Here is a 72089-nt window from a genome sequence, read left to right on the forward strand (position 1 = left end):
GAGATACCCGTTGTTGAAATTCTGGACACACTAAAACAGAAACTTTCTGTCATATGCAGTCGGTTACGACGGTATGGCGAAAGTTATTCCAGACGTGTCCAGAATGCAACATACGCAAGGAACCAGCGGAGCTTTTTCAGATCTCTCAACGAATCCCAACAGAGCGCCCAGACAATACAGTTCTCGGTGACGGAAGCGAAAGAGTATTGGGGTGGACTTTGGGGGTTACCTGCCCAGCATGCTGAGCATGCTGAGTGGATCACCGCCGAAGGCGCCCGCCATGCCATACATCTGGCATGAATTTCGCGGATGTTACCGAAGAGGAAGTTCGACGAGCCATAAACATCTCGAAGAACTGGAGGGGCCCAGGTCTGGATCGGGTGCAGAATTTCTGGTACAAGAAATTTACCAGCCTACAATTCCCACCTTTCCTCACTGCGGGGATTACCTACCTTATCCCTAAGAAGGACACGGTGCAGGACCCCGCAGACACAAGACCGATCACTTGCTTACCAACCCTCTACAAATTCATCACGTCCATTATTAGTGGAAGGATCAATGCGCACCTCGAGACCAACAACATTCTGTCCGAGGAGCAGAAGGGCTGCCGAGTTGAGTCAAGGGGTTGCAAAGAGCAACTCATTATCGACTCGGTAGTTGTAGGACAAGCAACTAGAGGCCAAAGAAACCTCTTCAGTTGCTATATCGATTATGCCAAGGCTTTCGACAGCGTTCCGCATACCTGGCTAATCGATATCCTACATCTGTATCGCATTGATCCGAAACTAATAAAGTTTTTGGCGACAGTCATGGAAGGGTGGCATACCACCTTATCAGTCCGTATATCTGAGGATGCTAATACCTCACTCGCCCATCCGTATACCGAGGGGCATCTTCCAGGGGGATTCGTTGAGTCCCCTTTGGTTTTGTATGGCACTGAACCCCCTTTCATGACTACTAAATGATGCTAGAGGGCATGGTTTTGCAATAAAGTATGGTCTACGTGCTAAGTGCGAACTGACACACTTGATGACATCAAGCTGTATGCTGGTACTGACGACCATGTTAGAAGTCTGTTGCGAATAATAGACATGTTCAGCCGTGATATTCGGATGGAGTTTGGATTAGACAAATGTCGAATCCAAGCCATCCGCAAAGGTCATCACGAGCCACATGCCGGACATAGCATTGGTGACCTCCACATCGAAGCTATGACCGAGACAGACTTCTAGAAGTTCCTAGGAATTCTGCAAGGAACTCATGCTCGAGTTGGTGATCTGAAAGAAGCTTTGCTGTCCGAATTCCTGCGACGTGTAAAGCTGGTGCTGAAATCGCATCTCTCGGGGAAGAATAAAATAAGCGCGTTGAATGTATTCGCCATCCCTTCATTGGCTTATGCATTCGGAATATTGCCGTGGACGAAGACCGATCTGGAAAACGTTCAGCGGCCGATACGGACAGCTATGTCCAAATTTCGAATGCATCACCCAAAGTCTGCCGTGGAGCGGATGAACCTGCCTCGTGACATCGGAGGTAGGGGCGTGGTTGACGTGGTGGCACAACATCATCGCCAAGTCGACTCGCTGTGCGCTTATTTTTACAGTAAAGAGCAGGCGAACCCCTTGCATGCGACTGTCTGTAAGGCAGACTGTGGACTGACTCCACTTAACTTGAAGGATCGATCTTTCAATCCTCTGAGTGGGGTGAAGTCGGACCAAGAGCGGATCGATGAATGGAAGTCGAAGGTAATGCACGGTAAACACGTAAATTGTCTTTGGCAGCCATTTGTCGATTTGCATTTGTCGAACAGATGGCTGTGTGCTGGGGAGCTCTTTGCTGAGACGGAGGGGTTCATGTGTGCCATTCAGGATGGCGTGGCCGCCACCCGAGCTTATAAAAAGCTCATCATGAAAGAACGGGTGGAGAACGACCAGTGCAGATTGTGTGGTTCGGCGTTAGAGACGTTGGACCATCTCATTTCTGGCTGTACTGTTATGGCACCGGTGCAATACATCACCAGGCACAATGCTGTATGTAAGGTTATCCATCAAAACCTTGCATATAAGCATGGGCTCATCACGGGAACATGTCCGGTTTACCGATATGAGCCGCAAGCAGTACTTGATAGTTCTGCTTACAACATGTATTGGAACCGGCAAGTTCTAACTGATCGCCATACCGCACACAAGAAGCCTGACATACTGTTAGTTGACAAGACGGGTCGCTCCGCGTATATTATTGATGTTGCTATCCCCCATAATAGCAACATTGAACGGAAATACGTGGAGAAGAAGGTGAACTATGAGCCATTGGCTCGGGAAATCAAAGAAATTTGGCGTCTCCAGCGGGTGGTTGTAGTTCCCATAATATTGTCAGCTACAGGTATTGTACCTAAATCCCTGACGGCTTCCCTTGATGTCCTGGGACTTTCGCACAGTCTGGTTCAAACCATGCAGAAGTACACTATTCTGCATACGTGCTCGATGTTGCGGGGAGTACTCGACGGATTCTCCCACTGACCTATCACCGGCCACCACCACCAGTGCCCCTTTAGTTTTTACGTAGGTAGGATCGTCCGAGCCTAAATAATAATAATAATAATCGTTGGCGCAACAATCCATATTGGATCAGGGCCTTGAAGTGTGTTAGAGCACTTCATTCAAGACCGAAACGGTACACCACAGTACACTGTGGGAGGCAATGTGGTCAGCATTGCGCTCGCCCGAGATTATTACCCTGATTTGACTCAGGTACTCATTCACAGCTGAGTCGACTGGTGTCCGACATCCAGTCACGATAACAAATTCCTCTGCCCCCAGCGAGATTTGAACCGCGACCTTCCGCTACGACAGCCCAGCGCTCTAACCACTTGAGCCTAAATGCTTGGCACTTAGTGCTAATATTAGGTAAAATCCGGCATCTGCCGAGATTGTGATAACTCGGAAATTGGATTGTGATAACTCGCAACAATCCTTTGGATCAGGACTTTGAAATGTGTTAGAGCACATCGTTCAAGACCGTAACGGTACACTACAGGATATCAGTACCTTGTCGGAGGCAATGTGGTCTGTACTGTGCTCGCCCGAGATTATTACCGTGACTTGACTCAGGTACTCATTCACAGCTGAGTGGACTGGTATCCGACGTCAAATCACGATACAAATTCCACTGCCACCAGTGAGATTTGAACCGCGACCTTCCGCATGATAGCCTTGTGCACTAACCACTCAGCTATCCGGTCTATAGGTAAGCCAATAATAACAGTAATAATCGTTGACGCAACAATCCATATTGGATCAGGGCCTTGAAGTGTGTTAGAGTACTTTATTCAAGATCGTTACTGCACACTACAGTACACTGTAGGAGATTATTACCCTGATTTCACTCAGGCACTCATTCAAAGCTCAGTCGACTGGTATTCGATATCCCGTTATGATAACAAATCTCTCTGCCATCAGTGAGATAGGTAAGCCAATACGGAGTTTAAAACTCTCGACAGTCAGTTAACGTGGCGCTTTAATGCTAAGGAGGGCGATGAAATATTGTTTCGTGCCTTGCTGCATAAATACCTCGCAGAAAGTATTTTTGGCTATTCCGAAAGGAGATTTTCGGGAAAAGTGGATCGTCATCGTCACACGGAATCCAATTTCTTTGGGGTCAGGTTTGAATTGCGAAGATCATATCAATGTTAGTTAACATTTTCTAAACTTTAACTCCAATCTTAATTGATAATATATGATTTATGTTTTGTCACAAGTGAAGAGATACCGCAGAATATTCAACGTGTCCAAGGTTCGAGTCCCAGTACAAATCCATTTTTTCCGGTCTGTGAATCTTTCAAAAACGTACGTTTTATCGCCGTTCAGGTAAAGTTTCAGAATTTGTTATATAGCGTGTTACCATTACTATAGAAACGTAAAATAACTTGAAGGATTGGTCATTATCGCATCAATTTCCCACTTTCCTGCTAAAAACTTATTGATTACTTAAATGTAAAAAACATTAAATCAGATGCCTTTGTGGCGCGGCAGGATTCGCGGCATTCGAAATTTTTCGAATGTTGCGAATACCAGCGGACAGATGACGTCACCGGCGCTCTCCACTCAGTTTAGACCTCGCCACAGGAATGAAGAGCAGAGTGCCATGAAGAGGACGGCAAATGGCATTTTTGAAAAGGAGAATAATTAATAATTGACGACTTCAAGCTATGATCGAGATAGACTTTTACAAGTACCTAGGAATTCTGCAAAGAGCCCATGCTCGAGTTGGTGGTTTGAAGGACGCTCTGCTGTTGGAATTCCTGCAATCCTTTCACCCGCATATGCATTCGGAACATTGCCCTGGACGAAGACCGATCCGAAAAACGTCCAACGGCCGATACGGGCTACTATGCCCAAATTCCGAATGCATTATCCAAATTCTGCCGTGGAGCAGATGCACCTGTCTCGTCACATCGGAGGTAGGGGCGTGGTTACAAGAGCAAAGAGCAGATGAGTCCCTTGTAGGGCAAATTGCGGACTGATTCCACTCGTCTTGAAGGATCGATCTTTCAATCCTCTGAGTGGGGTGAAGTCAGACCAAGAGCAGATCGATGAATGAAGGTAGGGAGGGAGGGATTTATGTGTGTCATTCAGGACGGCGTGGTCGCCACCCGAGAAGCAATATAGACGCAGCCACAATGCTGCATCTAAGATGATTCACTAAAACTTCGCATTCAAGCATGAGCTGATCACGGGAGCATGTTCAGTTTACCGATATAAGCCGCAAGCTCAATAGTTCTGCTTATAGCCTGACGTGCTGTTAGTTTACAAAGCAACATTGAATAGAAATACGTGGAGAAGGAAGTGAACTATGAGCCCCTGGCTCGGAAAATCAAGGAAATTTGGCGTTTCTAGAAGGTGTTTGTAGTTCCTATAATATTGTTAGTTATAGGTATTGTACTTAAATCGCTCACGACTTCCCTTGATGTCCTAGGACTTTCGCACAGTCTTGTTTAAGCCATGCAGAAATATAAAAATTCAGAATACGTGTGCGACGTTGCGGGGAATTCCCGACGGATTCTCCCATTAACCTTGCATTTATATTTATTTTTAAATAGGTAAGGTCATCCGAATCTAAATGTTTGGACTTAGTACTAATATTTTGTCAAATCCGGCATCTGCAGAGATTGTGACAACTCGGATAACAATAATCGTTGGTTTCCCTGAAGCATATTAGACCATTTCATTCAAGACCGTGACGGTACACTACAAGACAATATGTCAGCATTGCGCTCGTCCGTGATTGTTGCCCTTGTTTGAGTTTGATACTCCTTCGGAGCTGAGTCGAGAAATCCCTGTAACACCAGTGAGAGTTGAATCCTGTCCTTGTGCTTAATTAAAATTAAGCGTCATCTACTGTAAGCGTCATCCACTATTGGCTAGAGAGAGGCAGAGGCTTATCATTTTATTTGCTATTATTTGTTCAAATTCAAATTTATGGAAAACTAACTCAAGAAAACCAGTGAGGTTTGCGACAGCGCAACTCATTTCGATTTCTGGACTTTATGTTAAAAGAAATCTTAATTCAGAATAAGATTTCAAATTGAATAATCGAATCAGATTAATACATTGCAGACGTTGAATGCCCTCCAATTTGACGACTTTCAGAACGCACCCAAAGAAAGCGTTTTGACATAATAAACAGAAATGGCTGCTTGACGTACAAATTGTGCGAAAAGGGAAAATTCGTTTGGTTTGTTATGCTTTATGGTTTACATTTTTCCGATAAAAGTGTAGTGAATATCTTTCATGATGTGGCCACCAGTATTGGATATGACACGAGATGAGTGTCGTGGCGTTCTAAGACGTTTGGGTATGTTTTGCAGAAAGTTCTCTTAAGACGATGCTATTCTCACCTATTTTTCTATTTCTCTATTTGCTTTGAAGAATTAGAAACTTATTCCAACGTTGTGAGCACATTTCGAGCACAGGGAGGACTGAGTGATGTAAAGATCAAACTCCTGGAGGAGCTAAGGAATGTATTTCACATATCGACGGATCGACATCGTGCTGAGGCGCGAAGAGTAGCAAATGACGAACAGCTATGCACAATAGCTGAAACGTAATCTAAAATACATTTGTTCGGGAAGAATTCGAACTGAAGTTTGTAGTTTCAGAATATCAGGCCCAAATACGACACAGGAATGGAGTCGAGAAGGTAGGCGGCCTTTCCCGCTATTGCCCCGCGTACCGCCATTCACGGCTTTTTCGGCTGTTGCTAACGGAGTAGCTGAGATGGCCAAGCACGAGAATGCCATACTACCATATCCTTCGGAAACGTCAACAACACGGAAGGCACGAGGCGCGGACACTGAACAAGATACTAAGCAGATTGTGAAACAAGATCCTGTAAGTTAATTTTGGTTTCTATTGCCGAGGAATTTATTCCTAGCTTCCTCCATGAGGCATGAAGAAGGTGATCGGTGAGAAAACAGCCAACTATTTTTCGTTTGCTCCGAACGTAATGTTCTTGCGTATTCCATTTCGGATTCGGCGATGTTTTATTGGAATGGTGGCAGCGTTCTCCTGCAAGGAGTGAAATCGAGATGGTGTGCATTCAAAAATTGGCGAAGGCTAATAATGTAGTGTAGATGCTTTGGAATTACTGGATTCCAATCTAATTAACCTTAGTACCTTTTGAACTTTAAATTCCTTCCAACTCATCCAGAACTCTCCCAACTTCATTTAATATTATTATGTTCAAGTAAAAGTGATAGGGATAACGCTAAACATTGAGTTCAACGAAAGTGCCACTAAGTCTCCAGAAGCATAATAGAAGTACCACCACTCGACGGAATTTGAGAACGATAACTCCACTAATGGATTGTACTAAATTTTTCTCTGCGGCAATCTATCTGCTCATCGCTTATTGCTTTCGGCTTTCATCCTTTAATAGTGACTTTCACTTTACCTCGTTGCAAGCATTGACTGATCGATACTTCAAGTTAACTGTAATCATCAGCCCATAATCTGTATTCGACAAAGGTGCGTGTTAGCTAGTGTGTAAGTTGTTTGCAGATTCCCAGTTGATTTCTAGAAGAATTCATAAGGCCGTAGCACCGCGGGATAGGCTTAGGATATCGATAAATCACGAGACACCGTCAAAAGCCTTGGCGTCATTACAATTCACCATATTTCTACTAGTTAATGTCGAGTTCATTTTAACGGTATTGTGAAAGACAAGATCCTATCAAAATCTGTTCATCGTCCGCCTGTTTGTCGCACTACTGATATGAAAGTAAATCAAACCTATGGTTCACTGACAATTGACGTAATGAACTCACACAGATTTTGGTCGCACTCTACTTCGTATGTGACTTGTGGATTGACATATCGTCCTTTAATCTGATGCTATTTATTTTAAACAAAAAAGGTAAGCAAGTTTTGGAATGGTTTATGGAAACCCATCGCAGTGCAAAGTGCTGCAAGCTGCCATCCCGGGCACATGTTTGCTATCAAATCTCACCAAGCAGATGCTTTAGAAATTTGAATGAGTCAATCTGTAAAAAGAATTGAAATGAATTCCCGCACTACTAGCATTATTGATTTTAGAAGGCGTTCGAATTGAGATAGTGGCCACGAATAAATACAGTAGAATATCGCATTAATACGCATCGTGGGAAAACTATGCTCAGCTAAGATACTTTTCGAAATGTGACTCCGATAGCTGGAGAAAGCGATGTGATGCCATCGTTGATAGCTCACGAGCATATAAGCAAAATCGCTTAGCATGTGGAAAGACGGTTAGGGAGTAAAATGTCGCTTCACTGGATAATAATGCTTAACTATGCACAAGTGCAATAATGTTTCGACTTATTTTTTTTAACAAAATTTTAGGTTGGTCGAAGTGACCACCTTTGTTTTTGATTACCTCCTCACACTTTGGATATTTTGATTAAGTTGTTCAAAATAATTTCGTCAAACTCTTCCCATTTGCTTTGTAATAATGTCCAGATCTGTCTTGCACAAGATAGAGATTGACTTTTGACTTTTCAGTCGAGTTCATCCCAAACTAGTTCGATGAGAGAGAAATCTGGTGGTTGTGGTGATTTGTATATGATATCTTGGCATAGTTCAGAGGAGTCCTTCGGGTCATTATCTTGTTGCAAAAGCAAAATTTTGGCATGGTCTCTGCAAAATTTTCGAACACCCCTCCCTTTTCGATGTTCTCTCGATTCTGGTAAAATGGCCAGACCTTCCCTTCCGCCTTAAATTATTAGACCTTCCGCCAACAAAGCCCCTTCCATACTTGACAGTCGGCACAGTACAAATATCTAACGCTTTTTTTTTAACAACGCACAAACACTCGCCTATTAGACCCAAACATTTGGGATTTCGATTGATCTGTCCAAAGCACTTTTTTTCCATTGCTCGTTAACCCAATTTTTGCCTGCTTTATCCCAGTTTTGTCGCCGTTGATCATGTTTGACCATTAATTTCGGTTTTTCGATGACTATACAACCTCTCGTGTCCGGATAGCTGCGTGGTTAGAGTACAAGACTGTCGTACGGAACGTCACGGTTTGAATCTTACAGGTGGCAGTGAGATTTGTATCGAGATTTGACGTAGGATACCAGTCCACTCAGCTGTGAATGAGTACCTGAGTCAAATCAGGGTAATAATCTCGGGCGAGCGCAATGCTGATCACATTGCCTCCAACAGTGTACTGTAGTGTACCGTTACGGTCTTGAATGAAGTGCTCTAACACACTTTAAGGCCCTGATCCAATATGGATTGTTGCGCCAACGATTATTATTATTTCCGAGTTATCACAATCTCTGCAGATGCCCGATTTTACCTAATACTAGCACTAAGTGCCAAGCATTTAGGCTCGGACGATCCTACCTACTTAAAAACTAAAGGGGCGCTGGTGGTGTTGGCCGATGGTAGGTTAATGGGAGAATCCGTCGAGAACTCCCCGCAACATCGAGCAGAATGCAGAATGGTGTACTTCTGCATGGTTTGAACCAGATTGTGTGAAAGTCCCAGGACATCAAGGGAAGCCGTGAGTGATTTAAGTACAATACTTGTAGCTGACAATATTATGGGAACTACAACCGCCCGCTTGAAACGCCAAATTTTTTTGATTTCCCGAGCCATAGCCTCATAGTTCACCTTCTTCTCCACGTATTTCCGTTTAATGTTGCTATTATGGGGGATAGCAACATGTCAACTAACAGTACGTCAGGCTTGTTATATAGAGTATGGCGATCAGTCAGAACTTGTCGGTCCCAATACATGCTATAAGCAGTACTATCAAGTACTGCTTGCGGCTCATATCGGCTCATTAACAAGATTCTGCCAGCCGCGAGCTTTGCTTTTATTTATAGTGCTGCGGAGTCTTCTTTTTGCTGATCTATATTGTGCCTTTATGGCACATGCCTCCTCGTTGGCGTGCAAACGTTGTGCCAAACGGCTTAGCTCATGACACTCCTTCCGTAGGTCAGCAATTTCTGCCGTGCACCAGTACATAGAAGGCTTGTCGCGCCTAGGGCCTCTCCGGGGCATGGAAGCCTCACATGCCGTCGTTATCAGATTAATTACTGAATTTACGACCGTGTCAGCTGCGACAATACCACCCCCCGGAGTGCCCCCCATCGCGGCCCTACCTGCTCCTAGAGGTTCGACGAACTGTCCGATGTTTACCCTCGCGACTTTCCACACGCAGGGGGAACGTTGTGTTGGTGCTCGCCGGCAAGTAGCGTCAAACACTTCGAACGCAATGTACTGATGATCACTTGCCGAGAAGTCTTCTAGGACTCGCCACCCGTCCACCGATGATGCAAAAGTGATGTCAGGAATGCTTCCTTCACAACCTGGGCGCCGAAACATTGGCGTGGATCCGGTGTTTAAAACTACGAGCCCGGTTCTCGCCGCCATTTCCAGAATCCGTTTCCCTCTGGAGTCTGACTGAGGCATGCCCCATTCTAGAGCCTTGGCATTAAAATCACCGCCAACCAGGATTCGTCCCTCCGTGCTCGAAACGGCGTCCTCCAGAGCATCAAGCCGGCACCGAACGTCCGGCATTGTCTCATTCGGCGTCAGATAAACGCTAAAAAACGTTATCCCTAAACACCGGATCCAGACAAACCCGTCCCCCCGGCCTTCGGCAAGAACACGAAGTCGAACGTTGTCCCGAACCCAGATGGCAGCGGTGCCCGATAAGTCGAGATACCATGAGGACGGGTCCTTGTTTCGGTATTGCTCGTTAATCAGCACTAGATCAGCATCTACTTCCGCAGCGAACTGTGCTAGCAACTGGTGAGCGGTTGCACTCCGGTGCATGTTAATTTGCAAAATGCGGATCATGGCGTTCGCACCCTAGCCCTCTTCAATTCTGCCCTGAAGATCGGACACCGTCCCGAGCCCGCAGTGTATGCGACGCTTTCATCAGACGCGCCACGATCCCTGCAGAGAACACAACTCTCGCTTTCCTTGCAAGTCTTCGCTTGATCCACTTGGCCGCATATCCGACATGCAGTCCTCCTGTGCGGACCCTTGCAAGTTACTGACGTGTTTCCATAGTCGAGATACCTGTAGCACTGGGTGGGGACTATCCGCACTCGTACCCTGCATAGTACCCATCCGATTTTGATTCTCCCGCTGTTAAGGAGTTTCCTCGCATATTGCTCGGGGAATTCCACCACGGCGAGTTTTTGGCCTTGAGCATTTGCAGAGGTAATACCTACCCGGGCATTGGTTACCTCTGGACATTCACGCTTTAGCGCCTCCTCTACTTCGACCTTTTCTGTGAGGCAGTCAAGATCCCGTATTTCTAGAGAGCGCATGGGTTCTAGGCTGGAAACAAGAGCCTTCTCCCCCAACAGCCCCTTGAACGCTTCGCAGAACGTGCTCTTGTAGGTCGTCTTTAGGCCCAGTTCGACGAGAACTCCACCACTCCTCGTTTTCCGTATCGAAGACACCTCTGCTCCGCTCTCTTCGGGTTTCATCCTATAGCGGATTTCACTAAGGACTTCCGCAAATGTCTTGCCTTCCGTCGGCTTAATGAGCAGAGCCGACGGTCTAGTGCTTCTTCGCTTCCTCGTTTTTTCCGCTCCTGGTTTTTGGTTGGCAGCCTTCTTGTTTTTGGACAGACGTGTCTCTGGCGACGGAGTCCGTTGTTTCTTTTTCACTTTTTTTCTTCACTTCTTCACTTTTTTTTTTTGGGCCATGGAGTCTACTTCGATAAAGTCTCCTTCAGGCACGTCGTTCTCTTTCCGCTTTTTCCCCAGTTCATTTTGCAGAGGGCTATCTGCGGTCCGTTTGACGCACGCACCATTGTCAGCGGGGAGTGCGACTGTTTCTCCTCTGCAATCGTCTTCCGCTACTCTCCACGTTCGTCTATAAAAGGAAATGCGGTCCAGTATTTCCTCCAGTTCCATCAGCCCGTTTTTGACGCCTTTGCTGACGTTCCTCTGTAGAACCGTTGCCGACCGCATACGTTTCAGCGCTGCTGCGCACTTTCTGATGAGCCTTTCCTCTTCGGCTTTAGCGAGGACGGTCGAATGCACTTCCACTCGATTTGTGTCCAAATCCATCTGCTCAGGACTAGCGATTCTGACTGAGCTTACTTCCAGAACATGGGCACTGCAAGGTATTGGAGTTGCCATCTCCGCACGGTCAGTCGCGTCACCTGATGAGGCTTCCTCTTTATTTGGGCGCCCCGGTGTCACATCGGGTATGTCAGCCCTCGTTGTCTCTTTCGCTGATCGCTGCGGTGAACGACACATTTTTGTGCTCCCCCCAAACGCACTCAGATCTTCCTCCTTGCCTGTTGTTTCGTCGTTTTTTAAGGTTTTGTGTAAACACAAAACCTTATTAAAATCGGTTTACTGTCTGTCTGTCTGTCTGTCTGTCTGTCTGTCCGTCACACGCATTTTTCTCGGAGACCGTTGCAGCGATTGACACCAAATTTGGTGGCAAGCTGGGAACTGTGAACGCTCACGCATACAGTGAATTACATCCTCTTACAACGAATTTAAGGGGGGGTCCCCATACATGCAAAAGGGGGGTGTAAATTTTTTTTCCATCAAATATAGTCATGTGGGGTATCAAATTAAAGGTCTCGATCAGTACTTTTCGAAGCTGGTCTTAGTTTTTACATTTGTTGGAAAGGTGGGGAGTGCGGGTGGTTGAAAGTGACCATTCCTTTACGGGGGCCATTCTCAGAAACTACCCAACCGAAAAATCTGACAAAAATCAGGAGGCTGCCACTATATGGTGCCTCGGCTCCGAAATACCTTCCACACTGATATCTGCATAAATAAAGTTAATAATAGTATATTACTATCATTTTTAGTAACTCGCTGCAGAACCCCCCTTAAATTCATGCTAGGACCACGAAATTTCGCGACAATATAGGGTATAACATAGAACATGATCTTACCAAGTTTTGTGGAAATCGCACTATTACTAACAAAGTTATAATACGTCAAAGTTGTCGCTTCTTCGCAAATTCAAGACTATAAATGTCAATATCATCCGAAAGTGGTTATTCCCACATAATATATGCATATATTACGTGCTACGTACTAAGAAATACACAAAACCTTTCGTACCTGAAGCGTCCAGCTTCCGGTTTCCCGACTTGTTTTTATAAGTTTATGAATATTCTCCATGAAAAAGTAACCAGCGCATCGTGTGCAAGGGAGCGGGCCGCAATAGTCAGGAACGGGTATAGCCTCGGGGACATAGCCGCTATCCCAGTTCCCTGAGACCTGACCTACGCTTAGTTGATCCCGGAATTCACGGACGGATCAGCGCTCGCTCGGGGCAACGCGGTCTACTAACACCGGTTCAATGCACACTTCCCGATCAGGGTCCCGAAGGGGCTGGCTTCTGATACACGTCGCAACTACCACCTTGGCAGAGCTACGCTCACATCACCCCGTCGACGCCGACAGAGAGTTGTCGACGGCTCCGGAGACTCCCAGTGTGTCCCGACCTGTACTGGTCATTCGCGGTTCGCTCTTCACCGTGAAGCTTTCTCGAGGCTACTAAATAGGACGCAGATATGCTGCCAGCTAGGGGGCAGAACTACTTACTCGGGCACCTCGGGGACGTCACACCCCGTATCGTAAGCGACCCGTTAAAAGTCTCTAACGACTCCTGAGGGGTCGGACAAATTCACACTCAAATGTGAAAAGTGAGCCATTACATTTGAAAGGTTTAGTGACTTTCTTATGAATTGTGTAAAAATTAAAATGAGCGTTTTGCGACTGGGAAATCTATGGGAAATTTGAATGACGTTTGCGTGGTGATGCTGGAACTATGTTGCCGTCGATGCTTTATAGATATTTTGTAAACAGGGTTGCCGCATTTGCTTTTTTTCGATTTTTGTGTGAAACAAAACTTTATTAGAACCGAATCGATGTCTGTCTGTCTGTCACCTCCAATTCATCCGGAAACGACTTGATCGATTGTCACGAAAATTGGTAAGCGCATGTGATCTGTTGTTCCCTTTACATGCAGCGAGTGGCGCCATTGTGTGTTAAGCTTAAGGGGGGCGCTCCCCATACATGTGAATGGAGGGTGCAGCATTTTTTTTCATAAAATTTGGGCATGTGAGGTATCAAATTAAAGGGCACAATTAGTACTTTTCGAAACTGGTTCTATATTTGTGGGTGAAATATAGGGGAGTGAGGGCGCAAAATAGAACCCATAAAAAGTGCAACAGGTCTTGTTCTCAGAACCTATTCAACCGAAAAATCTGAACAAAAACGCAGTGGTGCATCTCTACAAAATCTAGGCCTCAAAATACATCCGGTTCCGATATCTGTACAAATAAAGTTAATAATAGTAGTAGAAATTTACCCGGAAACCCTCCTTTTTTTTTTTTTTTTTTTTTTTTTTTTTTGGGAGTAGGGTAGGTGAATGCGTTTACGCACAGAGTGTTGGACTCCCGCAACAGCACGCTGGCGGACTACCAACTAAACACCTCCCCGTCATCAGAGAACTAGCCTGGAACCGTTTGACACATTACTTCGGGCTAGCCCTCCCGCTCTCCCGGCTTTGGGAGCCTTCAAGTCAGGGAATTCCTTTCACCAACGGGAGGGGAGGGGAGGAAGGGAGTTGTTAGTTCAGGGAACCCCTTACCGTCCGATCCCTCTGCCGGTCGAGTTCAATCTTCTTCGTAGTAAGAAGAGCCCGAACATAATGCGCAATACGATTCCAGCTGCCAGCGCTCTTCAGCATCTCTCTGACAATGTTGTCTGGAGAGAGCTCCCCTGTGTCTGCATAAAGCTGCTGGCGAAGGCCGTCCCACCTCTCGCAAGAGAAAAAGGTGTGTTCAGCGTCATCCGCCACTCTATTGCAGAACACACAGTCAGGAGATCGCGCCTTCCCAACCCTGTGCAGGTAAGACTGAAAACCTCCATGCCCACTTAGAAGTTGGGTAAGGAAGTAATCAATCTCACCGTGCTTTCTGTTCAACCACGGGTCTAATTTGTCGATGAGTCGCGCAGTCCACTTGCCCCTTGGCTCATTTTGCCAAGAAAGTTGCCACTCGTTAAGGGTGCGTTGACGTTCTTCACGGGCAACCACTTCTCTTAAGTTTTCGCCCTTACGGCGATAGATAGCTTTGCGCTCCTTGGCAAGGAGGGCAACGGGGATCACTCCCGCAATCACCATCACAGCCGGTTCGGAGACAGTGCGATAAGCAGACGCCACTCGCAAAGCTCCCCGCCTCTGCACTTGAGCGAGGCGTTTACGATGCACCTCCTTGTCAAGGGCATCAGCCCATACCTCCGCACCATAGAGAAGGACGGACTGCGTTGCTCCCATGAGGAGACGTCTCCTAGTTGATATAGGGCCGCCGACATTCGCCATTAGCCGACTCAAGGCCGCGACTCCTGCTGCAGCCCTGTCCGCGGCTGCTTTGATTTGCTCGAAGAAGCTCATCTTCGAGTCGAGCATTAAACCAAGGTATTTAACCGTTGGTTTTGACTCTATAGTCAACTCGCCGATCGATATGGGACGCAAGGTCGGGATTCTTCTTCTGGTCAGGATGACTACTTCGGTTTTTTCCAGCGCAAGGTTGAAACCGTGAGCAGTCATCCATCCGCTTACCCGTCGCATCAATATGCCAAGTCTGCTTTGCGCCTGTTCAACAGTGCGTCCGGCAACAAGTGCCGCAACGTCGTCTGCATAACCGACCAGGCGCGACTCTTCAGGCATATCGAGTCTCAGCAGACTGTCGTAGGAAGCGTTCCAGAGGTCCGGCCCTAGAATGGATCCCTGCGTTACTCCCGACGTGATTTCCATCCTCCTCTGGCCCTCTAGCGTCTCATAGAACAGGGAGCGGTCTTTCAGATAATCCCTCAATATCCGCAAGAGATAGCTTGGCACGTGAAAGGAGTTCTCTAGTGTGCCCAGCATATCTGTCCATCTCACGGAATTGAAGGCATTTCTGACATCAAGCGTTATGAGGAGCACTATCCGTCGAGATCGGCGGCTGTGTGCCCCGGCTCGATTAAACGCATCTACGACCTCCATAACAGCATCCACTGTAGATTTCCCTGTTCTAAACCCGAACTGCCTTGCGGATAAGTCCCCGGCAGCACGGATCGCTTCAGCGAGTCTACCCCTGATGAGCTTCTCGAGCACTTTTCCGGCCGTGTCAAGCATACACAGCGGTCGGTATGCAGACGGGAGCTCCGGATCTCCTTTACCCTTACGGATCAACGCGAGTCTGGCCACTTTCCAGCGAGAAGGAAAAATGCCCTCCTTCAAGCACGCGTTGAACGCTTCGAGCAGCAATTCTGGCCGTTGGCGGAACACCAGTTTGTAAACTTCCGCCGGGATGCCATCAGGACCTGGCGCCTTCCTGTTTTTCATAGTGAGAACCGCTTCTTCGAGTTCTCCCATTGTGAAAAGGGGGCAATCCACGACGCTTTCCGCGCTGTTTACATCAAGCCGTACAGGGTGTCTGGGGAACAATGCCCGCACAATGCGGTCCATCTGGTCGGTGCCCAGTATGCAGGGCTTCCGCAGAGCCCCGATTTTCCGAGTGACAAGCTTATAGCCAAGTCCCCACGGGTCATCATTCACCTCATTAATAAGATTTTGCCAGCCGCGAGCTTTGCTTTTATTTATAGCGCTGCGGAGTCTCCTTTTTGCTGATCTATATTGTGCCTTTATGGCACATGCCTCCTCGTTGGCGTACAGACGTTGTGCCAAACGGCGGAGCTTATGACACTCCTTCCGTAGGTCGGCAATTTCCGCCGTCCACCAGTACATAGAAGGCTTGTTGCGCCTGGGGCCTCTCCGGGGCATGGAAGCCTCACACGCCGTCGTTATCAGATTCATCACTGAATTTACGACGGTGTCAGCTGCGACACCACCACCCCCCGGAGTGCCCCCCAGTGCGGCCCTACCTGCTCCAAGAGCTTCGACGAACCTTCCGATGTTCACCTTCGCGACATTCCACACGCAGGGGGAACGTCGTGTTGGTGCTCGCCGGCAAGTAGCGTCAAACACTTCGAACGCAATGTACTGATGATCACTTGCCGAGAAGTCTTCTAGGACTCGCCACCCGTCCACCGATGATGCCAGAGATTCCAACGCAAAAGTTATGTCGGGAATGCTTCCTTCACAACCTGAGCGCCGAAACGTTGGCGTGGATCCGGTGTTTAAAATTACGAGCCCGGTTCTCGCCGCCATTTCCAGAATCCGTTTCCCTCTGGAGTCTGATTGAGGCATGCCCCATTCAAGAGCCCTGGCATTAAAATCACCGCCAACCAGGATTCGTCCCTCCGTGTTCGAAACGGCGTCCTCCAGAGCATCAAGCCGGCGTTGAAAGTCCGGAATCGACTCATTCGGCGTCAGGTAAACGCTAAAAAACGTTATCCCTAAACACCGGATCCAGGCAAATCCGTCCCCCCGGCCTTCGGCAAGAACACGAAGTCGAACGTCGTCCCGAACCCAGATGGCAGCGGTGCCCGATAAGTCGAGATACCATGAGGACGGGTCCTTGTTTCGGTATTGCTCGCTAATCAGCACTAGATCAGCATTTACTTCCGCAGCGAACTGCGCTAGCAACTGGTGAGCGGTTGCACTCCGGTGCATGTTAATTTGCAAAATGCGGATCATGGCGTTCGCACCCTAGCCCTCTCCAATTCCGCCCTGAAGATCGGACACCGTCCCGAGCCCGCAGTGTGTGCGACGCTTTCGCCAGATGCGCCACGATCCCTGCAGAGAACACAACTCTCGCTTTCCTTGCAAGTCTTCGCTTGATGACCCGCTTGGCCGCATCTCCGGCATGCTGTCCTCCTGTCCGGACCCTTGCAAGCTGCTGATGTGTGTCCATAGTCCAGACACCTGTAGCACTTGGTGGGGACTATCCGCATTCGTACCCTGCATACTACCCATCCGATTTTGATTCTCCCGCTGTTAAGGAGTTTCCTCGCATATTGCTCGGGGACATCCACCACGGCAAGTTTTTGGCCTCGAGCATTTACAGAGGTAATACCTACCCGGGCATTAGTTACCTCTGGACATTCACGCTTTAGCGCCTCCTCTACTTCGACCTTTTCTGTGAGGCAGTCAAGATCCCGTATTTCCAGAGAGCACATGGGTTCTAGGCTGGAAACAAGGGCCTTCTCCCCCAATAGCCCCTTGACCGCTTCGCAGAACGTGCTCTTGTCGGTCGTCTTTGGGCCCAGTTCGACGAGAACTCCACCACTCCTCGTTTTCCGTATCGAAGACACCTCTGCTCCGTTCTCCTCGGGTTTCATCCTGTAGCGGATTTCCCTAAGGACTTCCGCAAATGTCTTGCCTTCCGTCGGCTTAATGAGCAGAGCCGACGATCTAGTCCTTCTTCGTTTCCTCGTTTTTTCCGCTACTGGCTTTGGGTTGGCAGCCTCCTTGTTTTTGGACAGACGTGTCTCTGGCGCCGGAGTCCGTTGTTTCTTTTTATCCTTTTTCGCCTTCTTTTTTTGGGCCTTGGAGACTACTTCGATAAAGTCTCCTTCAGGCACGTCGTCCTCTTTCCGCTTTTTCCCCTGTTCACTTTGCAGAGGGCTATCTGCGGTCCGTTTGACGCAAGCAGCATTCTCAGCGGGGAGTGCGACTGTTTCTGCTCTACAATCGTCTTCCGCTGCTCTCCACGTGCGTCTATAAAAGGAAATGCGGTCCAGTAGTTCCTCCAGTTCCATCAGCCCGTTTTTGACGCCTTTGCTGACGTTTCTCTGAAGGAACGTTGCCGACCGCATACGTTTCACCACTGCTGCGCACTTTCGGATGAGCCTTTCCTCTTCGGCTCTAGCGAGGACGGTCGAGTGCATTTCCACTCGATTTGTGTCCAAATCCATCTGTTCAGGACTAGCGTTTCTCACTGAGCTTACTTCCAGGACAGGGGCGCTGCAAGGTAATGGAGTTGCTATCCCCGCACGGTCAGTCGCACCACTTGATGAGGCTTCCTCTTTATTTGGGCGCCCCGGTGTCTCATCGGGTATATCAGCCCTCGTTGCCTCTTTAACTGGTCGCTGCGGTGAACGACGCATCTTTGTGCTCCGCCCAAACGCACCCAGCTCTTCCTCCTTGTCTGTTGTTTCGTCGTTTTTTTTTTTTAATTTTCAGAATGTTCTCCATGAAAAAGGTACCAGCGCATCGTGTGCAAGGGAGCGGGCCGCAATAGTCAAGAACGGGTATACCCTCGGGGACACAGCCCCTACCCCAGTTCCCTGAGGCCTGACCTACGCTTGGCTGATCCCGGAATTCACGGACGGATCAGCGCTCGCTCGGAGCAACGCGGTCTACTAACACCGGTTCAATGCACACTTCCCGACCAGGGTCCCGAAGGGGCTGGCTCCTGATACACGTCGCAACTACCACCTTGGCAGAGCTACGCTCACATCACCCCGTCGACGCCGACAGAGAGTTGTCGACGGCTCCGGAGACTCCCAGTGTGTCCCGACGTGTACCGGTCATTCGCGGTTCGCTCTTCACCGAGAAGCTTTCTCGAGGCTACTACCTAGGACGCAGGTATGCTGCCAGCTAGGGGGCGGAACTACTTACTCGGGCACCTCGGGGACGTCACACCCCGTATCGTAAGCGACCCGTTTAAAAATCGCTAACGACCCCTGAGGGGAAACCCTCCTTATGTAAGGGATAACATAATGCACAATTTGGCCAAGTTGTAAGTCAAAGTTAACTTGGTGAAACTTTGTCATTTTTTGTGAATTTCGTGCATTCGTCTATTGACGAATGACCACAACGAAGTAAGTTCATATGAATTGGGTCGCAAAGAATTATTTTTTTTTTTGTATTTGTATATGAATATCAATTAATCCAAACAGATATGTGTGTATGTAGGTATATAGTATATGCGTGCTAATGAAGTTTGCGGGTAGTGCCTAATTCATATAGATATATCTGTACATTAAACCAGCCGTATTTACTATACGTACTATATATGTAAATATGTATGCTTTTGTGAACGAAGTAAATCGGAAACATGGGTACGATCAATTTATATACGTGCATATATATGTACATATATATGTACAGTATACAGGGTGAGGATAATATCTATGGCTGTAATATCTACGTATATTTTGTAGTTTGGAAAAGAATGAATGAATGACGTGCATTTAAGTTTCTTACATAAGATGAACATAAAACTTTTATATCCGAAGCGAGCTTCCGGTGTTCCGAATGTTTTATGTTAATTTGATTAGATCGCGGATCGTTTTCAATAGAAGAGGTTATTGTTGCCTCCCCTGATTTTGGACGTAGTAAATTTTGAAAAAAAGGGTTGCCATTTTAGGATTTCTAGCGGACTAAAATTTAGAAATTTTAATTTTTGGTGTTTGAAGACATTTTTTCGCAGTTGGTTTCTAGCATGTAATTTGAGTTCTCCGATGGAAATTTGGAAAGTTTTATTCACATGATACCACAGAAGGTGAAATATTTTTACACTCGACAACCCAATATTTTGCGATTTTACTTTCCCAATGCAATGCTTTTTTCCAAATTTTACGACCGAAAATAATTAAGAGCGGCTATCCTGACCTCTTCCATCGAAAACAACCCACGATCCACAATCATTCCGCAAAATCAAAAGCATTTTAAATCCCAAGGCGGTAATCCTATTCAGAAAATGTGCATAAAAATAACAGTGGCAATACTGTTTTAACATTCTTTTTGAACCACAAGTTGAGGGAAATAACAACCTTACAAAGAAGTCACAGAAAAGAAATCCTACCTACCTATTGTCCCTAATTCCATAATTCCATTTTTAAAAAATCTACATCCTCCAAACCCTTTTTAAAGCTTTGTGTGAAACGAAACCTTATTGTAACCGATTCAATGTCTGTCTGCCCGTCTGTCTCTCTGTCACACCCGATTTATTCGGAAACGGCTGAAGCTATTGTCACAAAATTTGGTGGGAGGCGCCATTATTTGTTGAGTTTAATGGAGGCTCCCCATACAAGCGAAAAAAGGGTGCAAAATGTTTGCACAGAATATGGTCATGTTAAGTATTAAATGAAAGGGCTTGATTTTAGTACCACTGATCTTATTTCTGATATTGGGTGAAACATGGGGGAGTGAAGGTTTAAAATATGTGCCTCGAAAAATGTGACAGGTCGTGTTCTTAGAACCTATCCAACCGGAAAATCTGATCACAATGATGCATCTTTTAAAATCTAGGTATTAAAATACATCCCGTTCCAATATATGCATAAATAGAGTTAATAATAGTATGTTACCATATTTTAGGAATTTTCCCGAAAACCTATCCTATCCTAGAAGTACAAATTTGGCACCAATATTAGTGACAATGTAGGACATAATTCTGGGAATCCAACTATTATTAACGAAGTTATAGAAAGAGAAAGTTTTCCATTTTATGTTAATTTGTTGCATTCTAAGACGTGATGTAACCTTCTCATCATATAAAGCGAATTTATATGAACGACGGTGTCCATGGGGATATTTTCGTTTTCCTTTTTTAAATATTTGATTATTTGTTATTTATACATCAATATCAATTACTGGAGACAGACATGTGTATTTAAGTATGTGCTAATGAAGTTTTCGGGTAGTGCCCAATATGATGGATATAATAATAATAATAATCGTTAACGCAATAATCCATATTGGATCAGGGCCTTAAAGTGTGTTAGAGCACGTCATTCAAGACCGTAACGGTACACTGCAGTACACTGTAGGAGGTAATGTGGTCAGCATTGCGTTCGCCCGGGATTATTATCCTGATTTGACTCCGGTACTAATTCAAAGCTGAGTCGACTGGTATACGACGTTAAATCACGATGCAAATCTCACTGCCACCAGTAAGATTCGAATCGCGATCTTCCGTAGGCGCCGTTTTTCCGGTATTCCGGCTTGTTGTTATTAAAATCGGTTTCCTGTCTGTTTGTCCGCCACACGCATTTTTCTCGAAGACGGTTGTAGCGATTGACACCAAATTTGGTAGAAAGGTGGGAACTGTGGACGCTCACGCATGTAGTGAGTTACATCCTTTTATGCCGTACATGCAAAAGGGGGAAAGGAAACCCCCCTTAAGTTCACCCTAGAATCACGAATTTTGCAACAATGTAGGCTTCAGCGTATAGCATGATTCTGCCAAATTTGGTGAAAATCGCACTATTAGTAACAAAGTACTAGGTCAAAGCTTCTGTGCAAATTCAAGACTATGAATGTCAATATCACTTGAAAGTGGATATTTTCACATAATATATGCATATATTACGTGCTACATACTAATGGGACAAATGCACATTAAAATCTCTTTATAAAAGAAATACACAAAACCTTTCATATCTGAAGCGTCTAGCTTCCGGTTTCCCAACTTGTTTTTTATCTGTTAAGGTTCTTCACATTTCCTAATAATTTTGAACTCTTAATGTGAAGCATATGAAGTTGACTATTATCAATATAGTGCCTTCCAGATCAAATTATTTGTGTAAATGGACTTTTAAAGAATAGAGAGCAATTGGTCGTCACTTAGGGAAACACGCAACTTTTAGCTTGCGGTTTCTCGAGTTGTTTTTTTATCATTTGAACAAAAATTCACTTGATCGATGAACAAGCTTGTCATACAGACGTTCCTGTGGTAAACATTGTAACTATATATTCTTAATTACAAAATTTTTCAATGGTAAGAAAAATCGAAGCAATTTACATTCTTCATTTTCTATCTCAATCTTGCTTTTGAGGGAGTAAAGCCTATTCTAGAGTCTCTGTAGTTTTCTCTCGATGACCTAAATTTTTACTTCTAATATTTGCAATTATTATACGTATTTACTCGCAAAGTTCACATTCCCGGTACATTATACTTCTCGTCGGTCATCAAAAACTTATGCGCGCCATGTTCACATTGACTTTTGTAAAATTTCTGAAATCTGCCTTTAAAATCTTCATCGAGCTTCAGTCACAGATTTTATGCTTAACCTTCAATTACTTTTTGCCAAGGAAACCCGCTTCAAAATCGTTTGTTAGGTTATTACTTACCGGCTGACAGCGCATGAATATTTATCTCATGTGACATCACGTTCCCGGGCAGATGAAAACGTTTTTGTGAATTTGCATCAATTTCATAAATCATTTCTTGTCATTCGAAATTCTAATTCCAAAAACTGAAGGAGCTCCAAATATCGAGTCATATTAGTAAATAAATATCATATTAAGTAAGAGATCTCTAACCTTAGTTTCTTGTTGGTAAATAAATTGACAAATTTATAAAAATGCCAACGGGGAAATCAAGAGAGTGGTTGCTCCTAGCCGAGCGGTCAATTACAAACATCTCTATGAAGTTAAAGAGACAATCAAACACAGATTCAACACAGCGGAGCTCTGGAAAGCGAAGAGCTGGGACACTATACTCTTGCTCAGTGAGTCCTTTAATCGTATCAATAGGAGAGTAGAAGAAAATGAAAAAAGAAAAACAGTCCAGTAAAATGTTATCGTTCGATTCTATTATTATCGCATGTCATGAAGATTATTGAATGGAAATTTTTGAATAAGCGATTGTTCATTCTCGATATCAGTGAGTGATGCCATTTTGTGTTGAGTGTGAAGGAGGGCTCCCTATACATGCGAAAGGAGTGTGTACATTTTTTTTTTCACAGAGTATGGTCATGTGCGATATCAATTGAAGGGGCTCGCTTAGTACTTTCTGAAACTGACCTTATTTTTGATATTAGATGAAACATGGGGGAGTGAAGGTTCAAAATGTGTTCTCCAAAAAGTGAAATAGGTCTCGTTCTCAGAACCTACCCAACCGAAAAATCTGATCTGATCTATTTATCAATTTGAGTCTAGACCTTGAATCGTGTTAGAGCATTTTGTTTCATGGCCGTAACTGTAATTAGTAGATTCGAGATTATTATTCTACTCATTCACAGCTGAGTGGACTGCTATCCGACATCCAGTCCCGATATAAATTCCTCTGCCACAAGTAAGGTTTAAATCATTATCGTCTTGCGATAGCCTAGTGTTCTAACGACTAAACCACTCGTGTACACGGATCTAACTTCCAATACTTTACCAATTACTGTCGTTCAATCCCGAGCTTCTTCTGGCTTCGGTTAGTATGTAAATGGGGGACGAGATTAAAATGATAATTGTAAAATATATTCATAATATAGGAAATGATGCTTTCAAAGTCTTGGAGAAACTCTGCAACTAAAAGATCACCGACTTTTCATCGGCTTGGGGGATCAAAAGTGGAAAATGGGTTGGCAACACAACCATACTAACTATATTGAATAGGGAAATTTTGAGGCATTCCCGTTGGATTATTGCAGCGTTTCACTCAAAAGAAAAGAATTACATGCCTAAATTTTCCTATTTACAGTCACTGGCCAAACAATTACAAACACTTGAAAAATTTGATAAAGTTTTGATTGAAATATATTTTTCAGTAGGAAAGTAGCAGTAGATATCTGTTTCTAAGGTTTAACAATTTATAATAATAATAGCCGTAGTCGGTCCCAAGTCCGGTTGTGAAAGGAGGAGGGATGGATAGCTTCAGTCTAAATGGCTATACGCCACCGCGTTTCAAGGGGTAGGTGAGGAAAGTGCAGGAACTTTGCAGTCTTGCAGATTACTCACTGAGGAAGATATCACCATACCTGGAAGTTAGGTATAAAATGCAAACCGAAAAATGAGAAGAAGGAGGAATTTGAGGTCGGAAATGGATGACCGACGGGAGTCGTCTGACTTGGTGAATTTTGCGGATGTTACCGAAGAGGAAGTTCGACGAGCCATAAACAGCTCGAAAAACTGGGGGCCCAGGTCTGGTTCGGGTGCCGAACTTCTGGTAAAAAAAGTTCACATAGCGTAAATCAAGTCATTGGTGGGCCAGGAGCAATTTCCACCCTTCCTCATTGCGGTGCAGGACCCCGCAGATACAAGGCCGATTACTTACTTACCAACCCTCTACAAATTCATAACGTCCATTATTAGCGCAATGCGCACCTCGAGACCAACAACATTCTGTCCGAGGAGCAGAAGGGTAATTGTAGGACAGGTACGTCTGAGGGTGCTAATACCTCAGAACCCATCCAGGGGGTTTCGTTGAGTCTGCGAATTTCTGTGACGTGAACTGAAATCGCATCTCTCGGGGAAGAATAAAATAAGCGTATTGAATATATTCGCTATCCCTTCACTGGCTTATGCATTTGGAATATTGCGGTGGACGAAGACCAACGTCCAGTCGCGGATACGGACAACTATCTCCAAATTCGGAATGCATCATCCAAACTCTACCGTGGAGCGGATGAACCGGATAGCAGATGCATCGGAGATAGAGTTGTGTTTGACGTGGCGGCACTAGATCATTTCCAAGTCGATTCGCTGCACCCTTATTTTTACAGCAAAGAGCAGGCGAGTTCCTTGCATGCTGCTGTCTGTAAAGCAGACTGTGGATTGGCTCCACTTAATTTGAGGGATCGAGCTTTCAATTCTCTGAGTGGAGTGAAGTCGGATCAAGAGCGGATCGATGAATGGAAGTCGAAGGCAATGCACGGTAAACATGTCAATTGTCTTTGGCATTTGTCGAGCAGATTGCTGTGTGCTGGGGAGCTCTTTGCTGAAACGGAGGGATTCATGTGTGCCATTCAGGCCGGCGTGGTCGCCACCCGAGCTTATAAAAAGCTCATCATGAAAGAACGGGTTGAGAACGTTGGACCATCTCATTTCTGGCTTTACTGTTATGGCACCGGTGCAATACATCACCAGGAATAATACTGTATGTAAGGTTATCCATCAAAACCTTGCATACAAGTATGGGCTGATCACGAGAACATGTCCAGTTTACCGATATGAGCCGCAAGCTGTACTTGATAGTTCTTCTGCTTACAGCATGTATTGGGACCGGCAAGTTCTGACTGGTCGCCATATTCAACACAACAAGCCCAACGTACTGTTAGTTGACAAGACGTTTCGCTCCGCGTATATTATTGATATTGCTATCCTCCATAATAACAACTTTGAAGGGAAATACGTGTAGAAGAAGGTGAACTATGGGCAACTGGCTCGGGAAATCAAAGAAATTTGGCGTCTTGAGCAGGTGGTTGTAGTTCCCATAATATTGCCAGTTACCGGTATTGCTCCTGAATTCCTCACGGCTTCCATTGATGTCCTGGCACTCTCACACAGTCTGGTTGAAACCATACAGAAATATACCATTCTTCATACGTTCTCGACCCACTGGCGACTACCACCAGCGCCCCTTTACAATTTAAGTACGTAGGATCGTCTGAGCCTAAATGCTTGGCACTTAGTGCTAGTATTAGCTATAATCCGAGATTATGACAACTCGGATATAATAATAATCGTTGGTGCGACAATCCAATTGGATTAGGGTCTTGAAGTTTGTTGGAGCACTTCATTCAAACCCGTGACGGTACACTGTACAGTACACTTTATTAGGCAATGTGGTCAGCATTGCGCTCGTTCGAGATTAATATCCTGATTTGACTCAGGTACTCATTCACAGCTGAGTCGACTGGTGTCCGATGTCCAGTCACGACAACAAATCCCTCTACCACCAGTGAGATTTGAACCGGGAGTCCAGCGCTCAACACAGAATTTGACGATAAGTGTTTTGTTCTCTGCAAACCAGCTTTTACTTCATTGCACACATTTTTGGTTGGTTTCAAAGCAGGCAATTCCCTGGCTATGGTTGTAAAGGGCTTTTTTCCCCTATCATCTACGAATACTCCTTAGCGAAGGCAAGCTCGCTTTCTTCATTTTCCCAATTAAGCGTGATATTTTCTACCGGCCACCTGATTGAAAGTCGACATCCTTCAATCTCCTTGGCAAACTTTGACCTGAAATTCCCAAGCTAGCCGCATCGACCGCTTTATTGAAGTTCCTCAAAGGTGTCCTGCGGTTCGCAGCAGCAATTGACATAATTTTCCATTGTGCCCTGTGTGGTGAGGGAGAAACTATAGCTCCTGACCACTCACTCAGGCCGTGGCGGCCCATTGTACTCGTCAACCACATCTAACGGAATATCCCGGATTCGTTAACATATCAAAGGATTGACCAGGTACCCAGAGAAGTTCTACCGTATTGAATCTAGAGATAGAGTTCAAACGGTTTCTGCATTCTTGAACGATTTTCGAATTGAAGGACTTCTCAACGCCCTCAATGCAGCCTGGCTATCACTGCAGATTATAATCATCCAGTTTGCCGCCCTTTGAATCACATATACTTCGGCTTAAAAAACCGTTGTATATTCAGAGTGAAATTATGCGGTGTTTCCAACGATTAATTAATTGAAATAGTAAAAACTTGTTGTTTCTTTTTCGTTGGTGTGGGTATTTATTCTTGCAAATACCGATATTTCGGGAACCACTTGTTCCCTTCATCAGTGCAAACAAGTTCAACAAGTTGTATATTGCCCCAAAGGAAGAGCCCACTTCTCATTTTTGTTCGAGAGGTAGACTCCGGCTTCAGAGCCCTTTTCTGTTTTTGAGACACCGGTGTTCTTCTGAGATTTCCCGCTTCTCTCTACGTTTCAGGTTAACTTCATATCTTCTACCGAACATATGTATAGGGACCCGAGAATCGGAAGGGATTGTAAGAACTGGATTCAGTACTCGCAATAACTCCTGTAATGCTCCGTGCACCATGTTCGTTGTTTCCCCGTAGATCTAATCGAATTAGTCTAAGAGCTGCTCTCATTGCAGTGCTTTGAATAAATATACCCATGCAAAAGGCGGTTATCCTTGTAATCTGTGCTATAATCCAAAGAGTCCAGTAACAATATTACCTAGTGGGCTTCAGTCTTGATTCGTACTGTCTTCCATTTGAGATCTATGTCTTTGTAGTATAGAACCACCGCGTCATTGCTTGAAGTGTTTGCGACAAATGGGATGTAGCAAAACATTTTCGCGTGGTCGCACATACTTTGGGTTGAAACGCATCATCGATTTGATCCTGGCCATTGGATGCTGCCTGCAGCCCATCCTTAAGTTGGTCGCCATTATACACTTTCCAGGCTGGACCATTCTTATCCATACGAATTAAGTGGCTCGGCCACCGCAGCCTGTTGAGCCGGACTTTATCCACGACCAGACGGTCGTGGTATCGCTCATAGATTTCGTCGTTATGTAGGCTACGGAATCGTTCGCAGTTTTTTTCCTAAGAATCCTGGCCTCCGAGGAATAGATAAGGACTAGCAAAATCATAATCTTGTACAGTAAGAGCTTTGACCCTATGGTGAGACGTTTCGAGCAAAACAGTTTTTATAAGCTGAAATAGGCTCTGTTGGGTGCCAACAACCGTGCGCGGATTTCATCGTCATAGCTGTTATCGGTTGTGATTTTCGACCCTAGATAGGAGAAATTTTCAACGGTCTCAAAGATGTAGTTTCTTATCTTCATTGTTTTCGTTTGACCATTGCGATTCAATGTTGTTCATTCTTTCGGTTTTGGCGCTAACGTTGCCACCATGTACTTCGTCTTACCTTCATTGATGTGCAGCTCAAGATCTCGCGCCGCCTGCTCGATCTGGGTGAAGGTAGACTGTACTTCTGGGGTTGTTCTTCTCATGATGTCAATATCGTCAGCGTGGGCCAATAGTTGGATGGACTTGAAAAGGATGGTGCCTCTCGTATTTACATCGGCATCGCGAATCACTTTCTCCAGGGCCGCGTTAAATAGGAAGCATGATTGGGCATCTGCTTGTCGTAGACCGTTGTTCATGTTGAATGATCTCGAGAGTGCTTCTGCTGCTTTTATCTGGCCTCGCACATTGGTCAGGGTCATCCTAGTCAGCCTTATCAATTTCGTCGGGATACCGAATTCTCTCCTGGCCTACCCTATGTTATCATAGGCGGCTTTAAAGTCGATGAAAGATGGTGCAACTGATGGCCATATTCCAACAGTTTTTCCATAACATGCCGCAGAGAGAAAATCTGATCTGGTGCTGATTTGCCTGGAGTGAAGCCTCTTTGATAAGGGCCAATGATGTTCTGGGCGTATGGGGCTAGCTGGCCTAGCAAGATAGCTGAGAATATCCTATAGATGGTACTCAGCAACGTGATACTTCTATAATTGCTGCACTGTGTGATATCCCGCTTTGTATGTATGAGACAGATAATGCCTCGTTGCCAGTCGTTAGGCATTGATTCCCTGTCCCGTACTTTGGGCATCAGTTGATGATCCACTTGGTGTAATTTGTCGCCTCCATATTTAACCAATTCGGCTGTAATTCCATCGGTTCCTGGCGACTTATGGTTTTTAAGCCGATGAATTGCACGGATTGTTTCTTCTATACTTGGTTGTGGCAGCATTTATCCGTCGTCTTCAGTTGGCGGAACCTCCAACTCGCCGATATTTTGGTTGTTGAGCAGTTCGTCAAAATACTCAACCCATCGCTCGAATATGCCCATTCTGTCGGAAATCAAATTTCCCTGTTTCGGTTGTTTGGCAGGATGAGCATCAAGGTGTATAGGGCTTCATCCTGCTGACTTGTTGGTAAAACTTCCGCACCTGATGCGGTTGCTCCCTGTACTTTTCTAGTTCACAGACGTATTGGTTCTCCCAGGCTTCCTTTTTCTTCATATAGGGATCTTTAGTACTTTCAACTATCCACGCTAATTACCACGTCAGGGCTAAGTGCGTTACAGCTGGTAGGAATTGCTTTGAGGGGGACAATATCAATTTTGATGAATAATTTTCTATTTTAGATTCTCTGTATTTCTGTATTCTGTAATTCCTTGAATTGTATCAAAGTAGTATAAACCTAATCTGTAATTTGAAATGACCATTATAAACTTAGTCACAAGGCTCTCAACCAGTTTGTTTAAGAGAGGCTAGAAAAACATAATCTACATAGAAGAGCGTGTATGATACTAGGTGTTGAGCATGACAACGCAGCGCAGAGTGGCAATAAAACGCCTCCTTGCTGATCATCAAAGGAGGTATTTGTTTCCTTCCTTCCATTAAGAAGCAAATGCGCCTGTCAAAGAGGCTTTCCAATTGGATGGCAGTAAAACATTTGGCCTGGCACAATTTTTCCATTTTCTCTCGGCTATCAAAGCAACAGATAGAGTTTTGTCAATGAATTCAAAACATAATCATTTATTTTTGTGTGAATGGCATTATTTTATTATGGCAGAACCTGATACTGCGCAGTCGAAGGATATTTGCCGGATATTCATCATTTAATTTAAAAAAATTAAAATTAAGTTGATAAAGTATTAATGACTTACCGTAGAATATGTTATTTATTGCAGGCTTTATTGAGTGTCGATGAAAAACGGAACCTAAAACGACAAGCGCAGCAACTTGCAGACACTGCGAATCCAACCTCGCCCACCAATAAAAAACGAACTATAAGCGGCAGTGGTGGTAGCGAAAATGCTCAACAATCGCACTTCCAATTACATACAAACACAAAAATTCAACAACTATACCACAACCATAGTAAAACCCAGTCACGTCACAAGAAATCCAATATAGCAAAGCGTGGAATGAGTGGTAATATGAAAGTCATGGCAAAAAGTTCTGCAGCATTAAACACGAATCAGGCAAAAGTGCAAGGTATTCCGAAAACACAGAAGTTATCTGATTCACTAGGTGTGCCTCTTAACAAGAATAATTTACCTACACCGAGAAATCTTCACACATATGCCAGCATGCCTCAGCAAAGTGTGCAGTATGAAAATTACTTGGGAAATGAGAAGTCAGGAAAACTTATAGTTGAACCGCCGGAAGGCGCTACAAACAATTGGCCACAAATTGCTACTTCGAAAAAAGATATTACTAACAATCTGTCAAAACTGAATATGATGTCCAATTCACAGTTGCATTCAAGCCCCAGTTCGATTGTTGGCGATGGAGGACGGATTGAAGCGTCCATTCCAACGAATATTTTTAATTCGGAAGGACGTCCTCTGCTGAATAACGTAATGATTGCCAATCCAACATCCTGGGTCCCGAAAACACAAGCAGCCTCGACACCTATTGGACATCGTCCGGGGAAAACATCGAATCCAAACTCATGTTCGTCGAAAATCACTACTAATACCAAGCAGTTACAACAAACTCAGCACCAACCTAGTCCGAACAGTAGTGCAATACCTTTGCCCGGTGGGTACATAAACATAAATCAGAAGGCGGTGAAGCCGGAAAATGCTACAGTTGTGAATTTGAACGAAAGGAAGGAAATTGAAATGACAAATGCGAGTGTAGTTGCCACAACAGCGTTTACTCGCCAAGATTCAATTTCTGATGTTGATGGAAGTGCCAATAAGCCGACAATTATCGGCTCTGGTAATTTTGACTTGAAGACTAACTCGGAAAGTACTCCGTCGAATTTGAGCGGATCTTTGACTTGCGGAACGAAACCAAAAATTCAAATTCATAGCAATCAAACAATTAGTCCAGGGTATGGAAGTATTAAATTTACCACAGGCATGCAATTGAAAGGAATTACAGGTCGCAAAGCGGTACAAATCGTTTCATCGCCCAGTGGCAAAGTTTTCATCCAACCGGCGGACAGTTCAAAATCTCAATCAGGTGAATATCATTCCAAGAATTTATAATTTTGTCAAATTTCAAGTTGTTATACTCGTAGTATTCAAGCTAGGGACACTCCTTTGATAAATGTGTTGTTTTGGTTTTAGGTATAACACCAGGGTCGAGTAATTTAACCACAACACAAAACCGGTATGCTTTGCAGAAAGTGCAAATTGTACCCTCATCGAGCACAGCTCCTATGAAACCAATTAGTCTGAATAAATCTGATATGATTTTGATGCCAGGTAGTGTTCTGTCGCCGACCACGAATTCTGGTAATATCGTAGTGCGTAATATTCCAATGATGAAGCAGAGCAAACGACTTCCCACGGCCATCATAAATAAACCTATATTAAATGAGCTGAGCAGCACTAGCAGTAGTTTCGTTAAAAATCAAAATGTAATTGTGATTGGTGCTATACCAACTGAGAAAAACATAAAGGATGCAAGCAATAAAAATCTGTTGGAAGCTAACATGATCACAGAAGACACGCCGGTCGACATACTGACAACACCCGTATCAAACATTGAAAACACTATTCAGATGACAACGCCTACTTTAAGTAAAGAAACATCCGCGAAATATGAAATTAAGTCACCGATCACTGTGTTACAAACCGTTACTAGCCCTAATGAAGACATTAACAAAAGAGTGTTGGCGAAGGAGGACCAGGCAGGTTACTTGGCAGAGAACCATAAACCACAGCAACAATCGATATCAAATGCAGAGATAATGACCACAATCAGAGACAACGTTGAAGTGATGGACTCTGAAAATAATTATATTGTCAGCTCAACTGACTGGGAAGTTGAGCTGGATCAGCAAGCGGCAAATAAGAATCGGAGAAATCAAACGGCTGCTGCACGCGAAGTACGTCTGCAGCAAATACAGAGCGACGATGTTTCCAGTGCACTGGTAACGGCGGAAGACGAAGAAAGTAAAGATGGAAACGAAGCATCACAGCAGATCATTGATAACTTTCACGATGTCATTGAAGAAGACACTATTTACGAGGAGAGCATAATCAACGAAACAACCGAGGGAGAGGACGATGTGGACTTCGATGTTTCATATGGTTAGATATTTTGTTTCCGATTTTTTTTGCAATAAGGATTATCGCGAATTTTCGCATAGGATCGGCGCAAGAAGAGATTGAAGATAATGTTGCAATAGAATACGTGGAAGACGGCGGAACATCGTCAGATATTTTGATAGAAGAATATGGCGAAGCTGGAAAATTTGATACCGAAGAAAATAATAGAAGTCACGTAAAAACGTTGCCAGTATCGCAAGCACAAACCATAATATACTCAACCAACAACTCAGGTAAAAAGGATTGCATATTGCGAATAGAGGAAAAATTAGTTTGAGTGTTGTGTACTTACAGATAGCAATTCTAGAGGTAAAGTCTTTCAGTCTTCAGAATCGTCATCATCCGTGATATATGAGATTGACGACGGTTTCAATCAGGTGAGTTGGATGAAATGGTTTTGTGTTGCAATTGGCCGAAAAGAGTGTACATTTTTTAAATTTCGTAGTAACGACATTTGTTGAAGCTAATATTTTTTTATTTGTTCACGAATTTTTAATATTATTTTGATATGAACTTGTTGATCATTTGTATTATTTCTGAAAGTGCTGGTGAACTAACAGGGCTGTCATTGATAAGGTTCACGATAAACCTTGCGAAATGGATGGCAGACAGTACATCGCAGCAACACGAGTGTCTACTAGCCTTTGTAAAAATACGTACCTTCCTATTAATGCAGTTGCGAAGAGAGAGATGATTTGTCAATCTGAACATCGTGGTTTTGATATTATTTGCATTCTGTTTGACTTTTCTTGCTTCATTTTCCAAATTCAGAGCCATTTTGGTTCAGGCTCGTGACTCATTGAAGCGACAATCTGAATCTGCATAGTTGAGGTGTTTGAGGAAACGTGTAATTCATTGAAGTCGTCTTTTCTTTGGCCATGCCTGGGGAATTTCCCTTGAACACATTTCGAACTACGATATGTAAGTGAGCGCAATGCTGACCACATTGCCTCCTAGTGTACCGTTACGGTCTTGAATGAAGTGCTCTAGCACACTTCAAGGCCCTGATCCAGCATGGATTGTTGCGCCAACGATTATTTATTATGTATATAAGTGTGATCTTGTGATGTCTCTAGCGATTCAATTATTTGAAACAATTAAGACTTGCTTTTGTTTTTCGGTAGTATCTTGTAGCACTGGTTTCCGAAATATCGGTATTTGCAAGGTTAATAAATATTACTAGCGAAAAGCAAAAGCAAGTCTTAATTATTTTAAATATGATATATATATATATATGTTTATATATTTTTTTCTTGCCGCGTAATTGCATGCAAGTCGTTCCGTTGAGTACCTGTTGAAACTTTGGTGGTTAGGGTTGGATTTGAAAGTTTTGTAACTGTTGCGTTGAACAAAGATTTAAGCTTGAGGTAAAAACCTACCTCATTGATTCGAAATTTGAATTTGATAATTCCCACTTGAATGTGATTCTTTGAATATTTGATTCTGGGCTGATTGCAGAGTTAATCTGGGCGTCACGGTTTGCTGTAATACGCTCCAGCTCCCCAGGGCTTAACGAGGCACTTGCACACATCTGCTGTTCTGCGCTAGTATTCCTGGGTCGACCCACTTGTCGACTCAACTGCATAGTGTAGCCAGCAATGGAGCTGTCACTCTTCCTTAATGTGTGACCACTGTCACTTCCGCTTCCTGAACACATTTGGCTCGGTGATAGAGTATACGCTGGCTAAGTCGTTGCTGTTTGCAGCAGTTTCTGCTTCTCTCACTAGCGCAATAGTGGACTTCTTTTTGTGTACAACGAGGAACTCGGTACTTTTTCGCTGTAACGTTCGAAATCAAAAACAAAACTCTCAGCTTCTTACGCTCATCCGCGTCCATGTTTCCGCAGTCAAACCGCTAATTTCGTTCACAACAGAGACAAAGGCACTTTTGATTGCAGCCCAGTATAAATATTCTGGGGCGGGTTTGTTTCTTTCGCTTGCGCAGCGAGAAAGTATTCTCACAAACGAGAATCGGAAAGAAATGCTGTGAAAGGTAAAAGCTTTAACTGTTTCAAAAAAAAAGCCTGAAATTTGAACTCCAGGTGGGATTTGGCAATACGATTGTATGTAGTGCTTCCTCTTCTGGTTCTGTATAAATCTTTCTGTTGGTTCTTCATTAAAGCCTTCTTCTTAATGAGCGCCGGGAGGACTGTCTTATGCTTCTTCGCAGATACCGACATCATAATAATTTCATGGAACTTTCTTTGGATGGAGCCATGCGCAATCGTTGCCGCATTTTAGACTCATTTCTTTGCTATCATTCCAGAACATCAGAATGAAGAAGGGACCTTGTCTTTATATGTTCGGACAAGACGAAGGCATTACTACCAGTATCGAAGAAGACTTTACAGCAAGCAATGCCCAGTATCTTTTGAAAGTGACCACTGTTGATTGCTTTCAGCTTACTTTTTTACAAAACGAGCAGCGAGGAATTGGACTCTTCGATTCAGCTTTTTCTGAGAGAGGGGAATGCAGATCCCTACTGCCTTTGTTGGGCATTTTTCGTCGAAAATATTAACCACATTAAAATATCGCATCAGATATCACCCTAGGTGTTGACTCATATTCTTGGTAATTTTGTGAAGAATCATATCTTCAAATTTCATATTACAGTTTATTACCTTTTGGGTTAAAATTCCCGCACATGTAAAAAACGTAATTTTGAGAAAAACGCGGTTAACAAGCTGCCTTCGGCTATGAAAATATTTATCACTCTTAATTACGAACCAAATATAGTTAAACAAATACAAATGCACTCTTGCAAGGGACGTCAATATTTATAAATGTGCAATTTACATAAAGAACATAAAAGACCTCTTGGGCGCTCGACCCTGAGCCTGTACGCGATTATCGCTCGGTTCCATACCCATAAAGTATAAAGTAACACAAATTTCACTTTGAAATTTCTGCAGCGTATTTTAGAATATTGAAGTTAAAGTAAATGAAAATATTGAAAATTTCTCCTATCTATGGTCAAAAATCACAACCGATAACAGCTATGACGATGAAATCCGTCCACGGTTGAGCCTATTTCAGCTTACAAAAACTGTTTTGCTCGAAACGTCTCAGTATAGGATCACAGCTCTTACTGTACAAGACCATGATCTTGCTAGTCCTTATCTATTCCTCGAAAACCAGGGTTCTTAGGAAAAAAATTGCGAACTATTGGCCACGTTCAAGAGAAGAACCTTCTGGAGAATTTTCCCGTAGCCTACATAACGACGAAATCTATGAGCGATACCACCACCGTCTGGTCGTGGATAAAATCCGGCTCAGTAGGTTGCCGTGGGCGGGTCACTTAATACGTATGGATGACGATGGTGCAGCCCGGAAAGTGTATAATGGCAACATCTATGGTAGAAAAAGAAGAAGAGGCACACCCTGCCTGAGATGGAGCGATGGCGTAGGTGAGGACGGCGAACAGATTTTAGGGATATCGAATTGGTGAACCTTGGCGCAAAACTGGGGTGTCTGGAGTTCCTTATTAAGGCAGGCCTAGACCAGATACTGGTTGTTGCGTCGTTGATAATGATTCTAGAATAGCTGAGCTAACAATCTATGCAATAAAAAAAGTATATTCTGAAAATCTAAAGTTGTTTTGTCCCTTTGAGGGGAACTAAAATTTAGAGACATTCTGAACTTAACCACTTACGGATGGATGTCAGCGATTGACCGCTCATTCATCGAGTGTGACTATGTGACTAACTTCAATACCGTGCGAAATCGCGGGAAGGTTAGTGTGCGCGGTGATCAAAGTTAATTAGTTATTGCGTTAGTTGGGGAAGCAGAATGTGCCGCAAATAGCAATGCTTTCAGAATCGTATACCGTATTACGAACGGATTGGCATGTGGTCGTAAATTTTTCGAAGATCCTGTCAGAGACCTTAAACATCGACCCCCCATTCACGTTGATAAGCAGTTGAAGAGTTGGAGGGATTTTTTCACTACGGTTTCAATCGTATGACATCCGGCGAAGTCCCCCCTCTTGTGGATAAAATGGCTTGTCCCGTTAATATTTCAGATGCGAACTGCTCCGCCAAATAGAAAAGAAATCAACTCGATCATCAATGCGAATTAAACTTATCAAACATGTTTATCTGCTTTAACATATACATATGTTATTTGAAAAGTTCGAAAAAATTTGTTTTCGGTTAATTTATCTCATAATATTTGGTTGGAATGGAAAATCCCAGAACACCGCGTGAAAGCTACCGCTCGCAATACTTCTGTGAAACGGAAAAATCGAGTACAGTTTTCATTATTACGTTTTTTCCCTTCTGGAAGAACTAAGAAAACAAAAAATCCAAAACGCTAAAATTAAAAGCTGTAACTCATTCCAAAGGGTTCAGTTTTTTTCCCAATTACGCCTACCAATTGAGAGAAATCATAAAAATGAAAAGTCTACAAAAACGAAACGGTATCCGGTCTAGGCCTGCCTTAATAAGGAACTGCAGACAACCCGGCTTTGCACCAAGGCCTACCAATTCGATATCCCTAAAAGTTGTTTGACGTGCTGGCCTACGCCATCGCTCCATCTCAGACAGGGTCTGCCTCATCTCCTTTTTCTACCATAGATATTATCCTTATAGACTTTTCGGGCCGGAATCCGATAGAAAATCTTTTCTTTCTTTCTTTCTTTTTTCTTCAGCCTTTATCCCGTTTACAAGCCGAGTCGGCCGTCGTGATCGGTTTCAACATTTGGCTCTATCAAATGCCTGATTTGGATGCAATCTCGAGGCTTTTAAATCCCCATCCAGCGTATCAAGCCACCGTTGTTTCGGCCGGCTTTATGGTCGTTTACCATCGACTTCGATGTTCAGACCAATATTGGCAAGTGAGTACTCGTTTGCGCGAATTGCGTGACGATACCATCGAAGACGCCTTTCTCGGAATTTTTCCACGAACGGTACAACCCCATTGTCTTGTACAGTAAGAGCTTTGACCCTATGGTAAGACGTTTCGCGCGAAACAGTTTTTGTAAGCTGAAATAGTTTCTGTTGGCAGCCAACAACCGTGCGTTGATTTCATCGTCATAGCTGTTATCGGTTGTGATTCTCGACGAGAAGTTATCAACGGTTTTAAAGTTACTGTTCAGGTGGGTGCTTTTATCCACCGATAAGCCGAAGAAAAAAAGGGGTTGAGACTAGGTTCTTGTATATAGACTCTGGTTCTTATATTGTATTTCTTCATGCCTGGTTGATGTTCGAATGGTTTAACCTTTGTGGATTCCGTTGAAGTTGCCGGTAATATGAGAAGGGTTAAAGCGAGAGAAAATAAGGATGATGCCCCTGCGGATTTTATTCTTCTTTCGCGCGCTTCAATGCTGAGTTTCGAAGTTTGAAGTTACATCTGCCATTTGATTTGTGGAAAAGCTAGTTCGAGGCTCAATAATACCTGTTTCTTGCTGATACCCGATTCCTGTTTGGAGAGTCGGGATTCGGTACTGTCTTGTTCAAAGGAAAGGTCTTCTGATGCAGTCACGGGTAAGTGGGCCAACTTGTGTATTGCTCGGCGGAGTAGTCCACAAGCGGTTTTGTCTTCGGCTACGGATTAAACCATCTTCGCTCCAAAATACTTGTGCCATTCGCCACATTGACCATTTGCGTGGTGGATTATGGTCCTCTCTTAAGACGATCATTGTGTTGGGTTCAATGTTTTGTACCCTTTTCTTCCATTTGTATCTGTATCTGCTGTAGCTGGTTGATATTTTTCCTATGCCAACGTTTCCAAAAGTCGTTCTGCATGGCAGTAAGCAGCTTCTATCGGCTGCTTAGATTGGTTTTGTTGGTCTGTGCTTCGAAATGGATAGTTGAGATAAGAGGCTCGCCGCTTATGAAATGTCGAGGGATAAGTGGCGAAAGGTGTTGTGGCTTGGACGTCATTGGTGTCATTGGCCTCGAACGACGGCGAGTTTATCCAGGATAACGTTATTTGTGAGTTGCATCAAATGTAGATGGTTTCGTGACTCAGGTTTAAAATCCTCCTTGTTTTGTTGGCGAGATTTGCTGCTAATATCGCCGCGCAGAGCTCCAGTCTAGGCAGTATTTGTTTTTTGTTTGCGCAACCTTATATTTAGCATAAAGCAAGCGTACAATTATTGTAGAACGCTTGTCAGCGGCTCTGAAGTAAGCTGGTACACCGTATTCTTCTTCTGAGGCATCGGCGAAGACAGCTGACAGCTGTATGGATTTCGGAATACGTACGGCGAAAAGGTCCCTAGGAATTCTAATCTTGCTGAGATCTTCGAGCTTCGCTCGAAATTGAAACCAATTTATGTGTTTTTCTTGAGGCAGTGCTGCCTTCCAGTCAAGTTTTAGCACCCACAGTTACGCCTTCAATACGACCGTACTCATCAATCTGAGTGGGTTGAACATGCCCGCAATGTCTGTGGCAACCATCTGTTTATTAATCTCTTCATTGTCGGTACAATGCGGATGTATGTTATGCCGTATGTGACAGTCTTCAATTTAAGCATTTGAAGGTCTTCTCTGAGTTGTTTCTCCACCAAATCAACTGGAACTCTTAAGCTCGATGTTATGGTCTAGCTTGTGTTTCAATGGAAAAATATCTGCTGTAGGTCATATTCCTGGAGCCGCCTAGTAACTCACTTTTGCAGAAAGGGAGTTTTACGATGAATCGGCCTGTGTCTTTTCTCCTGTTAATTTGGTTGAATTGGAGCTCACACTTCCTCTCATCCAGAGTCATTCCGGGATTGCCATGCTCGACCTCTTTTACTATCTGTTACATAAGAGCGTGGTCACTGTTAAATAATAACAACAATTGATTTTTCGAAAATTCGCAAATTTATCGATAATTTGCTCGTCAATACTCAATGCAAATACCTCAGTAGCAAGTCCAATCTCCTGCATTGTCAATTATGGCCTGGCACCGTCGGGGCATACTTTCCACTAGTTTTTCTGCATATTCTACCGGAAAAGACCTCCAAATTTTCCGAATTTGTCGAGAAAGTTGATGTAAATTACATGGCTTGCGTCTGCGAAGCTGCATTTTCATCAGAGCCCACACATTTTCTATGGGATTTGCATCCGGTGACTGAGATGGCCAATCTAAAGTGACAACTCCGTTTTGCGCCTTCCACTCGCTACACACTCGACTCCGATGTTTCGGATCGTTGTCCTCTTGAAGGATCCAGCTTTCATTTTTCTTGATATACCATTGCTTAGCAGATGGTAACAAAGCCTTTTGATATATTTTATTCATTTTTTCGGCATTTAAATTCTCGGTAAATAAGAACAAAGTACCGAAACCTTTGTTTGAGAAGCACCCCCAAACATGGACCTTGACGGGGTGTTTAACAGTCCGTTGAAGCATCCTACTGGTGGAGGTTGCCCAGGCGTGTTTGATGCTCGGAAATGCTCAGAAGGAGGATTCATCAGAAAAAATTACGTTGCTCCAATCGCGGTCCAAGTTTTCCTTCGCCCATTCCACTCGTTTTTCAAAGTGTTTTGCACTCAACATTGGTTTTTCCAAAGTACTGCGATATTTCAGTTTATTGGCAAGCAAGTGCCTGCGACTCGTTCCGTAAGATATGTCAACACCTTTTGCTTTCAATTTAACAGCAGCTCCATGTAAAGTCAAAGTTGGATCTTTCGAGAACAATGCGAGAATCTTTTTTCCGTCTTTTTTTGAGACTTTGCTTGCACTTCCGCGATCAGGAAAATCATCAACGTTACCGACCTTTTTATAGCGATTTATCCACTTGCTAACGAACTGCTTCGACTTTCCCATATATTTCACAGCAGCAGTTTGCGTTAATTTGGGTCCTTTTTCATGCAAACATAGAAAAATTGCCTCAAAGCGAGAGGCGTAAACAGCACTCATTTCGAAAAACCACTCAATTGAAGACTAAATTTGACAGAGAGCTGACTTTTTACAAAAAGCATGAAGGACTGAGGTGCCCTCTATGTCATAGAAAAAGAAACAGGACGCTCTGATTTTTTATCTACGTGTAGCAGTGACCACGCTCTTATGTTGCCAGAATCTTTCAATCCTTTGAGTGACACGTTCAGTTTCACTTGCGATTTTTATTCCGCAGAAAGCTGAATTACAAGAAATTGGTTCATCGTCGACGACTGTAGTAACTCTGTCTACGACTGTAGTAAATCTCTACAGTCTAGCCGAGCAGATTAGCGATTCTCCCAACTTCATTTGGCCCTCTGTCAGAATGGGGTAGAAAATTTCGGCGCCGAGCAATATCTCGATTTCGCCGGGAGATTGGAAATCTGCGGTGGCTAATTTAAGGTTACGAAGTACATTCCATGTTGAAATATCGATATACTGATTGGGTTGAGGAGGCACTATTTGTTCGATCATGTGGGCTTCATTGAGCCTCTCGTTAGGCGCTGCAAAAACTTCTATCAGCTCTATATCGGATGAACTCCTTGGCATGTGGCGCCTGAAGGAGTTGCTGTAGAAACTATAGAGATCGGGTTCCTGTGCTGTTTGTTAGTAGTATCGGTTGTCCTTGGTTTGATGCCCAGTGCTTCTAGCGATTGAAATCGCGTTTCCAAGAATTTGAGGAACGTATCAAGAGATTGTAGTCCTCTGGGGTCTTGCAATGATTGTTCCCAGAGGGTATTCGACGCTCGATCTAGCTTACTAATAAGAAAAGGAGAATGAAATCCCAGTTGTCCACCGCAGTTTCAAGCTTTTTAAATTGCAATAGACACACCTGTACGCAGTCGTAAAGTGACCTGTAGCTGTGGCATTCTCTACGTTGATGTTCTGATGTGTTATAAATTTGCTAAGAAGAACGTTGACGAGGAAACGCTTGTTCTCGTAACGCTCGCTGATGACGTTCCAAGCTTCCAGTTACATTGATTTTCAAATACTTCGACTTGTAGTCAGCTAGATTTTGTCTGTGCACTACCTCAATGAAAAGGTCACGAAATTCGCACCACTGCACCTAATCACCATCGAACTTAGGCAATTCTATATTCTATATATGGCAGCGTTTTACGCACCCTGGACTCCTTCTCCTCCTGGCCTTCCTATAGTTGGTACGTTGACAGAAGATCTCCTCGCCGACATCCCATTGTTTCTCTGGTAATTCGTCGAGTGAGATGTTGAACAAAATGATACCCCCTGGTCTCAAAGTTGTTGTTGAGGTAGGTGCTTTTACCCGTCGATAACCCGAAGAAAAGAAGGGATTGAGGGTAGGTTTTTGTACCTAGACTCTGGTTCTTACGCATCGGTGCTTGTACAGATACGTAACTGATGCAGCACTGAACAGAACATCACCAAAAACCTTAATTGAAGCGCTGATCACCAATGTTTTAACAAATGAAGCGTTCGAGATCTGGATGAAGACTAAATTTAGTCACACCATGTTATTGTCCATGTCCATATTTAACTAATTCGTCTGTAATTGATTCATGCACGGACTGTTTCTTCTATACTTGGTGGTGGCAGTACTTGTCCGTCGTCTTCAGTTGGCGTGACCTCCAATTCGCCGATATTCTGGTTGTTGAGCAGTTCATCAAAGGTTGAGACCCATCGTTCCAATATGCCCATTCTATCCGAAATCAGATTTCCCCCTTTGTTTCGGCAGGATGAGTTTCGAGTTGTATCAGGCTTCATCCTGCTGACTTGTTGGTAAAAATTTCGCGACTGGTACCATTACTCCCCATACTTTTTGAGTTCATCATCATCATCAACGGCGCAACAACCGGTATTCGGTCTAGGCCTGTCTTAATAAGGAACTCCAGACATCCCGGTTTAGCGCCGAGGTCCACCAATTCGATATCCATAAAACCTGTTTGCCTTCTTTTTCTACCATAGATATTGCTCTTATACACTTTTCGGGCTGGATCATCCTCATCCATTAAGTAACCCGCCCACCGTAACCTATGGAGCCCGATTTTATCCACAACCTGACGGTCATGGTGTATCGCTCAGAAATTTCGTCGTTACGTAGGCTACGGAATCGTCCATCCTCATGTAGGGGCCAAAAATTCCTCGCAATTTTTTTTGCTAAGAACCTAAGTCTCCGAGAAATATATGAGGACTGGCAAGATCATAATCTTGTACAGTAAGAGTTTTGACCCTATGGTGAGACGTTTCGAGCACAAGAGTTTTTGTAAGCTGAAATAGGCTCTGTTGGCTGCCAACAACCGTGCGCGGATTTCATCGTCGTAGCTGTTATCGGTTGTGATTTTCGACTCTGGATGGCAGAAATTATCAACGGTCTCAAAGTTTTAGTCTCCTATCTTTATTCTTCCCGTTTGACCAGTGCGGTTTGATGTTGTTGGTTGGTAGGTTTTCGGTGCTGACGTTGCCTTCATTGATGTGCAGCCCAAAATCTCGCGCCGCCTGCTCGATTTGGATGAAGGCAGTTTGTACGTCTCGGTTCGTTCTTCCCATAATGTCGATATCGTCAGCATAGGCCAGTAGTTGGGTCCTTAAAGAGAATCGTACCCATTGCATTTACCTCAGCATCACGGATCACTTTCTCCAGGGCCAGATTAAAGAGGACGCATGATAGGGCATCCCCTGGTTGATGTCAAATGGTCTTGAGTCAGTCTTATCAATTTCGTCGGGATAACGAATTCTCCCATGGTCGTGTACAGTTGTACTCTGGCTATGCTATCATAGGCGGCTTTAAAGTCGATGACAGGATGGTGCCATATTCCAACAGTGTTTCCATCGCATACCGCAGAGAGCATTTGATCTGTTGCTAATTTTCCTGGAGTGAAGCATCTTTGGTATGGGTCAATGATGTTCTGGGCGTATGAAGCTATCCGGCCTAGCAAGATAGCTGAGAATATCTTATCGATGATACTCAGCAATGTGATACCTCTACAATTGCTGAACTGTGTGATATCTCCCTTCTTATGTATGAGACAGATAATGCCCCTTTGTCAGACGTCAGGCATTGATTCGCTGTTCCACACCGACAACACAAGTTGGTGAACCACTTGGTCCATATTTAAGCAATTCGGCTGTAATTCCATCGGCTCATGGCGGCTTATGATTTTTAAGTCGATGAACTGCATAGACTGTTTCTTCTATGCTTGGTGGTGGCAGTAATTGTCCGTTGTCTTCAGTTGGCGGGACCTCCAACCCGCCGATGTTCTGGTTGTTCAGTAGTTCGTCAAAATACTCAACCCATCGCTCCAATATGCCCATTCTGTCGGAAATCTGATTTCCCTCTTTGTCTGGGTCGTTTTAGCAGGATGAACATCGAGGTGTATAAGGCTTCATCCTGCTGACTTGTTGGTAAAACTTGTGCGCCTGGTCCGGTTGGTCCCTGTACTTTTCTAGTTCACATAGTTTTTGGTTCTTCCAGGCTTCCTTTTTCTGTCTGTGAAGTCGCTTCTCCGCTCGACGGAATTCGTGATAAGTCTCTGCGCGTGCCCGCGTTCTTTGAGAATGCAACATTACTCGGTATGCGACATTCTTCCGTTCCGTTGCTAACTTACATCATGGTCGAACCACCCGTTCCGACTTGCCTTGCGACTGGGGCCAAGTATATTTGTGGCCGTATCAATGATAACGTTCTTCAGGTGGTTGTGAAAATCATTTGTTGATGCTTCATCTCCAGGATCTCTGTTGACTGCGGTTATTGTGGCATCCATTTCTTTCTTATAAGTGTTGCGGAGGGCTGTGTTGTGGATGGCTTCAATATCCACTCTCACCTGATCGTCAGAGGGGATTGCAGGTGGTGTTGTTATTCGAGCCCGGAGTACCATGCCAACGAGATAGTGATCCGAGTCTATATTGGCCCCCTATATGTTCTGACATTCATCAAGGCTGAGAGGTGGCGGCGTTCGATCAATACGTGGTCAATTTGGTTGAAAGTGGTCCCGTCTAGAGAGGCCCACGTTTCTTTGTGGGCCGCTTTCCGCGCAAACCAGGTACATCCAACAACCATTTCGTACGACACTGCTAATTAAATAATCCGCAGCCCGTTATCATTTGTATTTTGATGTAAGCTATGGGAGCCAACGTATCGCCTGAATACGGGTTCCGTCTCTACTTAACTGTTAAATTCCCCAAGTTTGATTTTGATATCATTCTTGCGACAGGCTTCGAAGGTCCGCTCAACTGCCTCGTAGAAGGTATTCTTTTTCAACTCTGCAGTCTGCTCTGTAGAGGCGTGAAAGTTAATGAGGCTTATATTTCTAAATTTGCCTCGGAAGCGCAGAGTAGATAGCGCTAATGTTTTCACGTTTTCATATAATAGGCGAGCCTTACCTACTGTGTTGCGCGTCCGTTAGCTTTTCAAGTAGGGAATTTCGACTAGACACTAAAAGGAAGCGAGAGTGCTTTATGTGACAGCCGTCTGCTTTAGGCTTTCTATCTAAGGAAACATTGAGTATTAGACTCTGTAACTTGTGTGTGTATAGTCTCAAATATATTAGGAACGATTAACGCGAAAAAAAGAAGTGCTTTTTTCGGCCTCTTTAAGCAAGTTCCCCCTTAAGGAAAAGCATAAGCTCCATTGCCGGTTACGTCATACAGTAGAATTCACTATACCAGGCGCCAACATGGCGCAAAACAGTAGAGGAATTCAAGCACCTTGGGAAATCCTGGGGGGACTGAAGTGCGTTTCAGCAAACCGTGAACGGCGGTGTGTGTGTGGTTAATGCGCCATGTACCATTAAGAGATAAGGCTTCACCATGTATCTGGGTAAAAAGGCATTGTTCGATGAGAAAATATGTTTATTAAAGTTACAATTTTTCTTAATTCGTTTTTGCAGCCAATCGCAAAAATGAATTTCCATTTTGTCGTTCTGGGGGCGCAGGTTTTGTACCCTAGAAAAGCGTTAGGGATGTTTAAAGGTTTAAATTTCGAGTGATTCATTATACCTTCAAAATTTAAAGCCCCCTAAATTTGTTGGTAAGTCTTTTTTTATTAATTTAATTTTTTAAGCTGTTCTTACGAAAACCATTCATATTGATGCCTTAGTTCAATGAATGAAAGTTAAAACAGATCATTTATGGGGATTACTTAACAGTTGTAGAAAGTTTTTACCAATTTAGTGTAATTAGGTTCAGGCATTCAGAAAAAGTTTTGTTATGTTCCTCATTAGTTGGTTGAATTGCTTGGTGTTATCTTTATGAAATAAAATCTTTTATACTAGTGTTGTACGTCATCTCTCTCTCTCTCTTTCTCTCAAAAATCACATTCAAAAGATGCCTCGATTGGCTGCTTAGGCCTTCTGACATAAGTTCAACTATCATGAAATAATATTGAACTATTCAAATTGTCAGGGGGATATCGATGAAAGCGGCGCCTAATTCTATCTAAGTTTATCAAAAGCCGATTTATTAACGCGAAAGTTAATAAGACACGTTGAAGTTATTTTCAGAAATAGACATTATCTTTGTATACTAATTATAGATTTATTTTACAAAAGATTGATTGAAGTTAATTGCCAATTATCAATTGCGCCCTCAGATTAATCGATAAGACTTAACATCCAAGGCATATCCCCGAGTGGCGGTAGCAGAGAAAAGAGGATTGCGTCAGTTTCTCCAGTGCGAAGAACAAAAGGCATACAAGCACCCAAAAATGTACAATATTTATTTGAGGTCTACTGAGGTGAATTGTACTAAGAGTTTTACACTTTTTGTGGTATAGTTAGTTAAGAATTTTAGTGCTCTGTAGTTGATAAAAGTGCACAAATTTAATAATAAAACGAAGCTGCGAAAGAGGAGGAGAAAATCATTTTTAACATTACTCCGCAATTAGAGGAAGAAAAATTTGTTATATACATACAGATATATTTTTAAAATGAAGAGAAAATTCGAAATGATAGAGGTAATTTTACAATCGTTATTATTGTAATTACTTATATATGTGGAGACGTGCGACTTTAAGAAATGGAACAATTCGCTTCCTCAAGAAGTAGTCGTACCTATTTCTTATAATTTGTGCAAGTAAATTAAAAATAATATTGATTGTCTGTTAATATGAACTGGGTTGAGCTCGCCAAGTGGCGGAGGGTTTTAATCCTTATTTAACAGCTACTATTCTATTATTTCGTGCATAGTCGGGCAAGACTAATTATCATTACTACATATTGCAAATACATCAACAACATTATAAATGTAGGATATCTTACACATTTGAATAAGTTTTAAGGTTTTTTTGTTATTGAATATATTATATGATTAAGTAAAGCAGAAGGTGTTGTGTAGACAATGTGAGAATAAAAAGAATTTTAAATTTTTGTTACAATTTTCTGTAAATAAAAATTGTATAGAAATGGTTTTATTTCAGTGAATACACTTTTATTTCGTCGTCGTCGTTTTTGTGCCTAGTCTTAGTAGCTAATGGACAAAGCGTTTGATATTCGAGCAATTGTTGCCTTTGATAAGACTGCAATTGGATTTTAAGCTCTGGTTTCCGTAGTACAAGATGGGTGCAGTTTCGACAGTTCACGAATCGACTATGTGAGGACAAGCGCCAATGGTAGGTAGGTAAGTATCAGCGGCCACTCCGAGGAGCCCAATTAGCGCTTTGGTGCGCCGTTTTGATGCCACAAACTCCTAAGACCGTGACTGTTGTTATGGGAGCAGGGAGGCCGGGTCGAGCCGGCTCGGATCTTCAGACCCAGCCCGTAGCATTCATGAAGGAAAGCAGCTCTCCGACCCTGCAGCTAGAAATCTCTCTGAGGTCCCCAAAGAATGGTTTACCCAGAATCCGCAGACTCTATCCAGAGCTGGGCAGTCGCAGAGAAAGTGCATGAGGGTGTCCCTTCCTTCTCCGCAGCTTCGGCAATGCGAGTTGTAGGGTATGCCGAGCCTAGTGGCATGGTCCCCTGTGGGCCAGTGTCCCGTGCAGATCGCCGTAATCTTGAATGCATTTGCACGCGTCTGGCACAGGAGCTCTCGTGGTCGGGCTATGTTATAAGCGGGCCAAATTCTTCTTGACTTGGCACAGCTTGTAAGCCTTCGCCATCTCAGGCCCGCGGTTGCTAGGTAGTGCGAGTAGACTCCGCCCCCGACAGCCGCCAGCGGAACACCGACTGTATTCGCCGAGGGACTGCCAAGAGCAGAGCCTTGCCTGGCCAATCCGTGAGCCCGCTCATTCCCCTCTATGTTCCTATGCCCGGGAACCCAGAGGAGAGTGACCTTGAGCGAGCCGCCCAGATGGTTGAGCACGTCTCTGCACTGCCCCCCCAGCCGGGAAGATGTCGTTGAGTACAAGGCCTTGATGGCCGCTTGGCTGTCGGTCAGAATGGCTGTACTACGCTTGGGGCTCGAATCACGCTCCAGCCATCGACAGACTTCCAATATTGCCAGTACTTCCGCCTGGAATACACTGGCGAAACCTGGGAGACCATACGACTTGGATACACCTTTGATCCATCTGTAAAGAATACCGTGTCATAGTCTTGCAACACGCCGCCGGTCTTCCAATTTGTCCTGGTTGGAAGGTCCACAGCAAAGTTTCTCGTGAAGTTCAGCTTGCGTGTGAAATAGTCCGTGGGGGATGCCCAGATTTCTCGAAGTATTTCATCTAGGATGTTGTTGTGGCCGTAGGACTTCGCTGTCCAGCATCCGGACTCACGTAGTCTGACGGCACTGCACGCTGCAACATATTTAATGTGGAGGTCTAGGGGAGGAGATACAGGAGTACATTGAGAGCATCTGCCGGGCAGGACTGCAGAGCCTCCGTAGCACCTGCACACGCGGTTCTTTGAATCCTATTAAGCTTCGTTCTATTTTATTTCTTCTTCAAAGCCTGCCACCATACAATAGAGCCCTACGTCAGGATCGGACGCACTACAGCGGTGTACATCCAGAGAACCATCCTCGGCCGGAGACCCCATTTCTTTGCAAAGGTTCTCTTGTAGGCATAGCAGGCTATACAGGCCTTCTTAACCCTCAGTTCTATGTTCCTCCTCCAATTTAGCTTAGGATCCAGGATTACACCCAGATACTTTACATTAGAGGAAAGAACCAATCTTTGTTCATTCAGCCGTGGTAAATGAAATTCAGGTATCCTTGTCTTGGTGGTAAATAGCATCAGTTGCTTTTTGGTTGGGTTTATGCTGAGTCCGCATCTTGCGGCCCACAGGCACACCTTTCGCAATGCTCCTTCCATGATGTCGCTCATAATGGACAGAAACATCCCTGATACTAATATCACCAAGTCGTCGGCATACGCCACCACCTTCACCCCGTTGCTGTCTAATGTACGTAAAGCTTTGTCCATTACCATTAACCAGAGCACCGGTGAGATGGCGGCACCCTGGAGCGTGCCTCTGTTCACAGCTCTGGTCAAGTGGTTGCCTCCCAGATCGGACTGGATTATCCTGGTACTCAGCATGGATATAATCCAATGCGTGAGATACCCCTCCAATCCAATACCGGTCAAGGCTTCCTTGATGGCATTGGTACTGACGTTGTTAAAAGCTCCCTCTATATCCAAGAAGGCAGGAAAGGTATGCTGCTTGTACTGGAGCGACCGCTCAACCGTGCCAATTACCCTCGTGGAGGGCGATTTCTGTGGATTTTCCTTTGAGGTAGGCATGCTGGGAGTTAGAGAAAGGCGTTCTCTCCATAATCGTCCTAAGTGAATGTCCAGGACGTATTCTAGGGTCTTCAGCACGAAAGAGGTCAGGCTGATTGGTCGAAAGTCCTTCGCGGACTCATGACCGCGCCTGGTATGAAAACGCTTTCGTTATGAAAACTACTCGTGCGCGCCTCCAGGACTGCGGTACGTATCCTAAAGTGATGCAGCCCCGGTAAATCTGAACCAATAGTTATGTACTTAATCACATAACGTTCACACGCTTACGCTGCAGATGTTTTTTAGTATCTCACAACAAAGTTGATATCGAGCAACTTGTCCGAACGTGAAATGATCGCCTCACGCAGCACGATCTCCGAAAGAATCCGAATATAACAGTTGTTAGATATCGACTCCCTGAATGGGTGAAGTGTTTTACAGTTGGCATTTTTTATTATCGACGGATGAACGAACATCTCAGACGCAAAATCGACGGTAGTACGATTCTAAGTACTGTTAAACTAATACGTACGTTGCACGGCGTTTAGCGGTAATGTAGACGAAGACGTTGTTTTGAATCAGTGGCTTAACACGCTATGACTTGATTCGAAATGCGGACATCCGCAACCGATGTTCTTATATTTGTTAATTGAGACTTTTAGGTTATTACATAAGAAGTTTCATGTTTTTTCCTTTCCTTTGTGCGATGACCAGGATTTGTAACTTCTCTGTAATTAGTTCGTTGACCTCTACCCAGAACCTGGTGTTTTTTTATGGGGTTCGTAGTGGGCAGGAATGCTTTTCCAAGCTACTTCTTATTAAGGTTTTGTGTAAAACAAAACCTTATTAAAATCGATTCAATGTCTGTCTATTTGTCTGTCTGTCTGTCACACGCATTTTTCTCCAAAACGACTAAACCGATCCGAACAAAATTTGGTGGACAGATGGGAACTATGAAATTCCACGCATACAACGAGTGGCATAAATTTAGGTGGAGTTTAAAGGGGGGCTCCCCATACATGCAAAGAGGGGATTCAAAATTTTTTTTCACCGGATATAGGTGTGTAGGGTATCAAATGAAAGGTCTCAATTTGTGCTTTCCGAAACTGACATTAGTTCTGGCATAAATTGCAAAGTGCGTGAGTAAGGAGGCAAAATGTACGCATTTGAAGTGAGACAGGACTCATTTTCGGAAACTACCCAAAAATCCGAAAAAAATCAGGGTGGTGCGCCTAGATGAAATCTAGGCCTCAAAATATGTCCCATTCCGATATCTGCTCAAATAAACTTACTAATAGTATATTACTACTTTTTAGAAATTTACTGAAAAACCCCCCTTAAATTCATCCTAGGACTTCCGGATTCTGTACCAGCATAGAGGACAATATTTCGTGTATATGCGCTAAATTTCATAGAAATCAGGCAATTAACGCCAAAGTTATAGCAGCTCAAACTTAGCAATTTCGCACGAGTTTGCTGTTTCCAAAGCCATCCAAATCAGATGCTGACGTCATAATTACCCGGAATAATTGACATTCGCGTGGAATATTAAAGTCACATTTATGAAGAATCTATTTATCTGCAGCCCTTTTTAAGGTTTTTTGTAAAACACTTATGTGAAATCTAATCTTCGAGAGATGTCCCATTTCGGTATCTGCTCAAAAAATTTACTAATAGTATATTATCAACTTTTAGAAATAGACTAAAAAACTCCCCTTAAGTTCATCCTAAGTGTACTACATTTCGCACCGACATAGAGGACAGCCTCGTGCATACACATGCCAGGTTTCATGAAAATCCAACTATTAATGGGAAAGTTATAGCAGTTCAAACTTATCAATTTCGTGCTAATTAACAGCATTCTAAGCCATACAAATAAGATGCTGACGTCATAATTAACGAGAATAATTGAAATTCGAGTGAAATATTAAAATTCCATTCAAGAAGAATCTAATTCTCCCTAGCCCTTTTTTATATTTGATGTTGGTTAAATTGTTTTCATTCGCTAATAATATTAACCTGAGGGCGTGAAGCGTATGAGGTTGACCATTATCAACACAGGGCTTTCCATCAAATGATTTATTTAAATCGCTTTCCAGAAAATAGAGGGCAATGGAATTTTTAGCTATATTACACGGAGTTGTCGTGGACTCGTCGCTCCTCACTTCTTTTTCTTTTTCTTCAGCCTTCAGTTCGCAAGCGGGGTCGGCTCGTGGTGATCGGTTTCGTCATTTTATTTTATCAAATGCCTGATCAGGATGTAATCGCGAGACCTTTAAATCCCCATCCAGCGTATCAAGCCACCATTGTTTAGGCCGGCTTTTTGGTTGCTTACCATTGCTTTCGGTGTTCTGATCAATACTGGTTGTTGAATTCTCGTTAGCGTGAACTTCGTGACCACACCATCGAAAACGCCTCTCTTGCAGTTTTTCCACGATCGATGCAAACCCATATCGATCCCGGATATTCTCATTTCAGACGTAATCGAAACGTGTCACGCCACCAGTGCAATGCAACATCTTCGTCCCCATTACCGCAAGACGCCGTTCATTACCCTTTATAGTCGGCCAACACTCAGAACTATAGAGAGTGGCAGACGGACGACATTGCAGTAAATTTTAGATTTGGGACGTGCGCTGATACGTCGATCACAAAGAACACCAGTTGGGGAATGCCACTTCATCCAGGTTGCATTAATACGTGAAACAATTTCATTACGCAGTTCTCCATTGGCTGATAGCGTTGACTCGAGATTTTTAAATCGCTGAGTTCTGGAAATGGCAGTAACCTGCCCTTCGAGTTACTTAAATCGCTCAGTTCTGGCAATGGCAATAACCTGCCCAGAACTGAACGATTTCAATATCTCGGATCAATGCTATAAGCCAATGGTGAACTACGTTATGCTCCTCACATAGGGAAACACAAAACCTTTTATACCTGAAGCGTCAAGCTTCCGGTTTCCCGACTTGTATCTTCATTGTCAGCAGATAGATCGTGGAAAAATTGCCAGTAAGACGTCTCCGAAAGTATGGTAATGTAATCCCCGCTGACAGGAACAAAGGGTGAAGAAGAAGAATGCTATGTTACAACCACCTTGTTCATGTACTCAGGGGTAGTACTTACGCATTATTACTTTTACAATAGTACACATAGTAAAGAATTGAAAATAAATTACTCGGAATATGTGCGTCTTGCGTTATGGATTCTTGTTGAATGCCGTTTTTTGTCATGGACGTTTCCAATTCGTATGCATGTAAGTGTTGATGCTTTATATAATACAGTAGAATCCCAAAAATTCATATGAACAAAGGGGACTGACAGTTTGGTACAAATTTTCGGGAGTACAAAAGCTAACTCGATATATGGTGATTCGAGTTAATGGAGTTTAACTGTAAAGTATTCGGATCTTCAATATATGGCAAATATACGTCTTCAGTATATGAAAAAGTTTTGTAAGCACCACGAACTTTACAGATAAGCAAGGTTGACACAGATCGTTCTCGACCATTGTGCAAGAGTTCAGGATCGATTGGCCTACACCATCACTCCATCTCAGGCAGGATCTGCATTGTCTTCTTTTTCTACCATAGATATTGTCCTTATACACTTTTCAGACTGGATCATCCTCGTCCGTACGGATTTAGTGAGTCGCCCACCGCAAACTATTGAGACGCATTTTATCCACAACCTGACGGTCATGATGTATCGCTCATAGATTTCGTCGTTATGTAGGCTACGGACTCTCCTCATCGTCCTATTTCCTTTGAAACTTTACTTTAAATTGAAAGCATGTCGAATCGCTTTTGATTCATCGTAAAGGGGGGAAACAATTGCAGCTTTACAATTTTTCACAGAATATCATCATGTATGGTATCAAATGAAAGGGAACGATTAGTACTTTTCGAAACTAACCTCATCTTCTTTTATTGTGGGAAAATGGCATATTTTTGATATTTACCGGAAAATCTCCCTTAAGTTCATCCTAGATGTTCAAAATCTGGCATCAGCATAAGTGATAATACACAATTCTGCAAAGTTTAAAGATAATCCAGCTATTACTGAAAGTTATATAAGGTCAAAATTTCGTATTCCACGTGAAGTAATTCAACTCCACGACGTGTACGCGGACGTGACATTCTCGTATAAAGAACTCACATGAACGAAGCCGCTTTTCAAGTTTTCCTTTTTTGGCTCTACTCAGTTATTTACATATCAATATGAATTACCCAAAACAGACATTGAAATTTGTGAGTAGTATCCCCTCCAGATTGATATGCATCTATAATACATCAGTGTTATGCAGAAGTTAGTTGCGACTAGCGAATGAAATTAATTCAACTACTATTATACTTTTGTGATTTTCATTCGTTGTTCGAACTATTTCAATTGATTAAAGGTTAGTTGCATGCAACTAACGAATTATTCAGTGGTTTTTATTTATAATAAACAATTAAATATGACTGGAAGGTAAGCGCATTACAATTGAAAGTATTTGTGTTTTTGTTATGAATTGTGCTTTAATTAGCACAGAGGTTTTAGAGCTGGGAGATGTGAAATATGCGTGAGTTTGCGTGTCTTGAAACAGTGTTGTCGCCGTTATTCTATAGATATTTTGTGAAAAGCGTTGCCACGGTTGTCCTTTTTAGGTTTGCTCTATGTTAGTGGCCGCGGATCGATGGTTTTCGATAGAAGAGGTTCGAGTTACCGTTTCTGATTTCGACATCTTTTTATTCGCTTTCACATAATAAGACAACGGTGAAAATTTTTCACATTTGGCAACCCGATATTTTGCGATCTTATTTCGCCGAAAAATCCTTAAATGACAACCCTTTTTTCCTAAATATATGGGCAAAAAACTCAATGACGGCAACCCTGGCCTTTCCTGTCGAAAACAACCCGCGTTCCCCAAAATTCTCTTCGAGGCACCTATTAAGGGAAATAACAGCCACGCAAAGAACAGTAAAGAAATCCTCCTCTCGGCTCAGCTAACATAAAATCATGGCGTTGATTACTTGTTAACCAATTCTTGACCACGTACCGCCTGTCACATTTCGAAATAACAAATTCAGCTGTTTTCCAATAAAAGTTACCAACGGACGGAAAGACAGTTTTAAAAAATGCTTTGTTTTATACAAAACCCACCCATTTTCGTACGCACGATTCCTATAGAATTAATTAGCAGGTTAATTGTTGATTAGTCGCAAGAAGACTATACACAGGAGGTGAAACTTTTCGAAAAAAGTAGGACAAAAAATTATCCGGTTTGCGGTATTATGGAATTAATGCATTTAGCTGAAAAAGGAAGACGCACTATTTCAGGGATTTGCGTAATTTGGAAGTTTTTGGAAATATTTATACGCCTTTGAGTTCATTCAGGTTTAATTTTTCTATGCAAGCAGTGCAGTCAAAAATTATACATAGTGAAACTCAACAAATTTGCAGTGAACGGTGAGTTGGGAATTTTAGAATTTGGAAACGTCATCGTCCATTTTTAATAAACGGCAATTGCGGCGTTTAGTAGAGAGAAATGCAGATATTGACGAAAGCTTGGAAGCGGGCGATTTCAATAGCCATTCCCACTTTTTTTTTGGAAGAGGTGGAAATCTTCAAAAGATACTGGTCTGGGCAAACTAGTATGTCGGATTTTTACGCACTAAAACCACCCCCGACTCCTTCCCTGCCCCGCGGAACCACCCTAAGGTATTACATCACGAGGCGGACTCAGCTCATTCTAGCTTAATCCCGTTTCTTCATACGTGACTGCGCTTTTCTCCTCTCCTCTGCCTCCTAGATGCGATCATGCAGTTGGCCGCATCCCGATTCTCTTGTTTTGCTAGCATGCTAGCCACCCGGTTTCTGGTACCAGCACCTTTGCTAGACTCTCCTCTAGATTCCACCTTTCTTCCACAAATCTCGAGCAGTGGAAGAATACATGCTCTGGGTCGTCTGGGACTCCATCGCAATTTGGACAATCGGGTATTAAACCTTTGCAAGTATTGGCGATATCCTCCATGCCCCGTGTCGTCTCTCCAACCACTCCTTGATGGCAGATATGAGCCTGTGAGTCCACCGAGACTTTCCCGAGCTTTCCCACTGCTCTTGTCATCTATTTATGGATCTCTCCCTCTCAGCGTCTGCCATAAGGGAGAGATTGGATTCGCATCGTATATATTCGCCATCTCCTCTGCCAAGATGTCAATCGGCATCATTCCAGAGATGACGAATGCTACGTCATCTGAGACAGTCCTGAAGGCAGAGCATACCCTCAGGGCTGTCCTCCTGTAGACTGCATTCAGTTTGCTAGTGTTAACATCCGCAACGCCTCGCTCCAAACTGGGGTCGCATAGAACATGATTGAAGTCACCACCCTGGCTATAAGCAGCCTAGAGGTATGCCGTGCCCCTTCCACGTTCGGTATCATTTTTGCGAAAGCCATACTAGCAGTGGATGATTTATCACAAACATACTGTACGTGTTGCTTGTATATCAGCACCCCCAAGTTTTTTTCTCCGCAAGCGTCAGACCAGAGCTCTCTAACCAACATTTAACAGCATTGATTGCCTCGCTTGAGTATAACTCAGCATCTTCAAGATGCTTTGCGACAACAACGAGCGCTATGTCGTCAGCGTAACCAACTACTGCGGCTTCCTCCGGAAGGGGAAGATTAAGCACATCGTTGTACATAATGTTCCACAGTAGTGCACCCAATACAGAGCCCTGCGGGACACCCGCGAAAACAACGTACTCCTTGGGTGCACGCTTCGAACAACTCAGCGAACGTGTCCGGCCTGGATTTCATGGTAAGCTTAAGGGCCTTATTCGGTGCTCCGTCCAGGCCCGGCGCTTTATTCTCTCCTATTCGTCTGCAGATCTCTAGCAGCTCGTCTCTGTTGAATGGCGGAATTTCCGTCACATTCAGAAGTGGTTGGAATATGTCGATGCTGTCCTCTTGCTGGGGGACTAACCCCTGTATTTTCAGCAGGAGGGTGGGACACGTGATCTGCGGAGATGAACGGCCTCTGAATCGTCCCATCACGATTCCAAAAGCTCTACCCCACGGGGTTAAAGCTCCTTAAAGCATTTCGTCTTGCTTCGCTGGATGATGAGCTTGAGGGTTTTGCGGGCTGCCTTATAGGCGCACTCTTTCTGCTCCTGATCGACTCTACCTACCGCCCTCTGAACCGCTCTTCTGGCTCGGTGGCAGGCTGATCGAAGACCGGGCAGTTCATCATTTCACCAGTAGTTGGGTCTTCTACTAGGGAATGAGCACCTCCTAGGCATGGACGCGTCACATGCTTTGGCGATGCATTGAGCCAGATGGACGGCTCTTTCCATGGGGGCGCCTGCTTTATTAGGTTGATCTAACCACACCTCTATGAAGGTCTGCTTATTCAAAGATTTTGCAGACCAGCCTGAAATCATGATAGCCCTTTGCCCTGTGCCTCGACACATGTCTTAAAGAAGATTGTCTGGTGACCGCTGTGGGTGTAGCGTTCGTTGACGCACCAGGACATACCACGCGCTAGCGCTGGGCTGACAAAGGTCAGGTCTACAACCAAACCTGACCCCTCTTTTTGGAAGGTGTTTACAGCACCTTCGTTGGCCAAAACTATGTCCATCTGCACAAAAGCTTCTAATAAACTGCGCCCCCTAGCATTTGATTTTCTACTACCCCCCTCTAGCGCCCAAGCATTGAAATCACCAGCAATCACCTTTGGATTTCGTCCCCTTGCGTCGAGAACAAGATTATCAAGCATTTCCTCGAATCCAGCCTGACTTGCAGTACATTGTATGGCCTGTTGACCGCAAGCCCATATCGCCGCTTCACCAGTTGAATCTGTGACCCATATGCCACGGTGACGGTTTCTGTACAGTTCATTTATGATGGCGATTTCTATCTGAGATTCGAACGTGGTCTGCTCAAGTAAATCCTGAGCGATCCTGCATTGATTCAGGTTTATTTGAGTAAATCTCATTTTCTCATTACAGTGAGCGCCTTCCTAAATTCCGAACATTTACCACTTCCGGCAATATGCCAGTTATCCTGTCCCTCTTTTACCTCGCACAATAGGCATATGACCCTTCTCCCTACACCTTTTGCATCGATCGGATCGATCAATGCTGTTGGTGCATACCTTGGCGAACTGCCCAAACATGAGGCATTTAAAGCACCTCTTCAGTGAAATGTGTTCTCTTAAACGGCAGACCCCCCCCCCCATCCAATCCGAACCTTTCCGGCAACCAACAACATCTGTGCTGCCTCGCTGGTACTCGTATTGTGGCAGTTTGAGTAGCACCATAGGCTTTTTGTAAGCCCACAACAGACTCCTTTCGATGTCACTTCATCGAGATCCTTACATTGTATATAGGTCTCATGTTTTGGGCACGCACTTGTATGCCCCACTTGAAAAAGCGACGAACTCCAGAGTCGCCAATGTAAAGCAAAGGCTCTGGGAATGGCATTGTCAGTCCAATCCATCGAGGAAAAGTTTCGAATCCCTTTTACAAATATTGAAAGAAGAAAACAAATGTACCTATTAACTTGAAGATAATAAAAATTCTAGTATTAATTAAAGAGCTGATTTTCCCATAAAGGTAAAGCAAACGACAAAGCCCAGTGGAAATTCTCTGAGATTTTGGCAAATTTAAGCTTTGACTAAAGGTTATTTCCTAGATTTCTGAAATCTATGCGATTATTATCATGGGTAATCTCTATAAACGTGTATGTATATGTTACATATTCCATTATGTTTTCAGATTCCATTTCTAAAGAAGTTGGAAGTTTAACTTCCCTTTTCAGTTTCCATTGAATGAAGGCGATTAGTTTGAAAATAAATATTTGTTTTTGGTACTTAAAATAAAAAAAAGATATCAGTTAAAAAATTAAATACCATACTTAAGAAAAAAATAAACTTTATTGGCAACTGCCTGTTAGATGACAATCTCAAGTCAAACAATAACTGACTCCATTACATTATTCGTTTCATTTATAATAATATTTATGATTACTAGCTAGGACTTAAAACTAGAACACTGCCGCACATGTTGCTGATGTTTATTCTTGACCGACTCCATTAACCGGTGATTGTGTTAACAGTTCTCTCGAAAGGTTATTTCGACGCGGCATCGTCCGCAGGTAGCATGAAGCAATATTGTTCACTTATACGATTATAACTCGAATATTGAATGCTTTACGTGCCGATCATTTTCACCTCACTCTTCTCCTTATTTTCAACGTTTGTCCCGTTCAGAAATTGGGTCAGCTCGCCGTGATCGGTTACGCCATTTATATTAACTCACTCTGAATGCAGTCGCGAAGTTTTTGAATCACCATCCAGGGTATCAACCCACGGGTGTATCGGCTGGCCATTTTGGTCATTTGCTATCGACTTCGATGTTCAGATCAATCTTGGCAAGTGAATTCTCGTTAGCGCGAATTACGTCCATATCATCGAAGACGCCTCTCTCATTTATTCCACGATTGGTGCAACCACATATCGATCGCGGATATCCTCATGTCGTGTTCTACGAATTATATAAAGGAGCATTCAACATCTGCGAGCCGCTACGGTCACGCTGCTCCCAGGGCAGAGGTAAGGCAGCGTCTGACGATTTGCCTTTGCCCTGGTAAGAAACCGTAAAGCCGTCGTCGCTTGACTTTTTTTAAAAGTTTGGGTGCAAGCCCTAAGCGAGGGGTCCGTGGACCAGGAAAGAGGGAGTAAGTTGCTCCCCATTTGCCCGGTCCAGCATTAAGTTGATGCGGACTTAGGACCCCATCATTCTCAAAACGAATACTTTCAGATCGTCGGCGCTGCATTCCACCATATGCGTAGCCACCAAAGATTTTGTGGCTTTTCGGGAGTACTTGATAACCAACTCTGCCTCCTTCGCATGCTCCCGAAATTTAGTGGTTACCAGCCTTTTTGTTTGTCCGATATACACCTTCGAGGAGTACGATCCTCTATAAGTCCACCCAACTGGCCCATGCTGACGATATCGACATCATGGGAAGAACGAGCCGAGACGTACAAACTGGCTTCATCCAGATCGAGCAGCGCGAGATTTTGGGCGGCACATCAATGAAGGCAACGTCAGCACCGAAAACCAACCAACCAACAACATCAAACCGCACTGGTCAAACGGGAAGAATAAAGATAGGAGGTTACAGCTTTGAGACCGTTGATAATTTCTCCTATCTAGAGTCGAAAATCACAACCTGCGCACGGTTGTTAGCAGCCAACAGAGCTTCTTTCAGCTTACAAAAAACGTCAAAGCTCTTACTGTACAAGACTATGTCAGTCCTCATGTATTCCTCGGAGACTTGGGTTCTTAACAAGAAAAATTACGGACTGTTGGCCGCATTCGAGAGAAGAATCCTCCGAATAATTCTTGGCCCTCCCACATGACGACTGACGATTCCGTAGCCGACATACCGACGAAATATATGAGCGATATCATGACCGTCAGGTTGTGGATAAAATCCCGCTGAATAGGTTCCGGTGGGTGGGTCACTTAATCCGTATGGATGAGGATGATTCAGCCCGGAAAGTGTATAATGGCAATATCTATGATAGAAAAAGAAGACGAGGTAGAACCTGCCTGAAATGCACATCGAGAAAAATGACTGAGCATATTTGCTTTTTTCCCATTGCATTTTCTATCCGATATCCTCACTTCGGATGTGATCAAAACGTGTCACGCCACGAAATGAGGATATCCGCGATCGTATGGGGTTTTGTTAGCTTTCGATACGCAGTGATTTGCTTCATTCTCCTAAGGTGGAGCCTTTCAAATAGTTTGACTGTAGTAGAGAGTAGCGATGTTGGTCGATACGATTCGACTCTACTTGGCTCCTTCCCTGGTCCGGGTAACATTGACTTTCTATTGTCGACCAACGTATTTTAATCTGAAAGCTGCATTAATTATTTGTAATAATTTGACTAGACCCTTTTCTGGCAATTCTTTTAGTATTCTACCTGTAATAAATAAATAAATTAGTATTCTGCACAATGAACATTTGTTTTAATTTTTGTTCTCAGCTCATTTTGTTTTACACGACGTATTGGGTAATGGTCCACTTTTCTGACTGGCGTTAAGTATATATACTTTATAGATGCTTCGCGAACAGACCTGCCTTATTCTGTACAGAACGAACCCATTGCCCGTTTTCCTGCTTAATAGGTAGAATTTGCTGTCTGGGTCTTTTTAAATCTTTCTTGGCATTCCACAGAGATTAAGCTGTGTCTTTTTGTGCAGTAATACAATATTTGAGGCATCTTTGCTGAAGGATTCGTTTCTATATTTGTTAATTAAAGCCTTTAGCCTGTTTGTCAGAAAGTTTAGGGTTTTTTCCTTTCCGTTGTGCAATTTCTTTGTCATAGTTTCCGAGCTATACGTTTCTCTGCAATTAGTTCCCTAACCCTGCAGGACAGTCAGTATATTTTTTATTCAGTCCATGTTGAGCAGGAGTGCTTTTCTAAGCCATCTGTTGTATCTTCTTTGTTAGCAGATCGATCTCTTCTTCGAGTTGATAAGCAGTGTTGATTTGATTATGCTTTTTGAATATTGCCCACCTTGTTTCTCTTTAAGTTAGCCTGGGGGGATCATCTTTCCCCCTCACTTTTTAGCTGACCAGCATCATAATAGCCGAGTGGTCGGACATTATACTTTTATTATTGACAACATGGATGCATTCCTCTGAAATCCCCTTAGTTACGAAGAAATCAATGACATCGGGTTTTTTGTTACGTCAGTTGGCCAGTATGTATGGAAGGCTAACCGCTGGAGTGGAAATTGCACTTGTGTTCTTCTGCTAATAATGCTCTACTTCTGGATGTTGTTAATCTAGATCCCCAGAATCTATCTTTTGCGTTAAATCACTTCCTAAAATGAAGGAGTTTCCGATAAACTGGAAGAGTCGAGTGATATCTTTTTTTTTAACACCGGATCGGGGCGAACAGTATATAGGGGAGATCTTCATAACTTTGTTAAATAATTGTACCCCAAAAGTTGCAAGCTGCATTTTTTCTTCTTTAATTTTCTGTTCTTCGTAGTGTCTGATATCCTCTTTAACGAAGATTGTATTATAATTGCCTTCTTGGCTTGTCGACTGGGATGTGTTGCATGATATGAGCAAAAGCCATGGATTTTTGCGCTCGCGAACCCCTTAACGTGACTTTCTGAAATAAGGCATATGTCTATCTGTTCAGTATTAAGAAAGACTTACGAATCTTGGAGGTGCTGTTGTTGTCCATTCACATTCCACGTTATGATTTCCAGGATATTTGTCGTTTGGTTTTTTGTCTCCTTAAATTATATTGCATAAGTTTGTCAAAAATTCGTTTGTTTAGTATATGTTGTTCGTCAAGTCTTTTATTTAAAATTCTATCTAAAATAGTTTTCAGTATTTGGTTACCATCGTCATTATATTTTATTAGTGCAGCTTGCCTTATCACCTGCGAGTATTTCATTTTCTCGAATTTAACAACACGCATTGCGTTGGTTTTGCGTGGCTCAGTTTGTCGTTTTCCGGGAGCAGCTTGGATTCCGATTACAATACCTTTGTGTGTAATTGAAACCTTCGCATCTTTTGCACTGGTGTATTAGGTCACTGACTTTCCTCAGTGCTTCTATTTTGATAAATAGTCCTTAAGTTGTGAATTTTGTTTGGGTCTTCACTATTGCCGAACGTAAGCATGAACAGTGGAAGTTCTCGCTTACTGATTATTGTTTCTCCCTTTCATTGAAACTTTCTTCTTTTTTCAATATATGCACAGCTTCTAGGATCTTAAAATCATTTCCCTTTCGCCTACAATGACGTCCTTTTGGCACGATGACGGCCTTCTTATTTCCACGATCGGTGCAACCCAATATCGATCGCGGATATCCTCATTTGGGATGTGATCAAAACGTGTCACATTACTAATCCAACGCAACATCTTCGTCGATCACAAAGAACATCTGTTATGGAACGCCACTTTATCCAGGCTGCGTTATTGCGTGAAGCAGTTTCACAACGCAGTTCTCCATTGGCTGATAGCGTTGACCCGAGGTATTTAAATCGCTCAGTTCTGGGCGATTGGTCGTTAAAAATTCAGTATTATTCAAATTCAACCGTGTTGCATGAGGCGATCATTCCACTTGTGGACAAGTTGCTATTAGACGCTAGAAAAACAGCATCTCCATAAAGAAGTGTATACGGGACTGGACTTTGGATGTCCCGTGTGACGGTGTCTATAACAAGAACAAAGAGGAGTAGCGTGAGGGCGCTTCATTGACGAACACCAACAGAGACACGAAGCGGCTTTGATACACTCGCCAAACTTCGAACTTTACTTTTCGGATCGTGGTAGAGCAATTGAACCCAACGCACGAGTTCTTCTCGCACTAAGTGTTGTCGTAAAGCATACCAGATAAGGTCGTGTAGTACAAACGCTTCCTCTAGATCCAGAAATGCAATGTAAAGAGGGCGATGCTTCTCATGGTGTTTCTCCACAGTTCTTGACAAATCCGGCTTGATTCACGGTTATTTCAACAATTTCGCGAATACGGTTGTCAAGAATGCGTTCAAAAATCTTCAGGGGTATGGAAAAGTAACCAGATCGGACGGTAACTTGAACATTTTGCTAGACTACTTGACTTTTTTTTTCCATATTGGAAATCTGGTACTTTCTTGCCAGCCAGATGGTGTTCTACCTTTCTGAATAACCCGATTATATAATCAACTGAGCCACAGTGCTGGGTCCCAGCTTTCTAAAGCTCAGATGCGATGTCGTCAAGTCCTGTGGTTTCCCCCGATTCCATTCGTTTTATTGCTTCCTCGACTTCAGTTGCGCTGACAGGATGATGATTGTGGAAGTGGAGGATGAGCAAATTATTCAGTTGAAATCTGCTCGAGGTATTCTCACCATCTATCCGACGGTTGGTAAGCAAAGTACCGTTCTTGTCATAAACGCAACAAAAGTGTTTGATATCCTGTCTGCGTTCGTTTCGGCTTTTGACAAGTCGCTACAGATCTCTCGTTTATCGTAAAGATTTTTTTAATGGGATGCTCGGGTGACAGAGATTGCTTTCTTTGCTTCCCGGTTGGCCTTCTTATAAATTTGTGAATTGAACAGTGTTTTATCGTCGAGAAACTTGTGTTCGAGGGGTTTCTTTTCACGGACCTTTATTTCAACATCATCTTTGCAAAGCCAAGTATCTCGATTGATGTACCGCTTACCTGGCTTAGTAATTCCGGGGGTTGCAGAGGACACTTTGTGGATCGTGTCTTTCATTTGGTTCCACGATTCTGCGTGCGGGCCAGTGCGTTCGTCATGCTGTTTTGTCGGTGGCTTAACTCGCAGGACGCAATCAACGGCCGATGTTGAGGTGCGATGATCTCATAGGGAACGGCTTTACAATCAGTGACAGTGGTAAAATGTCGTCGCCTTATGGTAATATAGTCGATTTGCGTTTTACTGTTCCCACTATGAAATATAGGGAAATGAGACAATCGTTTGATGAACCATGTATTCATAAGTTCATGGGTGTCCTCAAAATCGATTCGTTCCCCATGGCACCTGTTACCGTCTGCCTTTTCACCCACATGACCATTAAGGTCACCGGCAATGATGATATAGTCGTCAGCAGGCACGTGCAATCGAGAAGTTGCCAGAATGCATCTTTCTCGGCATCAGGCCGATCTGTCTGTGGTGCGTAACCGATCATCAAATCGTTTGACTGCTTTAATGGCATCGCAGAAACCCTATGAGATGGCAATGCTAATATCGCATTGAGTATGTGGACTACCAAAAAAGAGGTGTTTATAGCCATTTTTACTACGTTTGCGTTCAATGTCGCAGTTTTTGGCACCAGATCATCGGGTTCTTTTTAGAGCGCAGATATCAATGCGCCTTTTCTGATGGGTTGCCCATTTCTCGACAGGACCCGGGCCCGTCCTGCCGCGTCGACTGAGGTGGACGCCTTAGCATTTTTCCGAGGCTTGTTACTCAATCCGATCATCTTTTTTCTAACGACATTGGATGCATTTTCCCAGTCGGCCTGTTGCAGGACCTGTCACCAAGGGAGATCAGGTAGGATTTAGCATAGTGGAATAACTCCAACAATACTCCATTTATCTCCTTCCTTGATCTCAGCATTTTATTTTTGTTTTACTGAGGATAGTACAAAGTACCTTGCCTCAAACCCTCCTTCTTTACCTGGGCTTGAGACCAGCATACTATATTAATAGCATGGCGGATTTTGTTTAGAGCAATTATTGAGTGCTTCTTTATCATGACTGCCGATAAGAGACTTAACTTTCTGGTGCTTATCGATTCCACTAAATCGTTCAAATAACCGTGAATCAAGCCGGATTTGTCAAGAACTGCGGAACTACTGACGCAATACACGCTGCACGGTTACTCGTGGAGAAACACCGTGAGAATCGTCGCCCTCTTTACATTGCATTTCTGAATCTGGAGAAAGCGTTTTACCGTGTGCCACACGAAGTCATCTGATATGCTCTACTGCAACATTTAGTGCCAGAAGAACTCGTGCGCTAGGTCCAACTGCTCTACGATTCGGAAAGTAAAGTTCGAAGTGTGGCGTGTGTATCAAAACCGCTTCGTATTTCTGTTGGTGTTCATCAATGAAGCGCCCTCTTACCACTAATTATGATAATAATCGTTGGCACAGCAAACCATATTGGATCAGGGCCTTGAAATGTGTTAGAACATTTCACTCAACACCGTAACGGTACATCACAGTATACTGTAGGAGGTAATGTGGTCAACATTGCGCTCGTCCGAAATTATTACTTAGGTACTCATTCACATCTGACTCGACTGGTATCCGTATGGCAGCCTTGTGCACTAACCACACACGGGCACTATGCTCTCACCACTCCTCTCTGTGTTATGGACAATGTTACACGGGACATCCAACGTCCAGCGCCCTATATACTGCTTTATGAAGATGATATTTTCCTAACGTCTCATACCAAAAATTATCTCGAGCAACTTGTCCAAAAATGGAATGATTGCCTCATGCAACACCTGCCCAGAACTGATCAATTTAAATATTTCGGGTCAATGCTATCAGCCAACTGCGTTATGAAATTGCTTCATGTATTAACGAAACCTGGATGAAGTGCCATACCACTACAGATGTTCTTTGTGATGGACGTATCAACGAACGTCTCAAGTCGAAAATTTATGACAGTGTCGCCTACGCTGATTTGACTAAGGTATTCATTCAGAGCTGAGTCGACTGGTATCGGACATCCAGTCACGATAACAAATCCCTCTGCCACCAGTGAGACTTGACTACGATAGACCAGTGCTCTAACCACTTGAGCTATCCAGATGTAGGGATGTTTTATATAAATGTGTTGACTCCAGCGTAGGAGGGTGATTTGATAAAGATTATGCCTTGCCCACAGTTAGATACTAGACAGCTGCCTCACTCCCCCTTGCCCCTCAAGGGGGGAAATCAGTGCGAGTACACGCGATTTCACGAGATGTACCAAAAACCCGATCAGCTGTGTTTGACATACCGCCCGGACTTGCCAATGTATTGGTGAGATTGGCAAGTTTTTGCTTATGTATAAGTGAATACGTGAAACAACTTTTTGCTATATGGGTGACCACGCCGTAGTATCAGAATAGCAGAAGCTTACCGATCTCTCTCTTACCAATACGATTTGACGAAGATTATGCCTTTTCCTTGTTTAGCGTCTCTGATGTGTACAGATAAGCTTCTGCAAGCACCTTTGCAAGTGGGGTCATTTTTGTAAGGGTACTGCCTATAGTAGATCTACTGTGGCCTTGCCTATGATGACTACAGATGGATGCAGGTAAGTACACATTCTCTAGTCCGTACCTTTGAGTGTGGTTACTATCTATCAGATATACTGCGCTTTGGGGTAACAAAGAAATGACAGAGAATGTGTCGCCGATGCGTCCACGTGGCACAGCAGACTCGGTTCATTTTGACGATGGGTAGTCAACCGGCGCATTCTTCTGCACTATTGGCAACTAAAACCGAACATCAGTTAACAATATTAGTATTGACATTAACGCTTTCAATCCCTGAATTCTTTCGGCGAAGACCGATTGACATGAAATTTGTGGTGGAAAGGGTGGCAAGAGAATCAAAAGTTATACAGCGCCAGGGGAAGTGGCACCTCTTCTTTAAGCAAAAAATGCTTTTGTAAATTTATTGTAAAACTAGTAGTTTTCAAGTTATTCATGTTCAAACATGTAGTTTTTTCATCGAGTAAGTGTATGTTTTTAAACGGTTTTTCGCAAGTAACTCGAAAACCATGCGTTTTATGTATAAATGATGCTAAGCAAAGTATATTTAATAACAAGAAAGATGATCCTTTTTACTTTTATGTAAGCGCAATATGGACTGAGTTATAGCTCGTCAAACTTAAATTTGTGTGGCTTAACACCGAAATGAATAACGTCAAATAACGAAAAACCAGTAACTTGTTCGTGGAAATCAAACTGAAGCTTTTTGAGTGCTTACCTTTTAAAACAGGTATGTTAGAAGTCGATAGGATAAATTATAACGGAGCTATGATCAAAATTATATAATTTAAGCCCCTTGAGAATCAATCTACTGTATTTAAGTCCTCGCAACAAATTCTGAAAATTTGGTGGATTTAAAGTGCGTATTTTATTAACAAAGTGCTATTTATTAAAAAAAAATTATTTTTCCGAAAAAAGGGATTGATGTTTTCAGATTCGTTGGTTTGGTAGTTCCGAAAATGAGTTCTGTCTCACTTTAAGTATGAACATTTGGACTCCATACTCACGCATTTTGCAATTTAGCTCAAAATCAATACAAGTTTCAAAAAGTACTAATCGAGACCTTTCATTTGATACCCGACATGACTATATTCGATGGAAAAAATTGTATCGCCTCATGCAAAAGAGGAGCGTAAATTTTTTTTTTCATCAAATATAGTCATGTGGGATATCAACTTAAAGGACTCGGTTAGTACTTTTCGGAGAAGAGCTTAGTTTTGACATTTGTTGGAAAGGTGGGGAGTGCGGGGGGTTGAAAGTGATCATTTCTTTAACGGACCCATTCTCAGAAACTACTTAACCGAAAAATCTGAAACAAATCAAGAAGCTGCCACTGTATGGTGCCTAGGCTCCGAAATACCCTCTATACCGATACCTGTGTAAATAAAGTTAATAATAGTACATAATTATAATTTTTAGTATTTGGCAGGAAAACTCCCCTTAAGTACATCCTAGAATCACGAAATTTGAATGTAAATATCACTTGAAAGTGGATGTTTTCACATAATGTATGCATATACCACCTGCTACATACTAACGGGACAAATGCACACTCAAATCTCTTTATAAAAGAAATACACAAAACCTTTCATACCTGAAGCGTCTAGCTTCCGGTTTCCCGACTTGTTTTTTTATGAAAATGGTCGAAGTAATCACCCTTAACTTATTAAACAATAGGAGAATTTTTCAAATAAGATAAGGTTTTGCCTTTAAGAGTTCTTGCCAAGTGGTTTCGGTTGTCAAATCATTTCTTCCAAGTAGACCCCCAGAAAGTGGTCCAGTAAGTGGCGTGACGTGTTTTGAGAATGAAGGGAATCAAAACTAACATATATATATGTAAATATAAATTAAGAAAAGAACTAGGTGTTGTTCCTTATTCTGCAATTTTTTTTATTTTCTTTCGGATACAAGTGTTTCGGGTACCACGTGCCCCGTTCATTAGTGCTAGTACCTAATTACTTAATCTGTCTTAAACTACCTCTATTTATACGGTAACATTTACATCTACTCATTACTCTGTAATCGTTTTCCATTTTTCTCATCCTTTCCGTTTTTAAGGTTTTGTTTGCAAAACAAAACCTTATTAAAATCGATTCAATGTCTGTCTATCTATCTGTCTGTCCGTCTGTTTGCCTGCCACACGCACTTTTCTCAGAAACGGCTATACCGATTGACACAAAATTTGATGAGAAGGTGGGAACTGTGAATGCCCAGACATGCAGTGAGTGATATCCTTCAACGTTGAGATTAAGGAGGGTCTCCATACATGCAAAAAGGGGGTGTAATTTAGTCATGTTTGATATCAAATAGTACTTTTCAGAGCCTTAGTTTTGACATTTGCTAGAAAGGCGGGAAGTGCCAGGGGTGGAAAGGGATAGTTTCTTTAACGGACCCATTCTCAGAAACTACCCAACCAAAAAATCTGAAAAAATCATGAAGTAGAATGAACTAGATGTCAATATCACACTAAAGTGAGTAGTCTGACATGCTAAATGCATATACGTAACGGGCTACGTACAAATGGGATAGTTCTGCACTCAAATATACTCAAAGAAGAAGCAAACAAAACCTTTCATACTTGAAGCGCCGAGCTTTCGGTTTCCCGACTTGTTTTAAATTGTTTCTGGTAGAACCTAGCTTATCCTCAGTTGTCTGTTAGCGCTTGTACTTACTACTTTGATGTTGTGTGTTGAAAGCGCATTGCTTATTTTGCTTGTTAACTATGAAAATGTAATGCTCGCTCTGATAGGTGAATTATCCCTTTTTTGCTGTTTGTAGAGTGTTGTGAGTTGGTCCCTATTCATTCTACTTTGTTTTTACGTGGTATTCTGCCTATTTAATCCCTACTATATACGTTTTTCATCGCTGTGCCTTTTATGTAGTTTATTTTCTTTTTGAAGCGCTCCTCCATCACTGGTGTCACTAGCAATCTATGTACCATACTGTGGTGAGCCGCCATTTTCTGCCCATATATGTGTTTTGAGGTCCTCGGTATGATACGCTGTGTCGAGGGAATAGCGCTTCAAAAAGGAAATAAACTACACAAAAATTATATTTAGTTCGTCAAAATCCAGGACTGTAAGTAATAAATAAATATATGATGGAAGGTCTATGATAAAGCTAACAAAAATTTGATTTGTATTTAAACAAGTCAAGGTTTTGCGTTCATCATGTACAAATATACATCAAAAGTACGTATATTGAATACCGCTTGTTCAATGCACATACAAATATATCTAACTGAATTTGTCACTACCCCGAAGTTTCATTTATATATACATATAATAATATAGGTCTGTCTGGAGTAATTGATACTGATATTAAGTGGGTCATCCCGTGTGAAGATAGTTTTTTTGGTTTTTTTTAGAAATTTTTCGTGAAGATACAAAGATACAAATAATTCTTCACCATATATAATATTTATTAATATCTTGAGCGTACATGAGAATTTTTTCAGCCCGGTCGCATAGTTCGTTGTTGAAATACAGAGCAATTTATACACTCATCTCCAAAAAAGGTGTTTTTCTGCTGCCACGCTAGAGGACGCTGCTACGCTAGAGAGCGCTGCAATCGTCTCAAAGAAAAAAAGTAAACGGCGTTTTAACGTACAGACTTATCGACAGTCCGCAAACTAGGATTATTAAAAAATATTGAAAGCTACATTTTTGGTGCCTTGTTAAACTTTTTTTTGTGAATTTTGGTGTTTTTTTACGGCTTCTTCAATGAATAAAAAAAGCTACTAAATGAATCGCAATTATACAAGTTTGCGGCCCGTAGAAATCTGTTCCGAATAAGTCGTGAAAATTTCAACGAATCTCATTGGATAGATTTTGGCGCTATTGTGGCAGCCGATTTTCAACATGCAGTTTGGAGAAAAAAGCATTTGAAAAGTAGAATGCCATTTTTAGCCATAAAGCATTAACTAGCCATTAATTTGCTATACCTAGCCCATAAACCTTAGGTTTCTTCAAAAAATACATGTAAAGCCTTGGCTTCAATTCTTTTCCTTTTAGCGAAGTCATTCGAACGTCATTCGGACCGACAAATACGCGCATTATTACGGCGATCGACATGAATCTGGCATGTGACTTATCACACACACATAGCATGTGACTTATCTATAATTTCTGAACGACTCCGAATATTAAAAGATTACTTTGGCCATATATTCTTCACTATATCTAGATACAAAGATCCCTAAAAAAAATTCAATTTCGCGGATCCGACACACAGGATGACCCCCTTAAATGATAAAAAACGAAATGTTTGCCTGCGACATTCCATGCATGTGAGCTCACTTAATTGTGCTTTTGACGAATTGATATGTTATGATGACGTCATACACGTTTTAGAATGCACAAAGTTCACATAAAATGTAAAAGTTTCACCCTCTATAACTTTGTTGATAATAGTTAGATTTCCTTCAAACCCAAAGTTATGCCTTATGTTATCCTTTATGCAAGTACCAAATTTTGTAGTTCTAACATGACCTTGAGGGGGTTTGCGGCTAAATGTCTAAAATATGCTAAGATACTATTATTAACTTTATTTGTGAGAATATCGGAACGGAATCTATTTTGAGGCCTAGATTTCAAATACACCACTGTGATTTTGTTCAAATTTTTCGGTTGGATAGGTTCTGAGAATAAGACCCGTTACACTTTGGGGGTCATAATTTGAGCCTTCACTCCCCTACCTTCCACCCGATATAAAATATTAGACCATGCAAGTACTAAGTGAGCCCTTTCATTCGATACCCCACAGAATATAGTCATTCTGTGAAAAAAAATTTGCACCCTCCATTCACATGTATGGGAAGCCCCCCCTCAAACTTAACACAAAATGGCGCCACTTGCTGCATGTAAAGGGAAGAATAGACCACACGATCCCACCCATGATAATCGGCCTAGCCGACTCCGAATAAATCGGGTGTGACAGACAAACAGACGGACAGACAGACATCGAATCGATTCTGATAAGGTTTTCTTTCACACAACAGCTTAAAAAGGGGTTATTTTTTATATATAATACTATTTATTTGCTTGTAATCGGGGTCATTTTGTACCTACGATACCAATTACGTAGCTAAAAATACCAACACCAGTTAAGGATTAACCTGGATCGGAATCTTGTAGTCAGAAGTCTGTCAGAAACGGGCATATCGGGAGCCGTCAGAAATAACCCGAGATCAGATTCGTATCTACCACCACTCGGCTTTTCAGAGTCCAAAAGCAGATTGAAATTAGTGTAGTAAGATGGAGAGGAGCAATCTCTAAAGTGCCACAATGTTAGCTCGCTTAGGATGTCAGGATGTCTGAGGGCCTTCGCCCACAAATTTCTATCCCTTTTAATCGCTTCTTGTGACAAGGAGGAAAAACTTCGAGTGTATTCTTAAGCATCAACTCAAAGGGCTGCCACTTAACTCTGAATGGGACATAGCGCGGCAACCTCGCCCACGCATCGTCGTTCACAATTTGCAGAAATGTGTTTCAGCTCCTTCCAACTCAACACGCCCATCGCTCTTAAAAAGTTATGACCATTCAAAGTGGGGTTCCTTTTACATCAGCATGGCCGACATGAATTTTCAAACCTATCCTGTGAGGAGGATAGGTAGGGGAAAGAAAAGTTTTCTTCTTCTAACCCCTTTAAAGGACAGCGAATCTCTTTAAACGATAGGGTTTAATTTTCCCGCAGTGTTAAAGGATGTCCTCTCTCTCAAACTCCCTCCATCTAATGGGGAGTATTTTGTTACCATCATGGTAAAGTTGAGTTTGCTAACCAGACCCCCGGAGAGTAAGAGTGTGAAGAGGATATAAAGAAGAAAAAAAATGTCCCTCCTTTCCATTTCTGTCAAAGTTATGGCACCTCGAAAGGGGCTATTTTCGAATCATAAATAAGGTAGAGTAATTATCGTGCCAACGTGAAAGGGGGGCTACAGAGGAGGTCACTCCCACCATTCTACCCCTCCCGACAATAGATGCAATACCATTTTAATAGCATGTTACTCGTTCCGTTTCCAACATATAACTAATGTTTGAACAAAATTTCACTAAGTGTATGGGAATTACAATTGCACAACGCAACGTTGCGCATCACTCCTTTGCGCAATTTGTTTGACAGTGTATGGGCCCTATAATATTTATGCCTTCGATATGTACATAATCTGAAAGTTTGGAAATACATATATGAATGAATATTTTTAATTTGTAGTTATCTGCGAAAAGACAAACGTGCATAGAAAGTTCTTCACATAAGATGATCACAAAACTTTTATGCTTAAAGCACCCAGCTTCCGGTATTCCGACTTGTTTGTTACTACACTGCACTAAACTTCGTGAAATTTGCTACGGTATAGGACCGTTTGTGAGCGTCACAGCGATATGTAGAACTTTCAATTCCCTATGTCTATCAATTCGTTTCCACGTTTCCACAGTTAGCCTATTGTAATGTATTTTTGTCGGTACGCTTAATTTGTATATTATTTGTTTGTATAATTACATGATGTTTTAAATAAATCTTTGCATAACCAATTTATAATATTACGGTCGCATATTGCATATTTAACTTGTATATTGTTTAGGAATGTGCGTGCTCAATTGTACATTATTGTCCCAGGTCACAAATATTTCCGTATTGATTTGTTTACGTTACACTTATAAGTTTCGGGTTCACCTA

At 43.0% G+C, this 72089-nt stretch overlaps 1 protein-coding gene across 2 annotated transcripts; it reads left to right on the forward strand.

Annotated features, from left to right (window-relative positions):
* Positions 1 to 5688: 5688 nt before the first annotated feature.
* Positions 5689 to 45610, forward strand: LOC119654989 (BRCA2-interacting transcriptional repressor EMSY). 2 transcript variants are annotated; one of them, XM_038060653.1, is made up of 8 exons: positions 5689 to 5853; positions 5928 to 6102; positions 6152 to 6389; positions 29755 to 31039; positions 31147 to 32115; positions 32175 to 32366; positions 32428 to 32510; positions 45556 to 45610. In XM_038060653.1, the coding sequence occupies exons 1-8, from the start codon at positions 5790 to 5792 to the stop codon at positions 45565 to 45567; spliced, it is 3018 nt and encodes a 1005-aa protein (XP_037916581.1). In that variant the 5' UTR covers positions 5689 to 5789; the 3' UTR covers positions 45568 to 45610. The 2 variants fall into 2 exon arrangements, with proteins under 2 accessions (XP_037916581.1, XP_037916582.1); XM_038060654.1 differs by having other exon boundaries at positions 6158 to 6389.
* Positions 45611 to 72089: the final 26479 nt, after the last annotated feature.

Source organism: Hermetia illucens, chromosome 4 (assembly GCF_905115235.1).
Source record: "Hermetia illucens chromosome 4, iHerIll2.2.curated.20191125, whole genome shotgun sequence".
NCBI classification, from domain to species: Eukaryota; Metazoa; Arthropoda; class Insecta; order Diptera; family Stratiomyidae; genus Hermetia; species Hermetia illucens.

What these genes read in the sequence shown, in the direction of transcription:
- LOC119654989 (XM_038060653.1), top strand. Translation starts at nt 5,790, where the DNA reads ATGATGTGGCCACCAGTATTGGATATGACACGAGATGAGTGTCGTGGC. An exon ending in CAGTTCAAAATCTCAATCAG is followed by an intron (nt 31,040 to 31,146) that starts GTGAATATCATT and finishes TTTTGGTTTTAG; the next exon opens with GTATAACACCAGGGTCGAGT. An exon ending in ATACTCAACCAACAACTCAG is followed by an intron (nt 32,367 to 32,427) that starts GTAAAAAGGATT and finishes GTGTACTTACAG; the next exon opens with ATAGCAATTCTAGAGGTAAA.